The 72,089-nt window shown below is 44.6% G+C and overlaps 1 protein-coding gene across 2 annotated transcripts; it reads left to right on the forward strand.

The window, feature by feature from the left end:
* The first annotated feature begins 10,337 nt into the window (after positions 1-10,337).
* On the forward strand, positions 10,338-59,292 carry LOC147631608 (serine/threonine-protein kinase D6PKL2-like). Of its 2 annotated transcripts, none has more exons than XM_086808135.1 (2): positions 10,338-12,135; positions 58,217-59,292. In XM_086808135.1, exons 1-2 carry the CDS (start codon positions 11,357-11,359, stop codon positions 59,124-59,126), a joined length of 1,689 nt encoding a protein of 562 aa, XP_086664261.1. In that variant the 5' UTR covers positions 10,338-11,356; the 3' UTR covers positions 59,127-59,292. The 2 variants fall into 2 exon arrangements, with proteins under 2 accessions (XP_086664261.1, XP_086664260.1); XM_086808134.1 differs by having other exon boundaries at positions 10,345-12,144.
* The last annotated feature ends 12,797 nt before the right edge of the window (positions 59,293-72,089 follow it).

Consider the following 72,089-nt stretch of genomic DNA (forward strand, 5'->3'; position numbering starts at 1 on the left):
TGATCCCTGATTGGTTCAAGGACAACTACCATATGGAAACCTTGAGCCCATCTCGGAGATGGATTTTTGAGTCTCACCAACACCTATTTATGGAAAGGTCATAATGCACCACTAAATACCCCAAATTATTAGACTTTATGGACTCACAAACCAGTACAACTATAACCTCTCAATTAAATGGAGATCCTGAATTATTTGAAGTGATGAGATCTCCCTTAATGGAGAACTCAATGTCAAATTACTACCATTTACTGACATGTACCAATATACAATGGAGACACCTCGAGTTTTACGCAACTCAATAGTCCTAGTGGAAGAAGAAAATACCAAATCTATGGTTGAAAATCCACTTAACAAACTGGGACAGTACTTTGAAGGTGATGAGTCTAACACACTACTACCAGTCTCACTGCCAAAGGCATCACAATAATGGGAGTCCTAGATGGCATTGCGAGAGTGAGCATAATCACCAAGAAATGCAAGGATAAGATGGCGAAGCCACTTCTCTAAAAGTCTCAAACATCATTGTCAAGATGGCTAATGAAACTTTCGCCAAACCTATTGGGATGCTATGAGATTTAAAGATCAAGGTTCTCAAACATTGGGTTAAACATACCTTCATTGTTATGGAATTTTCTAAACAACTCGAATCATATGAAATGATCTTAGGATGCCCATTCATGAGAGAGGAAAAGATGGTACATAACTGGTCTAAGAACCATGTCTACCTCCAATTTGATGATTCCATCATTCATGTACATCCTATGGATAGTGGACTTTTTGAAAACCGTTCAAACACCATCACTTCAAACAAGGTATTGAGCTGCTTGAAGGTGATCTAAACTGGATACATATGATGGGGTGGCCACAATCGATAACTGGGGAACCAAAGGATCTATATGGGTTAAACTTGTTGGTGAGGATCTCCCCTAAGGTTGTGCCACTATGAATGATTTGTGCTCTATCTTCTAATGTTGAGGGGATTGGTTGTAGTGAACTTGAGTCCACATGGGATGGCTCAAACACAAGCACCAATAGTGGTGATGAGGAATCTGAAATAGAGAATGAAATTGACACCAAGTCCTTGGTTCCTCAAGCAAAACAGAGTTGATAACATCAAAAGAAAATGCAAGGAGTAGCTTTGAATCTATAAGTATTCCCAATCTGAAGAGAAGGATGAAGTTCTTCAAAGCACCAAGGAGCATCTTCTTCAAAGATGGCAAAGAAGTAAACGCTATGTAGCCAATCATCATAGAAGGCTACAATAGAGGACAACTACCGCTCAATGGGGCTGCAATATGTTGGTGCATTCGATGCACATCGCCGCAAGTTTACTGACAACAACTGGGGAGAGGAATTACAAAAAATTATGTATTGCAAACCTCCTTCCACTGAGTTGATAGCCAAAATCGATGCCGCAGATGAACTAAACTTAATCGTTTCGCGAGGCAGAAGAAGAACAAAGAGTTGGCCTAGAGAGAGAGGGAAGCGAAGGCTACAACTAAGGCAGCTGAAGAAAATCAAGAGCCAACGCCTAACTTGCGTCCTACCCCCAAGCATTATAAATATTTAACAATTGGGGACCACAAGTTAGCATTTGATAATGCCACATGCAAACCCACAAGTGAGACAAAAGGAGTTTATTATGGTCTTGCTAAAGTAAAAGAAGTAGACTTGGTTGAACCTAGGGAAGACCCTAAGCGAGTCTTTATAGCAACTCCAAATTAAGAAGCTGAACCTATTGATCTCCTCAAGGAATATAATGATTTCTTTGCATGGACCTACCACCATGATATGAAGGGAGTACTGATGAGGTTTTGCAGAGCACACAATCCCCATGAATCCATCAATGACCTTATCCAATGAATCCAAAGTATGCTAACATTGTTAAAGAAGAGATAGAAAAGCTCATCAAATGTGGATTCATCTACGAAATAAAACATTTGGATTGGATGTCACCCATTATGGTTGTGCCTAAAAAGGATGGGAAATTACAAGTATGCGTCGATCTCAAAAAGGTCGACAAAAAAGGTCGACGCAGGAACAAGACGAGATCATTACCCCTTGTCATATTCAGAACACATAGTCAAACGAGTAGCTGGCAAAGAAGTATACAATTTCTTGAATGGGTATTGAGGATATAACCAAATTTCCATTGCTCCAGAGGATCAAGCGAAAAGTACTTTTGTAACATAACATGGAGTTTATGCTTATAAAGTTATGTCATTTGGCTTAACAAATGCAGCCACATTCCAATGGCTTATGAATATTGCCTTTAAGAACGTTTCTTGAAGCTTTCTTTGATTATTTATGCATTCATTCGTCATGGAAGGAGAATTTATCCTCTTTACAAACTGTATTTGAACGATGCAGACTTTATCGGCTATCTCTAAACCCATTCAAATGCCAATTTTAGAACATATAGTGTCCAAAAATGAGATTTCCACAGATGAGAGTAAAATCAAAATTATCTTAGAATTACCCCCACCAACAAGCTATAAGGGAGTGTAAAGGTTTATGGGACATGTAGGCTTCTATAGGCGATTCGTCCTTTTCTATGATGCTGAGATTGCGCATCCCTTGTATAAGCTTCTCATTATATTTGAGTGGAAAGAAGAATGCCAACAAGCCTATGATACATTAAAGCAAGTTTTGACTAGTTCTCCCATACTATGAGTGCCAAACTGGGATGTTATCTTCCATGTACATATTGATGCTTCTTAACTTTGCAATTGGATGCATCCTAGCCCAGCCGGGGTGAACACAAATTGGATACCCTATAAGTTTTGCAAGTCGATAGTTATGTGAGGTGAGATGAATTATACCATCATAGAGTGTGAGGGTTTAGAAATGATATATGCTGTGAAAAAATTCTGACATTACCATCTAGCTAATAAATTTATTTTCTATGTGGATCATCAAGCCTTTCCTATACCTTGTCAACAAACCGTGCTCCACACGAAAAATCACTAGGTGGCTGTTGATTCTTCTAGAATTCAATTTCATAGTGGTGGTACGGCCTGGCAAGAAACTTGTCATGGTTGATCATCTATCTTGTGTACCTAATGGTGAAGCACCAAACTGGAATAGATGATAATCTAATTAAGATGTTGTCCCAGGGAGGATGAATACTTATAAGCACACCAAGGGGTAGCTGGTGGACACTTTGCAATAAATGTTACGCCAAGAAAAATACTCCAATCAAGGTATTGGTGGCCCACACTCTTCAAAGATTGTGCACTATTTGTCAAAGGATGTGATGAGTGCCAATGTTGTGTAAAGCCATAGAAGAAGGACACTATTTGTCAAAGGATGTGATGAGTGCCAATGTTGTGTAAAGCCATAGAAGAAGGACATGATGCCACTGCATCCTATCAAAGTTAACTGACCTTTTGAAAAATGGGGCTTAGATTTCATTGGCCCTATTAGTCCTGCTACACATGGCACACTAGCATGTTTTATCATTGTTGCCACACAGATTATGTAACCAAATGAGTTGAAGCAAGAGCTACATGAAAAGCAGATGCCATGGCCACTGCTAAGTTTCTCTATGAGAACATCATCAGTACCCACTTCGGTTGTCCTTTTGAGCTAGCGAGAGATCAAGGGAAACACTTTATTAATGAAGTAATCCATCAACTCACCACAAACATTCATGATCTCATGCCACAAGTCCACACCTTACTACATGCAAGCAAATGGTCATGCTGAGAACACCAACAAAGTCCTCATTTCTATATTAACAAAAACGAAGCTCAATGCAATGATTGGGAATTCAAGCTCACAACAGCTTTATGGGCTTATCGAACCTCTTAAAAAGTTACAATTAGTTACACACCATTTAAGATGGTAAACGGGATTGAGGCAATAATACCCTAGGAACTCATGATACCGAGCTTAAAGGTGATAGTGACTGAGAGATTGGAGGGTAAGATGCTAGCCGATGTGCTGTTCATGCTTGAATAACTAGAGGAAGAAAGACAAGTTATTGTGCAAAACATGTTAATAGAAAAGGATTGCCAAAAAAGTGGTTTAATAATAATCTAAAAAAAAAAATCAAGGAGAGAGACCTTGTACTTATGTATGGAGTCCGCAACGAAAAGAAGAAACTAAAATATACCAGTAACTGACCATTTTGAGTCTATCAAATAATACCTCAAGGTACTATGCATGTGGCTTCCTTAATGGTAGTTAATTTAAAAAGTATTATGATCCTTAATGGTAGTTAATTTAAAAAGTATTATGATCCTTTTGTTGAAATCATGAGTACCATGTGCATGATTATGGTGATTAGTCATAATCTTAAATTAATATGGTGATTAAGCTGATCTAAGGTGGATGATGCCTAGACTTGAACATGATGATTAACTACTAAACTAATTAAGCTTAGACTCAAGCATAATTAGGTTACAAGATTGAGACTTATATTCATAAAGAGGCTTGAGAGCTTGCTTCATTTTTCATTTCTTGAAACGGTCTCCTTTTATATGAGGAGATACACTCTTGGGCTTGTACATCAATGTGGGATAAGTCTCCACTCTTCTCTCTAAGAGTGAGGTCCTCCCCTTGATAGAGACTTGACCTATCTTTGAGGTACAGAGGTCTCTTCTAAGAGTAGGGTTACAAATTTTGGCTATTTCTTCTACATTGGCTACATCATCGGTGCCAGAGGGTAGAACATACAAAGTTTTAGAAAAGATGTTGGGAGCTAGAGGCATCATTTTTTGCCATGAAGTGACCATCTTCCACATAGTTGTTTTCTTGATTTTCTTTAGAGTAGCAAAGTTCTTCCAAGTGCCCAATCCCTCCATAAGCACTATAAATTCTTTTTGGTTTATTTTCGAAACGAAAATTTGCAAAGATGTGACCAAGCTTGCCATAGTGATTACATCTTGGAAGTTGAGATGTTGATTGATTTGTTCTTTGAAATCTCCCACCCTTTGTATACAATGCTTACCCACTTGAATGTGATTCGAATGGTTCTTTATCCTTGAATTTTGATTCTTGTTCAAGTAGAGATGATTCTACATCTTGAATTTTAGTGTTGCGCACATTTTAAAGTGTAGCAACAAGTGATTCATAAGGTTCTTTGTCAACACTTTTTAACAATACGACAATAGATTCATAAGGTTCTTTGTCAACACTTTTTAACAATACGACAATAGATTCATCTTCCAATGACTTTCTTTAATGCACTAAGTTGCTTCTTAATACCTTTGAATTTACTGATGTGTTGTGCCATGGTCTTGGTCTCCTTCTTGTCGAGCTTGTAAAACTACATGAGAAGGTTGATCTTTAAGCTCTTTGAGTCGGTGCCAAAAATCTTGTTAAGTTCCTGCCATGCCAACTTGGCATCCTTATGCCAACAATGTGACTAATCACATGGCACAACAAGACTGTGTACTTGCTTACACGTAAGGGGATTTGGCACCTCATTGAGGATGAACAAGTGGAGATTGAGCCACTTCAAAACAACATGCTCCATACTAAGAAGGTCTTACTAACAAGCTTTTATTTTGCTTTGTTAGTAGTGTCTAATCTCATACAAATTTGTAGTGAGAAGATTGGGAAGGTCTTTGCACGTGATAATGATTCACGACTAGTGTCTAGTCTTGGTACAAGATAGGCGATTAAAAACTTACTTCAATTGAGTAATGTAAGTGGATAAGATGAACTTGGATATCTGCAAAGAGCAATTTTCAAACTGTAGATTGATACTCTAATTATCCAATTTTGAAGCTTAATTGGCCTAATTTTGCTAATGATACACTAATAATAGTGATTAGTGCTAAATTAATGTGATTAAGGGTAACAGGTTTTGGTGGACAAAATTGGACTTGTACAATGCAACATTGAGACGGTTTTTTGTATAGCAATCTTGCATTAGATGAGGAGAAGTGGGTTGTGCAAAGAACTAGCTAAAAAACTTATGAAAAAATGCCCAGAATCAAGTGGCCACGTTTCTAATTGTTGTTGTTATGTCCGTGGATGAAATGGGCCAAGAATTCATTTGTAGACACCTTGCACCATTGCTAAGCTAGCCCTAAAGGGGCTTGGACCAATTTTGAGCAGGCATAGAGCATTCATCAGAAAACCAGTCGGGCCTGTAGTGTCGTTTTTGGACTATTGGACTATGTAGAAAATGCGGCAAGCTCTTGCAATTTTGGACCACAAGTAGGAGAAGAGGATAATCTTGAACTTAGTGACTTAATCAAGATGATTAGCACTAATTAAACTAAGAAATGCCTGTTAGATACTGAAGGGGAATGAGAGAAGCTTACTGAGAGAGAACTAGGCTCTGATACCATTTTAAAATCATGAGTACCATGTGTATGATTATGGTGACTAATCCTAATCCTAAATTAATATGATGATTAAGCTAATCTAAGGTGGATGATGCCTAGGCTTAAACATGATTAAGCTAATCTAAGGTGGATGATGCCTAGGCTTAAACATGATGATTAAGTAGTAAACTAATTAAGCTTAGACTCAAACACAATTAGGTTACAAGATTGAGACTTGTACTCATAAAGAGGCTTGAGAGCTTGCTTCATTTTTCATTGCTTGAAATGCTCCCCTTTTATATGATGAGGTACACTCTTAGGCTTGTACATCAATTTAGGATAATTCTCCACTCTTCTCTCTAGCTCACATGTCACCTCAAATCTCAACACTCTTATCGAGGAAGCCTTGCAGCAGGTAGCACATGATAAGAAGGCAACCAAGGAGAAAGTAGAACTAAAGAAAGCTCAAGCTCAACAAGAGGCTAAAGAAAGGCAAATCCAACAAGCAGCAAAATAACAAGAAACTATTTTGGGATCCACACAAGCATTCATGGGAGAAGTTGAAGGAAACATAGAGGAACACATAGCACCTCTACGAACATCCATTCAATTGCCTAGACCTTATGGTAAAGTCCTTTATAATGCAATGAGGGCTAGCCACGATCTAATTTCCTTTAATGCATAGAACCAATCGAAGAGTTAGAGAGTGAATCTAAGTTGTGAATAAGCTCTATTTCACAAAAAACCATACAAACAATTAAAACAAGAAAAACAATGGAAATAAAAAAGGAGCTATACTTGGTTGACAACAAGGGAAAGAGAGAACATGTAGGCCTAGTTCCCTACCCACCTTATGCCTTATCTAGCTCCACTAAAATAGTGTGGCTACTTATGGGTCCACCTTTAATGATAGCGTTAAAGGGACACATGCCCATATGTCTACACACCCACTCATTGCTCACACATATATGCACACATGCAAATACTCATGCTCACATACACACACATGCACACAATTGTAAACTATGCCATATACATATATGCAGATGCATGCAATATGCACACATATATATAAATGTATGATGCTCATACTCACATACATACATATGCACACAATTGTAAACCTTAAATGAACACAATAAAAAACTATGCCATATACACATATATACGTGTGTACAATCGTAAATCGTACATGGACACATGTAAATTTTCATGCTCACATACACAAAATCATAAACCATGCCATATACATATACATATACATATGTGCATATATATGTATATGTACACACACACACACACATGTGTGTGTGTGTGTGCAAATATGTATATGTACATGGCACGGTTTACATGTATACATACACACACACACACACACACACACACTCATTACATATATATATATATATATATATATATATATACATGTATATATATACATGTATATGTATATATATATACATGTATATACATATATATATACATGTATATACATATATATATGTATATACATATATATATGCATATATACATATATATATACATGTATATACATATGTATATGTATATATATGTATATACATATATATACATATACATATGTATATATACATATATATATATATATATATATACATGTATATATATATATATATGTATGTATATGACATGGTTTAAGATTGTGTGTATGTGTATATATGTGAGCATATATATACATATACACACACACACACACACACACACACACACACACACACACACACACACACACACATATGAGCATATATGTATACATATATGCTTACGCTCACATACACACACATGAACACAATTGTAAAATATGCCATATACATATATACACTACATATACATATACTTAACATGCACACGCACACGGGCATGTGCGTGTGTGCATAATGATACCTTATAAGGCCAAACCTTCCTAATGTTTTTTCTCAACAAAAACAACTATTATATAATAAAATATTTTTAGTGGGCATAACTCGTATGTGGCACCAATAGCCGTGATTCCCTTTTCCTGACTCTTGATTTACCAACCTTATCCCTACATAAATGACCTAGGTTCATAGGGAAGCTTGCTATGGATAGTCATACACAACCCAAAGCATAAACGCCATTCTAAGGTTGTTGCGGCTTTTGAGAGCTGCAATAAATATTCATGATTGTGTGAGCATTACTCCTCTAAAAGTTTTGCTCTTGCACCCGCGCCTTCATCATCATGATCAACTTCATGACTATTAAGGTATATAATTGTTGGCTTCGACATGATTCATAATTACGAGTACAATACAATCACTTTCATGACTATTATTTATGCATTACTAAGGCATTTTCTTCTTCATAACCATAAACCCACGAAGGCCAAAAGCCAAGCTTTGTTTTATATAACCCCCCTGGTCCTTTTTTTCTTTACCCCTCCTTTCTCCTCCCCATTTTTAAACCACCCCTACTCAATATACATATACATAAGGGATGCATGTGCATACACATATGTATATATATGTGTGTGTATATTCATATACACATATACACATACGTATATATGTGTGTGTATATACATATACACATATTTGTGGCCTATGTATGTATGTGTGCGCATATAGGGGTAGAGAGAGAGAGAGAGAGAGAGAGAGAGAGAGAGAGAGAGAGAGAGAGAGAGAGAGAGAGAGAGAGAGAGAGAGAGAGAGAGAGAGAGAGGAACTTCTTCAAAGTAGAACTAATACACGATTGCTTAAAATGTCACATGACATTTATTCTTTGGTTTTTAAGCTTGTGAAATTTTTTTTAAAAGTCAAACAATTAGCCTTATAGGTTTGCAAGAATGCTTTAAAAAAATGCAAAATTGTTATAAGGATTGGCTCTATGGTGATTGCTTGCATATGAGGTTCAAATGCTTTAGCGGATGTTCCATCTATACTTTAAACTTTAAAGGATCTATGTTGTAATGCAAAGATATGGCATGGACATGGAATATGGGTGCCCAATTCTTTTTTCGATTAATTAGTTTGATTGGAAAATATTAAAGCCGAACGACCTTAGGTGTGGAGGTCGGTTGGTAGGTTGATATTTTTATGTGGGCGGTGAAGCGTGGTTGGTGTTGCCAGGGTGGTATTTCTATCTGGGCGCCGACCTCCTCACATCTCTGTCAGGTCCTTGTAGGTTCCAATCGAGGTCGCTTGTGCGCTCCCTCTCCCTGGGTCTGCTGTGGTCTCTCTCTCGGATCCTTGTGGGTTCTAGCTGACCCTGGTGAGTTGTGGAGGGGTACTAGGTGAGTTGTGGAGACAGGAGGGAAGCATAGGTGAAGGGGGTGGAGGCATCTCTTTTAGCTATGTCTGAAGACTCGGGTAGCGCAAAGAGACAACAGACGTAGAGGCCGAGGCTAGATGAGCGACGGAGAAAGAGAGGGGAGGCTAAACGCTAAGGTTTCAACCTTAGGCTGTTCAATAATTAGTGGCCCCTTGGCGGGCACTAATTATTGAATATGTCACTAGATATGGCATGAATGAAAAGGTGCAAAATCTAGAGGGAATCTACTTTTTGGGGTGGTGGTGTTTTTGGCTCTAGGTAAATGCCCCACTTGATTCTGTAGGCATCATATTTGGTTACATATTCTAGTAGAGCCAACTCTTATAGGGACTTTCCAAGGTGGTGCTAGTACGATCATATCAACAAATACTCAATTTTATACATGGAGGATTTGTAACTATGTTTGAGTCAAAACATGCTTTTAAAGTCGTTTGAATTGCTAGATTGATGAATGATGTAGTCAAACAAATGAAAATTTCTACTAATGATATATATTGAATGGAGAGCAAGCACACAACTACTACATAAATGTTGTACTAAAAAAAAAACTAATAAAATCAATGCATTCGGTAGTGCTTTTCAAATCCTTGTCTAGAACAACAGAAATCGTACACGCTCCAAACAATTGTTTAGGAATTTGTGTTAGAGCAGGTTAACCATGGTTAGGGTCCAACTCGAGGCAGGGTGTTTTTTGGTTTTTTGTATTTTTGTATTTTTGTTTTTTTAGGGTGCGCCCCTCATGCAAAGCATAAACTTGTCTTCGGACTGGTTTAGCTGAAGAGCCGTCAGCTCTCTCTTTCTGTTAAGCTGTTCTTGATCATGGGTCCTGTTGAACCTGTTTGACCTAGAAAAGCACTGTCTCCTGCCTGCCTTTAAGGCTCCGCTTTTCTGCCATAGCCAATAACCTCCATCGCTTTCCCGCCCCTTCTTCCCGCTCGCCTAGCTATCATTTTCTGCATTTAGGAGGAGCTTCCTGCCCACTGAATTGGCTTGCAGGAGTTCCCTTTTTCTGCCCTCCTATTGGGTTCTGCGTGAGCAGATCTTGGCAAGGAAGGGCTCTTTTTTAACCCGCATGCTGACCTCGCGCGTCTGCAATGGAGCGGTCTGCATGCCCACCAGAGCACGGAGTTTTGGTCCAGGTTGCGAATTGGCAAAGCGAGGAGCTGCAGCAGTTGGTAACATTGGCCTTTTGCGGGTCAGAGACGTCTCCCGAAAGCTAGCTGGACCAGTAAGAACCACAGTGTAAGAGGCCATATCTCGAAAGGAAACCCTAATTTTACTTTACGGGAAGGAGGAAGCCTAATTCGTAACACGTCCGCCAGAAAACCCTGATCTCACCCTGCAGTGGGCAGCAAACCCTTTCGTACACAGAACAAGCCCCAATTGACCAAGAAACCCTAATTTGCATCACATTGGGTGTCCTGAAAACTGTAGCTTGCTTCACGTTGGCCAGGATTCCCCAATTTGTATCATTTTTTCTTGAAAACCCTAACTTGCTTTACATTGGTACCCTAGTTTGCATCATTGTAGTTTCTAATCACATTGGCCTGGAAACCCAAAGTGGCTACACATCGGCATTGTTCTGGAAACCCTAATTTGTATCACATTTTTCCAGGAATCCTCACCATCATATACCCTAGTTCACGTCACATTGTTGAGGAAGCCCTATTTTCACATCTCATTGTCCAGAAAGCTTAGGTTTCATCGCTTTAGCCAAAAACTCTTTTCCAATTTGGGCTATACAGATGGAAAGATCTGCAGTAGTTGCTATGGGGGAAACCGATAGGAGCTTCATTCAGAGAGAGCTAATTGTTGACAAAGTCTCAGAGAACTTTACACCCAAGAGTGCAAGCTTGAGTGGAAATAACAGCATTGACATGAGTGTCAAGAGCAGTGTAAGCGGCACTATCACAGTGACAAACAGTGGGAAGAGTAGTGCCAGCGGTAAGATCAGTGATGGGTTTGGGGACAATACAAAGATGATGGATAGAAAGATCAATGAACACTGGATAAGCATTGAAAATGTAGAGTATGGGGAGAGTAGTAAAACAAGCATCAGCCAGGCCAGCACGTGCAGTGCTGTAAGTGATGGCACCCAGAGTAGCGGCACCAACATCAGCAATGCTGTTAACAAGCCGCACAAGGGCAACGACGTGCGGTGGGAAGCAATCCAAGCGGTCTGTGCACGTGAAGGTGCCCTTGGATTTAATCACTTTAGGTTGCTCAAGCGATTAGGGTGTGGTGACATTGGTAGCGTGTACTTGGCTGAACTGAAGGGTAGCAATTGCTTTTTTGCCATGAAAGTCATGGACAAGGCTGCATTGGCCAGCCGGAAGAAGCTTTTACGAGCAGAGACAGAGAGGGAGATTCTGCAGTTGTTAGATCACCCCTTTCTACCAACTCTCTACACGCATTTTGAGTCTGATAAATTTACCTGCCTTGTCATGGAGTTCTGTTCTGGGGGTGACCTTCATACTCTCAGACAGCGTCAACCAGGCAAACACTTCTCAGAACAGGCTGCAAGGTTTTCTCAGTTACTTCCTTTCCTTCCTGAAATTAGGACTTTTAAAATTACCTGTGTAATATGATTGCATGTGCTGTCTTATGTGTGGTTGTCTCTCACTGTTCTAGCATTAGTAATCTAGGTCAGTGACTCATGCACTGAAGTGCTGATGGCCCATGGTGCAGCATGCCAATGATACACATGACATTCATTGTACACAAATGCCATGTTATCATCATAATATGCTGTCACAATCATGCGTTGACATGCCATTGCTGTCAGAAAGCAACATCATGTTGTCTAATGATGAGCCTTTTTCTAGTGCCTGCTTTGAAATATTCAGAAGATCAGCTAGACTACTTCGCTAGTCAAAAAAGGACACTGCTGTCTGTGGATCTTTGCACACAGATGATTAAGATTCAAGGGTTTACTGTAAAGTTGCTAGCTTGTAAAGTACTCATCTAGTCATGCGTTGACATGCCATTGCCATCAGACAGCAACATCATGTTGTCTAATGATGAGGCTTTTTCTAGTGCCTGCTTTGAAATATTCAGAAGATCAGCTAGACTACTTCGCTAGTCAGAAAAGGACACTGCTGTCTGTAGATCTTTGCACACAGATGATTAAGATTCAAGGGTTTACTGTAAAGTTGCTAGCTTGTAAAGTACTCATCTAGTCAACCTATTGGAGAACTTCAAGTCTCTTCATGTGTAGCTGAAGTCGACTCAAAATGATGTCTGGTGGTTGGCTGCAGAGGCCTTCTTGGATATTTTATCCAGAAGGTTGTCTGCTTGGCCTGTTTGCATGGCCAGAGTGAACAAGCCCCTAGATTGACCACTCCCATCCATATGAGGAGCAGCCTTGAAGCTTTGTGTGTAACCGATCATGGAGTCAAGATCACGCTTTTGGCTATTGTTAAGTTTGGAAAATAATCTGAACTTTCCATTTGTTCATCATGGCTGAGTGGAGTCAAGATCACGCTTTTGGCTATTGTTAAGTTTGGAAAATAATCTGAACTTTCCATTTGTTCATCATGGCTGAGTTTGCTCCCTTCACCTTTAGAGATGAAAGAAACTCAATTTCATGGTTTATCTAGGAAGATTTATCCAGGAAGATTTGTCTACTAAGGAAGATTTATGAACCTACATCGTGCCGATGATGCGAGGGGACTGTTGGAGATCATTGTCCACCCTTACTCTACATTTGTATGGATATAGCTAGCTCATGTAAGAGGAGAAGCCATGTTTGAGCAGCAATGCACATCAACCTAGTTTAGACACTAGATGATGACCTTTGTGGCTGGATGGTTTTGGTAGGCTTGGCACACGGCCAGGCAGGCTAATGATGGGAGCTAGCCATTGAGGAGTTAATGGCATGGAGCCAAGTAGCTGTGCATTGAAGCTAGGCCCTTGCCTAGACTTGATGGGGCCTAACTAGGAGCCTTGGATGAGTTGGAGTGAGAAGCTCCGTGGGAACCTTCTCTAACTAGTGGGCTAGCATAAGCAAGCGTGAAGCTTGTGTGGGAACCTTCTCCAACTAGGGGGCTAGCATGAAGAAGCTTCTAGAAGCTTCTTCACCTTTTGAGGTGGCCCCTAGGAAGCTTCTTGTGAGATCCCACTGCCCCCTCCGCACACCGGATTCCCGGTAGTTGGCAGCGGAAGCAGCTCCCTCATGTGCGAGCCAGGGTTTCCCACTTGGGGCCTCGCCCTCGAATGTCTGGGCACGAGACTAAGCTGGTGGTCATTCCGAAAACCGAAACCAGGAAAATTTTCCATGCCCGGAAAACGGGGACGATTCCACCATTTTTATTTTCTTAACGAATTTTTCTAACGAAGTCAAGATACTGAACTAACCTTCATCTGAATAAACCAGATAGAAGGGAAACTATTACAGACTTAACTTGAAGGGATCAACACTTTTTTCTTAATTGAATCAGGCATAGCCGTTGATCTATTCATTAGAGAAGTCTTCAGGCTTTTATTTAACTACTCGAGTTCTAAACGTATTCCTATTAATCAATTTTATTATTAAAACTCTACTGATTCCAGCCTAACTGTCACGACCCTGTGTTTTTCTCTGGACAAGATGCAGGTGTGCACGGGGACATGGTGGACAGTGTGAATGGCATCAGGTGGGAGTGAAGATGGAAGCCCATGTGTGGACAACCCCAAGTGTGATGGGGGGACCAAGTGATTAAAGTCTCTCATAACCCATGGGGACAAAGGGTTTTGGTGGGGACAAAGGTTTAAAAACCTTTAAATTTTTTTATAAGGCCCTTCATTAAAGAAAAACGTGGCCCTTCTGCTAATTTGGGGCCACGTGTACTTTTTGGGAAAAAGGGGGGCTGGCAGGCAGGCAAAAGAGGCACCTATCTCATGAGGAAGCGTGTGCTTTTCTGGGGAGAGGTGGACTGCATGTTGGCTGCGCATGGAAGGGCCTGTGCAGAACTGTACGACTGCTGCAGGTACAGTGTACGGCTGCTGTGCAGGTACAGTCCACGTGGCAGTGTACGGCTGCTGTGCAGGTACAGTCCACGTGGCAGGTCAGGCTGCTGTCTGCAGGTACAGTCCACGTTGCAGATCTGGTTGTGCAGGTACAGGCGTGTACAGGTTGCTTGTACAGGCAGCGCAGGCAAGTACGACAGCAGGTACAATACTGTATGACTGCTGGTACAGTAGACTGCTCGTGGGCTGGACTGCAGGTACAGGTCGGCTGCGTGGAGGAGAAGACAGTCGGGTAGGGGCTGAACAGAGCATAGATCTCTTCCCTTTCCTGGTGAAAAGCTGGCGCAAAGAGACTGTCTGCATGGACTCCTCGTGGATGGGTTGCAGAGGTGCCGGGTTGTACAGGGCATGAGAGACTTTCCTGAAAAGAGGGGACTGCAGGAGAAACAGGGGCGTACATGTGGGGACAGCCAGTATTGCTTTCTCTCTCTTTCTCTCTCTCTCTCTCTCTCTCTCTCCCCCTCTGCTGAAGAGTAGACAAGGGTTGGTTTCTCTTGATACAAAGGTGGACAGAGGTTGGTTTTCCATGAACATAGACATCATGTCGATGGCGTTCAACTGATGGAACTTTCAGCTTCTCTTTGCTTTGGGTTTGGGACTGTTTTGGGACAGTTTATGGGCTGTTTTTGTTTGGCTGCAAATTCAGCTATGTGCTTGGGCTTTTGGCTGCAAGGACAAGGTCATTTGGTTATGTTTCTTGGCATGGGAGTGAAGCAAGCTCTCATGGCTGCGTGCTCATGGAGCAGATTGTTTTCTTCCTGCTAGAAAGGAACAGTGGGACCTACAGTTATGGGCATCTCTATGTTGCCAGATGTTTCATGTGGGAACAGGTAACTAGATGTATGGGAAACAGGACATAAGTTTCAAAGGGAAACAGGACATAAGTTTCAAAGGGAAACAGGCCTAAGGGTTTCATGTGGAAACAGGTCGTAGGTTTCTCGACGAGGAAACATGTTTTTGGGTTTCTCCAGGAGATAGGTCACATGCAGGCAGAGGGTACAGGAATGGACACATGCTTGGTACAACCTTGCTACTGATAGGACAGGGGACAGGGAATCCATGACAGAGATGGATAGTACCCTTGGAAGGTAGAGAAGGTTGGTACAGGTGTGTCGACTGTATGGTATGCTGTGCTGTGATACGAGTTCTCTTTTGAGAGACAGTTTGGGAGTCTGTGTTGTGATGCAGGAGCACTGGATGTGTCAGGGTGTGATGCTGTTCATAGTGTGAGAGGCTATGGATGGTTGTGGCAACCTTGATCATGGGAGAAAGCTTCTGTATGCAGACTCAATGTGAAGAGTCTTTTGATGTGAACAATGGCTGGATTTATTTGTGGATACCGTGTGGACAAGAAGCCAGATGCAGGTTCTTTGCAGGCTTCAGGAGTTCTACTGGGACGGCTGAATTACCAGCTTTATATTGTAATCAAAGCTCTTATAATCAATTAAAGAAATACCGCAAGGGGCGCCACTGCGATTTGGGGCCAATCGGTGTCCGTGTACTATTTGCAGGAGCACTCTAGCTCCCCCTGTTTGTTTTCCTTTTCTAGGTCCTCAATGGTGTTGAAGTGTTTTATGTGGAGTGTTTGTTTTACCGCCCTTTGCTCTCTGAAGGCCGGTTTACAAGGTTCCGTTGCCGGGACACATCGTCGACTTTCTCAAGGAGGCGAGCCCGTGGTTGTCACATCAAAAGCTTCAACATAAGGAAAGTGAAAAGGAAGTGCAGGACACAGTGCAGGATTTTGTATCTTTGCCTATATGAGGTGAAGAGCAAGAGCTGAAGATGAAGCTCAGGAGAAAAGACACCAAGGACAAGAAGTAGTCGGCCAGGAACAAGAAGCAGTTGAAGTGTTACGGTGCAGGAGATGCGTTGAAGGCTATGGCTTTCGACAGTTTGTCACTGGTGGTATCTTCATAGAGGCTTCATGGGTTCGGAAGACAGTTTCTTTTTGGTGATCTACTATGCTTCATCGAGGACTTGTGCTTACCACTTGGGTGGAGTGCAAGCAGGTTTTGGGTGCCTGAGGATGTATCAGATGGGGCTCAGATGGAAGTGGAGGAACTTGACGAGGTTCTTATTCCTGAGCGTATACTGGCACATAAGGAAAGAAAGGTACAGGGTAAGGTTTCCCGTCGCTATCCTGTGAAGTTCAAGAGTTGTTCACTGATGGATATGAAGTGGATGGAGGAGGTTCACTGATGGATGCGAAGTGGATGGAGGAGGGTGACTTAGCAGATTCACCTCAGGAGTTGCAGCTTTATCTTGATGCCTATGAGTTGGAGTCGACTCTTGTTACGCCTCATTCAGGTTCGGCAGAGCATGGGTCTGGAGCATTGCCTGATGCTCAAGAGGGGGGTAGCACCTCCGCTCCCTTGTTATAGACAGGCTCAGTTGTTATCTAGGAGTCGCTTGGTGACATCTTTGTATTCACCCGAAGGTACTGAGGCTGACAGTACATCTGCTTATGGGACTTCTATGATATTGTGTACTAGTCACAGGAGATGGTGGTTGAGTAAGGTTCACAGTTGCGCGCACCTGGAACTCTAACTTCAACTATGGATAACTCTATGGAGGACATAAGTCTTGCGAGCAATCCTAGAGTTGGTTTGGTTCATGGAAATATGGATCGAACTCTATTTGTGTATGTATGCATACACTTTTTGACGTAGAGGTAATTTTGTATTCTGGTGCCATTGGATCCTGGTACCATTGAGAATACATTGGGAAATACTCTGCATTGTGTTGAGTGCTGCATGTATGTTGGTATGATACATCAAGTGCTTTATTATGTTCATGGGTGTGACTCCTGCGGGATGGCCATGAGACATATGTGGGAAAGTACTTAGTGGATGTAGTGTTTGGATGCATTGAGTGCTTGCATATGCTCATGTTGTACCATCAGTCGTGGGTCCTGCGGGATGCCCATGGGCGTAAGGCTTGCGAGCAGCCCTTAGACTGTTACTTTAGAGTAGGTAGAGCATTTTAAGGAGCATATTGTTTGCGAATGCATATGTGTGTCATATGTAGAATGATGCATGGTTTTGTTTTTGCCATATGGGGTGTTTTTACTCATAAGATGCTTTACTGTGCCATTGAGTGCAATCGAGGACGCTTGCCATTTTTCAAGAGGGGGGTATGTCACGACCCTGTGTTTTTCTCTGGACAAGATGCAGGTGTGCACGGGGACATGGTGGACAGTGTGAATGGCATCAGGTGGGAGTGAAGATGGAAGCCCATGTGTGGACAACCCCAAGTGTGATATGGGGACCAAGTGATTAAAGTCTCTCATAACCCATGGGGACAAAGGGTTTTGGTGGGGACAAAGGTTTAAAAACCTTTAAATTTTTTTATAAGGCCCTTCATTAAAGAAAAACGTGGCCCTTATGCTAATTTGGGGCCACGTGTGCTTTTTGGGAAAAAGGGGGGCTGGCAGGCAAAAGAGGCGCCTATCTCATGAGGAAGCGTGTGCTTTTCTGGGGAGAGGTGGACTGCATGTTGGCTGCGCATGGAAGGGCCTGTGCAGAACTGTACGACTGCTGCAGGTACAGTGTACGGCTGCTGTGCAGGTACAGTCCACGTGGCAGTGTACGGCTGCTGTGCAGGTACAGTCCACGTGGCAGGTCAGGCTGCTGTCTGCAGGTACAGTCCACGTTGCAGATCTGGTTGTGCAGGTACAGGCGTGTACAGGTTGCTTGTACAGGCAGCGCAGGCAAGTACGACAGCAGGTACAATACTGTATGACTGCTGGTACAGTAGACTGCTCGTGGGCTGGACTGCAGGTACAGGTCGGCTGCGTGGAGGAGAAGACAGTCGGGTAGGGGCTGAACAGAGCATAGATCTCTTCCCTTTCCTGGTGAAAAGCTGGCGCAAAGAGACTGTCTGCATGGACTCCTCGTGGATGGGTTGCAGAGGTGCCGGGTTGTACAGGGCATGAGAGACTTTCCTGAAAAGAGGGGACTGCAGGAGAAACAGGGGCGTACATGTGGGGACAGCCAGTATTGCTTTCTCTCTCTCTCTCTCTCTCTCTCTCTCTCTCTCTCTCTCTCTCCCCCTCTGCTGAAGAGTAGACAAGGGTTGGTTTCTCTTGATACAAAGGTGGACAGAGGTTGGTTTTCCATGAACATAGACATCATGTCGATGGCGTTCAACTGATGGAACTTTCAGCTTCTCTTTGCTTTGGGTTTGGGACTGTTTTGGGACAGTTTATGGGCTGTTTTTGTTTGGCTGCAAATTCAGCTATGTGCTTGGGCTTTTGGCTGCAAGGACAAGGTCATTTGGTTATGTTTCTTGGCATGGGAGTAAAGCAAGCTCTCATGGCTGCGTGCTCATGGAGCAGATTGTTTTCTTCCTGCTAGAAAGGAACAGTGGGACCTACAGTTATGGGCATCTCTATGTTGCCAGATGTTTCATGTGGGAACAGGTAACTAGATGTATGGGAAACAGGACATAAGTTTCAAAGGGAAACAGGCCCAAGGGTTTCATGTGGAAACAGGTCGTAGGTTTCTCGACGAGGAAACATGTTTTTGGGTTTCTCCAGGAGATAGGTCACATGCAGGCAGAGGGTACAGGAATGGACACATGCTTGGTACAACCTTGCTACTGATAGGACAGGGGACAGGGAATCCATGACAGAGATGGATAGTACCCTTGGAAGGTAGAGAAGGTTGGTACAGGTGTGTCGACTGTATGGTATGCTGTGCTGTGATACGAGTTCTCTTTTGAGAGATAGTTTGGGAGTCTGTGTTGTGATGCAGGAGCACTGGATGTGTCAGGGTGTGATGCTGCTCATAGTGTGAGAGGCTATGGATGGTTGTGGCAGCCTTGATCATGGGAGAAAGCTTCTGTATGCAGACTCAATGTGAAGAGTCTTTTGATGTGAACAATGGTTGGATTTATTTGTGGATGCTGTGTGGACAAGAAGCCAGATGCAGGTTCTTTGTAGGCTTCAGGAGTTCTACTGGGACGGCTGAATTACCAGCTTTATATTGTAATCAAAGCTCTTATAATCAATTAAAGAAGTACCGCAAGGGGCGCCACTGCGATTTGGGGCCAATCGGTGTCCGTGTACTATTTGCAGGAGCACTCTAGCTCCCCCTGTTTGTTTTCCTTTTCTAGGTCCTCAATGGTGTTGAAGTGTTTTATGTGCGAGTGTTTGTTTTACCGCCCTTTGCTCTCTGAAGGCCGGTTTACACTAACCCCATCCGGCCCATGGGTTAGCCACCGCCCAACCACTGGAATTGGTAGAACCAGACAAGTACTCACCCATCCATAATTGAATGCCTTTCTTAACTTTTGATTCAGAATACAGATACGCACACACTTCTCTTTAAACTTTAACTTATAAAACAATCCATTGACAAACAATTATTGGTTACAGATGTCATAACTTAAAATTTTCATCTAGTTTCTTGTTTCTCAAAAACAGGTATCACTCTGGACTCTCTGTCGAGACCAGCTGGTTAGCAACGAGATCCAGTATAACAGATTACAATAATTTTTCGTCATCATATATATATATATATTGTCAAAGTTGACAACGCGGAAGTAGTATTGCGTTAGTGAGAAAACGCTTAGGGAGAGAGGATGAGAGAAAACGCTGGCAGAGAAAGAGAGAGAGAGGGTGCACAAACGCCAGAGAGAGGTAGAAAGAGAGAGAGAGAGAGTATTCGAACCAACACAACAGCAATGAATTAGATATGTTTTTTACAATGGAGCTAGGGTGCTTATATATCCACAGCCGATCTCACTTGAGATGCATGCAAAATTTTTTTTTTTTAACACCCTCTCTGTAGCTCATAGTGGTCATAAGTAGGAATACCAAGTCGATGAAGAAGCTACCATGGACACCCCAGCAGTGGCCAACCACTAGGTACACCTCGGATTCGCAACCACCAGCTTGTCACCACCAAAAATGCCATCCTGAGCACCAACTGCCTCAAAGAACATTGAACTGTAGACCACACTACATCCAAGAATCCCCATTCATGAACTGTGAACACATCACGTCCAAAAAACTCCACAAGATAATGAACTTTGGTACACACCTTGTCCATAATCCTGAAAACAACAATGAATGACTGCAGCACATCCATAGTGTTTTATACGCCATGTTGGTTCCTTGCCAGATGCCTAGTGCTTTGAAGTCCGACACACGGATCCAAACACCCAGAAATTGAACTCCGACACACGGGTCAAGTCGTCAAAACGGGAGCACAGACTGCCCCTCTCTGCCACTCACATGCCTCTCTCTGGCTGAAGCACGTGGTAGCATCCATCCACCAAGCTAGAATGCTGGAGCATGTGCCAGTGTAGTCCTCGCCACACCGGCAGAAGCCGTATCATCCCTGGTAGTATCACTGTCACTGTCATCCTCGTCAGCTTTGCCTTTGCCTTCGTCATTCGTCGAGCCTTGAGCTTTAGCTTTGGATTTGCAATCCCGAGCTAAATGCCCTCGCTTTCCGCACTTATAACAACAGCTCCTAGACTTCTTATTGAATTCCGATGCAGCATGTGCCGATTCTACATCCTTCGGAACTTGAATCTTGCCTTGGGAAATGAGCACTGCTTCCTCCTCAATGAGAAAAGAGCTGAGATCATCAAATTCCAGCTTTTCCTTAGTGACTTGTAAGCGTAATGCCCTTGAGACCATCTCATACTCCTCAGGCAACTTCGTAAGAACCAAGGCAGCTAACTGGGTACTAGTTAACGCACTATTCATAGCCGATAACTGATCATGGATAACCTTTGCCTTCATTAGAAATGACTGCATAGAGGTCCCGGCTTCAAACTTGATGGAAAACAACTGGCCGAGAAGGGTTATTGCTCGCATTGTTGAGTCTCGATCAAACATTCCTGCAAGCTTTGACCACATTTCCTCGGCAGTCTTCAAAGTCTGTATGGCAGGGGAAATTTCCTTGGTGAGAGATTCTGCAATCGCCGACATTGCCTTCGCATTGTGAGCATCCCAATCCACAAGAGATTTGAGAAACTCCTCCTCCTGAAGACGTGTGAACCGATTGCTATCCCTTCGGGGACGTTCCTCCGAGCCATCAACAATGTCCCATAAGCCTTTTTTGCTAAACCATAGCCTCATGATCAAGATGCGCATAATTGTCGCCATTTACTTTGTCGTCCTTGCTTGAACACGGGAGACCCATCTCCTTCGTCAATCCGATCCTCGTCTCCAAAAAACGCAGCCCAAATCTCGTCCAACTTCACGTTGAAAATCAGTAGCACTCCTCCGTCGATTACAGGCTGAAAAACGCAGATTTGAAGGGGTTCTCCGCGATGAAAACGCTGCTAGATCCAATCAGCCCCCTCTTATAGCAAAAACGCTGGTCCAAGGGTGCTTCTCGCGATGAAAACGTAGCAAATCAATCGCACTCGTGCCGGCTGAAAAACACAGCCTAGATCTGCCTTCTCCTCGTGCTCCGGTCCCCTAGGCGTTGACGTGCCTCAGCTCTGATACCATGTCAAAGTTGACAACACGGAAGTAGTATTGCGTTAGTGAGAAAACGCTAAGGGAGAGAGGATGAGAGAAAACGTTGGCAGAGAAAGAGAGAGAGAGGGTGCACAAACGCTAGAGAGAGGTAGAAAGAGAGAGAGAGTATTCGAACCAACACAACAGCAATGAATTAGATATGTTTTTTACAATGGAGCTAGGGTGCTTATATATCCACAAATAGACTTGGCCGACCTCACTTGAGATGCATGCAAAATTTTTTTTTTAACGTATATATCTTCCACGACATACGCATGGGTGTCCTAAGTACCGCGAGCCCGTGCATCGCCTGGTCAGAACCCTCCAGGATCCTCCTTAGGTGTCTTGGTACTTCACTCAGGGACCGCTTCGTCGGCCCTCGTCCATCGTACCGAAAGCACACCATTTTTCACCATACCAAGGCTGGTCAAGACTTGGGTAGGTTTTTGCCGCGTGAGCTGTCCTTTGAACACTCTCCGCCAGCTATTACAACCGAACTTCCCTTAGAAAAACACATATACCAAATGCTCCCTCCAGCATTCTGGCGTAAGACAGTCCTTTAAAAAAATAGGGTTTCTATGCAAGTTTTTAATTTTGATTTTCTTTTGAATATAATGAGTGCATCTTAAATCCGTATCCAAATACTTCTAGATCGCAGGTTTGAATTCCAACAGAATTTCATGAATTGTGTAACCTTGATTCTCAGATCCGAATCAAAGGGTCTTAACTTGATTTCAGATTCGGTGGGTAATTTGAGCGAATTTTTCTGAATTGGTCACATCGTCTTTTCTTGAAACTGACGAAGGAGTTGATTATGTTGTTAATCTCTCATATTGTGTATTAATTACTACTTAAGTACTTAACTTAGAGAACAAGAGACATCAGGAGAACACTTGAGAGAAGATTGAATTGACTTGAATTAAACTGAGTACAATAGGTCTCTTATATAGGAGATGAAGAGACACATTTGAAGAGGCATGTCCTTTGACGGAAGGACATGACCATAGACGAAAGGACATGACCATAGACGAAAGGATACAACTTTAGGCTAAGGGATGTGTCTATTCGATGTAGAGGCACAACCATTCATCAAGGGATACAACCATTCGTCGAAGGGATGTGGCTATTCGATGAAGAGGTACATCCTTTGGCGAAGAGTCGCAGCCAGTCGAGGGTAGGGGTTCCCTTGGTTAGTTACTCTTTGCATCTGCAACAGGAATCAGCAATGAAGAGAGAATCTGATACATACATACGTCACAATCGTGACATTCCCTCCCATTCAAAATAAAACCCATGTGTCAAATGATAGACTTCTGTTTGTCAAAGAATTCCTGAAGAAACTGCTGCATGTCTTCATCTGTTTGCCAAGTGGAATCAGACTCATCCAAATCCATCCACTTCACAAGAAATTCTGTAGTCAACTTTCTTCTTGTTTCCTTCTGTCGCACGTCAAGAATTACTTCTGGAACAAGGATAATATGGTCATCTTCAATTTATGGGACATATGAAGATAAGTCTGGAACAGGCAAATCTCCTTGAACATACTGTTTGAGCCAAGAAATGTGAAAAGTCGGATGAACCTTCCCCCATGAAGGTGGAAGTTCCAACTTGTAACTGACAACTGAATTTTTCGTAAGAATAATGAAAGGCCCATAGAAGCGAGGTCGCAACTTTGGAAAAACTGACTTCACTGTTTTGTAGCGGTGAGGTGCCACATATAACAAGACCAAATCTCCTTCTTGAAAATCTGCATGTCGACGATGCTTGTTGGCCTTTTTTTGATATTTTTATTGCACATGGACCAATTTATCTCGAACTTGCACAAGCACATCTTGCATCTCCTGAACCAACTGATCTGCCAACGCCAGTCATGTGGAAATTAGCCAAGAATTCAACCCATCGGCCTTGTCGAGAGTTCATAATAGGCTGAGTGAAAATGTACGTCAGAGATTGATGATATGTACGTACAACTGAATCTGCTCCAAGAAGATAATGTCTCCAAGTCCGATAAGCATGCACGATTGCCAAAAACTCCTTATCATACACAGGATACCTGCTTTGAATGGCTGAAAACTTCCTGCTGTCAAAAGCAATGACACGATCATTCTGCATCAAAACTCCACCAGAAGCACGATCTGAGGCATCTGTCATTACATCAAAGGGCTGGGTGGGATCTGCAATGGCCAAGATTGGGGTTGTCGTCAAGGCATGCTTGAGATCATTGAAGGATTGCTCAGCTTCAGAAGACCACTGAAGTTTGTCTAGCTTTGTCAATTCTGTCAAAGGGGCAGCAATCTCGGAAAACCTATGCACCTTGTTGTGATAAAAGTTACCAAGTCCCAAGAAAGATCGAACATCTGAAATGGTGAGAGGCAAAGGCCAATCCACAATCGCCTGAATCTTCTTAGGATCTACTGCAATTCCATTAGCAGAAATGATGTGACTAAGATATTCCACATGGTTCTTGAAAAATTCGCTCTTCTTCTTGTTGATGTACAGCACATTGGTGCGTAGTACTTCAAAGACAATCTGTAAATGCTCTTTGTGATCGACCATAGATCGGCTAAAAACATCCAGCAACTCCTGTAATTGCCTTTGTATCTCCTGAGATTCAGAGTAAGAAACACGGTATGGAGCTCGGGTTGGAGGAGGTTGACTTGGGATAAGATCGATCGGGTGATCCACAGGACGAGGAGGAGGCAATGTCGTCGGAAGATCATTCGGAAATAGATCCTGAAAAGGCCTGAAGAAGGGTTGCTCCAAGTAAGCAGTTGTCGATGACGAGGCTTGAGATTGCTCACTAGTTTTTGCTTCAATCTCCTGTAACATGACCAAGGATGTTATACAGTCACGTTTGCGGACGAGGCGCTTGACTTGCAGGGCAGAAACAACAGTGATGGGTTTGGCAGTGAAAAGGCCACGAAGTTCCAGCTCTCGACCATCATGGTATAACTGGATTGAATGAGAATGAAAGCTGATCACTGGATCATATCGATACAGCCAAGATTGTCTCAGTATCATGTCATAATGTGACAACGGCATCACTGAAAAATTAAGGTGATCTTGGTAATCTTGAATTTGGAACTGAAGCTGTTGCATCTTTTTGTTACAATTAAGGAAGGAACCATCAGCAAGCTCTACTTGAAAAGCATCCACAAAATGTCGGGTCTGTAGGCGAAGCTTGTGAACCAAAGAAGTGCCTACAAAATTAGTGGAACAGCCACTGTCCACCAGCACATTGATGGAATGGTCGCCAATGAAACCCAGAAGACTAAGGACGTGCTTGGAAAGATTCACCGGAACAGGGTTGGTACTTTGGCCATTAAGCATCAGGGTACTGACAACTTCAGAGACGCGAACAGAGCAAGCTATTTGTTTGTTTTTGTCTTTCACAGGAGGCGGGTCATGATCAACATGGTGGCAATTGTCCACCTGAGAATTGCGCCGAGTGTTGGAGGGTTTAGGACATTCATACCACCGGTGATCGCCAGAACAAATTGTAAGGAGGCTTGGACGACTAGGTTGGGATGAAGTGGCAGTCGATGAAGAGGTTTGCTGTCCTGAAGAGGTTTCTCGCTTGAAGTTGCGCTGATCATTGCTGCGACGGTCCGGTCGGGACCGATCTCGGTTTCTGCTGCCAGAGGATTCGGTCTGAGAGGATCCTGCGTTTGATGCGGGAGCTTGCCCGGAGAAGCGTGACCGGAAGGATTGTTGTCCAGAATATGGTCGTCGAGAGTTTGGTTGTCCACCAGGATTGGGACGCTGGGGTTGGCTAGTCCCATTGGGTCGATTCCGCTGGTAAGAACGGGCGTCGGAGGAAAAGTTCCTGGAAGGACGCTTGTAATCACTAATGCGCTCGACATACGAGATTGCTTCATGCAGGGTGGCAGGATTGTACTTATGGACTTCGTCTTGGATCGTGGGTTCAAGCCCGTCAATGAAGCTGTGAAGCTGGTCAGAGGGGCTGAGTGTGCCTATCTCGAGGGCCAGTTTTTGAAACTCTGAGATGTACGCGGCCACAGAGCCAATTTGACTCAGGCGGCGGAGAGAAGACCTGGCATGAAAGTTTGCATTGGCAGGCTTAAAAGCCTTGCGAAGAGCACGTCGGAATTTATCCCGCGTCGGAGTAGACTTGCCATCTGAAATCTTGCGTCGCCACCAAAGGAAGGCGGTATCTTTCAAGAGGGTACTGGCCAATGCCACCTTTTTATTTTCGGGCAATTCGGTATTTGAGAAATAAACCTCCATCTTGTAGAGCCAGTGATCGATTAACGGCTTATCGCGGCGGCCATTGTAGGGCTCAGGTAACTTGATATCCATCTTTCTTGTCTGTGCTCTGGTCATTAATTTATACGAAAGTTTGAGTTCAACATTGTCTACCTCGGCGGTCGGATCGGGAGGAGTTGAGGGATCGTCCTGGTGGCCCACCGAGGATGATGATGATGATGTTGGAGAACGCGATCGATGCGCTCGCTGTGACTTCCTGGATCCCTCGCGCTGGTGTTGGTGCCGTTGTTGCATGTCTTCCATTTGTGATCGCATTGATGCCATACCGTCGAAAAGGGCCCGTTGCAAGCCCTCCATCTGTTGTTGAAGAGTGGTCATCTGCAAGGCCTCCATCTGAGGATCGGCGGGTGGCACATTGTCGTGCGAAGTCGAGATCTGGAGATCTCAGAGGGAGTAATGAGGTGAAGCAGGAAAGGTCCATCCGAAATGTAGGATGGAAGGAACAACTGCTGGAGAGGCAGTAACGGGATCCTCGTACTCGAAGTCGGGGTCCTCCACTTCCTTGGGATCGTCCTCGGAGGTTACGTTGTTTGCTTCCACTTCTTCGTTTGGTTCCGCCAAAGAGCTGGGCACCGGAGATAATGGAGTATAATCGGGGACGAAGATCTCGCAGTAGAATGTCACAGGAGGGCGCGTGGAGGAGATATTGCGGAGGCCATCCACATTGCACTCTGGAAGAAAGTGTGCCAACTGAGGGTACCGTGATAGAAAGTACTCGAAATGAGCAAGGTGTAGTGGCTCGTAGGTGAGGAAAATAGTCTAGATCGCCCAAGTGTCGGGTTCGGTGACATGCGGGCTGCTGACATGTATGCGGTACACCTGTGAGGCCGGGGCTACTGGGATAGGAGAGTCCGGGAGACTTGGAATCCACCCAGCATCGGCGGAAAGTGGCACCGGTTCCGGAGTGGGGGCACGAGGAGGGCTGTGTTCGGGAAGGAGAGCCTCGGGGATCTCGTCGATGTAACTCAGGTAGGAGATGTGCATGTAGGGCTCCTCCGGAAAATTGTCCATGAAGCATGCACATGGATGGCGAGAGCTCGCACACAGTGTGGTGTGGGCAGAGCCGGGAGAGAGAATGAAGGCGAATGTGCAGTTGGTGGCATCCTGACAGCCGGGGGGAGGATGGTCGCCGAATCGCCAACGGAAGGGGGGCGCTTCACATTCGCGTTAATCGCCAACGGAAGGAGGGAGAGGGGGGGGGGGTCTTCACAGTCGCGCACCTTTTTTTTAAAAAATTGATTAGAGGCCCAAATGCCACGTGGCGTACCCAATTTTTTTGTTTTTAATGGCGTAAAGGTGGCGATGGCCTGGATCACGTATCCGACCGGAAGGGGGGTGCGCCGCTTCGAAAAGGTGCTGCCAGCTACTATGCGAAGAGGGGGAGGGTGGTTGATATTCGGCGGCGAGGGGGCTCAGGGCCAGCAGCTGCACGAAGCGAGCTAGGACTCACGGCCTGTAGCGATCGAAGCGAGGAGGGGGGGGGTGTTGGCGTCTGCATGAAAGAGCTCAACAGTCCCACAGAGAAGCTCAAGTCCAATCTGGTGTTTAGCAACCAGATCAATGAACCAACCAACTTCCGATACTGCGAGGCATCAACCAGCTCACAAGGATCATTAACGGTTAACTTTGTGTTTGGGTCCATCGGCGAAGTAATAGGCTTGCAGTTCTCCATCCCAAAGGCCTCAAGCAACTCATGAACATACCGCTGCTGAGAGACAAAAAACCCCCTCTAGGTCTGCCAGATCTCCAATCCCGAAAAGAAGTGGAGTAAGCCCAAGTCGGTCATCTCAAACTCCTTTGACAAGGCAGCCTTTGTCACGCCAATGTGCTCCACATGACCGCCGGCGAGAATGAGATCATCCACATAAAGGATGATAATCGTAACCATGCCGCGTTCCCGAAAGAGATACAGGTTAGGATCTGCAACCGATCTTTGAAATCCAGTCCGAACAAAGAAGGAATCAATCTTCTGATTCCAAGCCTTGGGAGCCTGCTTAAGACCATACAAGGCCTTACGTAACCTGTAAACCATCCCTTCTGATCTTGGAACAACAAAGCTTGGAGGCTGCTCAACATACACATCCTCCTGCAGGTCACCATTAAGGAACGCAGATTTTACATCCATTTGATACACGGGCCACCTTTGAGAAGAAGCAAGGGCAAGAACGGTCCGAATCGTGTGCATCCATGCTGTCGGTGAAAAGGTATCCTCGTAGTCGATGCCTGGCCGTTGAGCATAACCTTTAGCCACAAGTCGGGCTTTGTGTTTGTCCACCGACCCATCTGACGCATATTTGGTCTTAAAGACCCATTTGACACCAATGACTGACCGTTTTGACGGCCGCGGTACCAACTCCCATGTGTTCTTCTCGATGGCATCAAGTTCCACCTGCATGGCTTTCCTCCAAGTATCGTGTGAGAGGGCTTCCTTTATGGAAGTGGGCTCCTTGTCCCGCATAATACGAGACATCAGAGCATAGTTTACCTGAAGAAGCTTCGTTGTATTGCTTTTGTCTCGGACTCTGTGTGATCTTCGAGGGCCGTTCTTTGTGGTCCACTTGGAGGGTAACTCCGTGACACCTGACTCCCGCAGGGTGTCCAAGCTCTACTCCAGCTGTGGGCTCAATCTCCTGTACTGACTGAGGTGGATCAACCAGAACAATAGTCTGGGAATCATCATCAGACTCTTCTGGATCTCCAAGAAGTGGCGGCTCCTTGAGAGTGGATACTGGAACATGCTCATCAAAGACCACATCCCGGGTGATAACAATCTCGTTCCTGTCTGGATCATACAATCTGTATCCCTTTGAAAGAGAATTATACCCCACAAATATAAGCTTGCAGGACTTGGAGTCAAGCTTCCCCCTCTGCTTCTTCGGAATATGTACATACGCATCACTTCCAAAAACACGGAAATGCAAGACATCAGGTTTCTTGCCAAAGTATGCCTCAAACGGAGTCATATTAGGTACTTAAGTCGTTGGAGACCGGTTGAGGGTATGGACAGCCGTTGCCATAGCCTCTCCCCAAAGTGGACGAGGAAGATCACGATGCTCGAGCATGGTCCTCGCCATCTCCACCACAGTCCTGTTTTTGCGTTCTACAACTCCATTCTCCGAAGGCGATCTTGTATTGGCCAGTTCCCTCTTGATGCCATGATCTGCACAAAATTTGAGAAATACAGTCGAGGAGAATTCACCCCCTTTGTTAGCCCTGAGAGTCTTTACGTGCAATCCAGACTCTTTTTCCACCATCACGTGCCAATCCTTGAACCGTGCAAAAGCTTGGTCCTTCTGTGAAAGAAAGTAGACGCGCGTGAATTTGGTATAGTCATTAACAAGCAGCATAAAATAGAGAGATCCTCCCAATGATGGTGTCTCTTGAGGTCCACACAAGTCAGTGTGAATCAACTCCAACGGTTTCGAAGCCCGCCTGGAAGCCTGCTTCGGAAAGGATTCCCTGTGCTGCTTACCACGTATGCAAGAACTGCAACGTCCTTGCCTACTGCCAACATCTGGCAAGCCAACCACCATCTGGATTCTGGTCTCGGAAAGCTCGCCGCAGTGCATCCACATTTAAGTGGCCAAAGCGAAAGTGCCACAGATCTCTGACTTGAGAACCTGTCAACGAGGAGAGTGCAGAGAGCTTGTAGATACCATTCTCCACATCGCCTTCCCAAACAACCTAGCCAGTCTCACGGCCCCGTAGAGCAACTGAGTGCTCCTCAAATTCCACCCGAAAGCCAGTCTTGCATACTTCATGCACTGACAGAAGATGAAAACCCAGAGCAGGGACGTAAAGAACACGAGAAGCATGCTTGCCCCCCTTGCCGTCGGGAATAATCTCCATCCGGCCCTCACTGTGTATCGGAATAGTGGAGTTGTCGCCAATGAAAATGGGACCTGACTGCCGTTTCAGATCCAAAAAGAAGTCACGGGACGGAATTGTGTGCCTGGAAGCACCACTGTCAAGAATCCATTCCCGGGTATCCTTCACGGTGAAGCCAACTGCCTCCTCGCTCGAAGACGATGAAGCATCGGAGTCCATCATCTCTAAGTGCACACATGCAGGAGTCTTTGCAGCTGAGGCTGAAGAATCAGCACTCTTCTTAGTCCGCCTAGGACACTTCCTTCAATAGTGGCCTTTCTCGCCACAATCATTGCAGGACCGCTCGGCCTTCAGCTTCTCTCGTTCTGTGTCGGGCTTCTTCTCATAAGACTTCTCCGGTGAAGCCTTCCCTTTGCCCTTGTTGTCATTCCGGCCTTTCGACTGTTGGCCAGTTAAGGCCTCCGAACCTCCGCTATGAGGAGGGTTTGTGAAACGTTTCTCTTGGTCCAAGACCATGGGCACAAGCTCCTCCCAGGTAATGGTGCTGAGCCTGCCACTTGTAATCAAAGAGGAGTAGAAAGCGGAATACTGAGAAAGCAAGTGGGACAACAAAGTAATGGCCATGTCTTCAGATGATATCTCCTTCCCAGCCTGGAGGACTTCCTGCTGAAGGGCCTGCAGTTGGTTTGTACCAGACTGTACCACATGCAGCTTGTACTCAACTGTACTTGCAACCTGCACCGAACTGCACCTACAACTTGTACCCGATTGTACCTGCAAGTGATGTACCGGATCGTACATGCTACAGTACACGTGTGCAATCCTTTGTACCCGCCTGCTGCCCAGCATCTGCTGCAGCCCTTGTACCTGCCCACAGTATTAGAGTGCATTAGAAAGGAGATGATCTTCTCTCCTAAGAATTGAATTTGAATCTTTGTCAGGTATTTATTTCTGTATTTTCAGATTCAATTATTATTAAAATTAAATGTTGTTTTTACAAGTCTTGTCAGGCAAAATATCACACCGTTACCTTCATCACGTAAGGCCACCGGGATGGTGACTTTTCCCATGATTACCCTGACCGCGCTCTCACATTTTGAGGAGCCAGTGAAGGTCATTTGGGTATGAGGAAAACTGGGAGCAAAGCTGACTTGGGAGCACCAAGTATTACTCCCTCCGCGGTGCTTCACCTTGCCAGGTGTTAGTACTGGGGTGCCTGTTGGTGCATGATCCCGGAAGACTAGTGAGGACATGTGAAGGTGGGAGACTGTGCCTCTGACTTGGTCTACTCCGACAACTGATTCTTCATCGACAAAATCTTATTGTTTTCTAGTTGTACTTACTTCTTGTTATGGAGAAATCTGGCCTTGGGCTCGTGAACACTTGTACATATAAATACTCCAAGAAATACAACTGTGGTGAGGAGGGGACTTGCCCTTTCCGGCCCCAGTGAGCTGTCAAGTGTTCTTTGTCATTTTCAGTTTTGATGTTGTAAGTATTGTCCATTGTTTGTATTAGTTAAGTGATCTAAAATATGTGTATTTTATCTTCCGATTTGTAGGCCTCCTGTAGTAGGGAGCAGTTACATTGGTATCAGAGCCCTGTCGCCTCTCTTTCCCAAGAGAAGACACGGTATTTTGAGATCGGAAGCAAACACAAACACTTAACTCAATGGACAACCAAGGTAACCCTTTGGAAGTGCGAAATTCAAGAGGTTAGTCTACTGCTTCTCGCGATTCCGATGCATTGCATGGAAGGCACAAGCCTCTTGAGAGAGTTTATGACAGTGCATTGATGGGACAGCCATCCCGTGGGAAAGAGCTTGTGCATGAGAATGAGCCCAACACATTGAGGCTGAATTGGAGCACATGAAGAAGCTTTTGCAGGCGAAGGAGCAAGAGCTGAAATTTTTGCATGAAGATCCCCATGTACAAAGTGTCATTGAAGCAAGGAAAGCTGATGTTATGGTGGATATGACCTTTGAGTCTATGGCTCGTGAAGTGGGCAAGAAGCCAAGGGAGTTGGCACTCTCCTATCTCATCCGAAAGAGTGATCTCAAAGAAGGAGAGGATGGGGAGTTAGTATTCAACAATCCGCCTCGTTTGAAGCATGGAGGCCCAACATCTTAACAGTTGAGGTCTTTTATACACAAGGAAGAGGTATCAGTCACTTCTCGCCATGCATCTACTCCTCATGGGACAGGAGAAAACAAGTATGTGCATGTTGGAGCTAGTGGGCGACATGATGGCCTCGTGGATTCAAAGGATGTTTATCATGGAGAGAGTGGTCGGCATGCAAGCCGAAAGACTTTGCCCATTGAGTTGTCTCATGGTGAGACATTACATCATTTGGGGAGGTCACATGCATCTGGGCCACAGATTGCATGCCACCATGCCTCGTGAAACATCTTTGGTTGCCCATGAAGCCCATGCAGAGAGCCCCGTTGGATAAGGGAAAGAGAAAGAGAGAAGTGTTAGAAGTCATCTCCTGTCTTTATTAGACACCAGGGCCTCTGTTGTGGGTGTGCTCGCCTTGTATAGGTGTTTTCTCATTTTTCCTCACTCCCCGTATTTTTTTCCCCATTTTTCCATGGTGTGGGTGGCTGCCACAGGCTGCAGGAGCTTCTGATGCTGGTTGACTGCACTCTTGTACACGTGGAGCTGGCCGACCTGATCAGAAGGTGTCGTGGAGTTTTTTGCTGCTGGCCGACCGGATGCGCCCAGTTTGTGAGGGCTGGCGGCGCATGTTAGCGCTGGCCGACTGCATGATGGGGCCATATAAATAGGCTCCATTGTCCCACATTGTATTCATTCAGTTTTTTTTCCTCGGGATCTTGTGTATAGAGAAGAGTTACACGCCTATCTCTCTACTTCTCTTGTGCTGTCTATTTTCTGCACTCTACTTGCTCTTGTGGTCTTAGATTTGGTTATCATTTCCGCTGCGTATTTTGACATGGTATCAGAGCCCTAGGCTCTTGAAAGATCTTGGGAGTTTTCTGAGCAAGAGGGGGATTGTTACGTTGTTGATTGGAGGACTGTTTGGACTGTTCGGGAAGAGAAGTAGCAAGAGGAAGGCGGGCTAAGTGGCTGGACAGCCACTTGCAGGTTTAGGGTTTTTTTTTCCCACCCACCCACCCTTTCAGTTACATCCCTACGATGGCAGATTTGTTAGAGATGGCTGAGAAGCATGTGAAGATCCCGACTCTCCTCACGTTCCCAGTGGACCGTCAGTTAGACGGGAACAATTACGGCATCTGGAAGGTTATGATGGAGTCTGTGCTGGAGTCATATGACCTTGCTGATTTAATCGTTATCGGGGTTCCATGGCCGAAAGCAGAGGAAGGGGAGTTACTGTCAATGAAGAAGGACCGCGAGGCACAGGCACAGATGTGGGATCGTGGCAACACCATGGTCCGTTCATTTATTTTCCTCAATTGCACACCACAAGTAATCAATCACGTAAAGCATATGACGCTGGCCAGAGGCATATGGCAGCACTTGGCTTCTCTTTATAACAGGGTATCACCCATGAAGAGGATCTCCTTGGAAGTGCAGATGCGGGTTATGAACCCTGCAAAGTCATCAACGATGCGGGAGCACATTAACAAGCTTGTAGGTAGTATAGGGGAACGGCTAGTACATTCAGGTACAACAGCAACAGGACAGTCGGGTACATGGCAACAAAACAAAGGCGGGGTACAATGGACTGCACACGGGCCAGTTCCAGGCGGGTACAACAGGTGCCTATTTTCCATCAACCCACCTCCCCACTAACCATCCACGTGTGGAGAAGGAATATTTCTCCATGCAATACATGTTGTAAATATTATTATTAAACCTTAATAATGGATTTTACATTTGAAAAGGCCAAAAAGGGCAATACTTACCACCTGTTCACATGCCACACCAACTCGTCAACAGACAACACACCCATGGTACACTGGAGGCGTCCCCGTCCAGTGTACTAGCACGACATAGCAGGCAAACACACGAAAACAAGTCATGGGAAAACAAGTTTATGCATGCAAACATAAATGCATGTGCACATGGAATGGGCGAAATCTCCCTTTCATGAAACTTGTACAAGGATTTCTTGTCGGGCACAAAACTGGCGCGACAAAAATGTAAAGTCCCGGTTTTCGTATGGAGTGATAGTCCCATAGGCAAAACACAAGTCCTGGCACGAGCCTTTCTATGGAGTGACAATCCCATAGACAAGGTCGGCACAAATATCAGTCCTACCATGGAGTGACAGTCCCATGGATAAGACGCAATCCTGGTTTTACACGGGTGGCAACAAACAGGCTCCCGTCCATATGACACAATGCTGGTCACACACGGGTGGCGTTCCTGTCCATGTGACACTAGATGACTGACCCTTTCACATGGGGCACGGGACTGGCCACATGTGAACATGGTACAAATCTGGCCGATCTATGGAGTGAAAATCCCATAGAAGTAGCTCCAGAAATGGATATGGACCAAATGGTGACAGAGAGACTACAGGTTATGATGTATTCACATATGTTTAGGAGCAAACCATCAGTGCCTCATGCCATTGTTCTAGCAGAGTTTGTTCTTCCTGCTAGATGTGGATGCCTTTTCCAAATAGTCACATATATATAGAGGGTCTACAATTTGAGCAAAGATAGGGCTCCCTAGGCTGACACTTGAGTAATCCGGCTGTTTAGTAGAGGCAAGACACACACAGACTTGGTACGCTAGGACATACAATGGTTTTAGGCACATGGGGGGTTCCATATAGACTGGTTACCTCCTTTCCACTACGGCCTTGATGCTCCTCTCCTACAGCTCACCCACCAAGACATTAATCACCTTCCTTACAGATCTATCTAGACTAGAGACACACATCACACAGCACCACAAGAGCTTGGCACTAAGATGCAGTTCTATCATGAGAACAGTCCATAGTTCAGGCCAGGTGGTTTCATTCGGGAGCCCCATTACATGCTCAGGCACATGTCACATGCCTTGAGGATTGCTATTGGCTAGATCAGAGTTTCATCTCAGCAGCACAGGGTGGAGACATGGAGAGCAGCAAATATCCCCAGAGAGGATAGGATCTGCCTACTATGCACATTGGAGGTGGAGCCGGAGGAGCACTACATATGCAGATGTCCAGTGTATTAGAAGAAGTGTGTGTATGCTTTTTTGTGTGTGTGTGTTTTATTTTTTAAAGTTTCTTTCATTCATGTAATTGTTTTGTTTTTTTTTCGTGTTTCTTGTTTTTGTTTTGTTTTGGTTTGTTTGTTTGTTTTTGTTTTTGTTTTTTTTTTGTGTCTTAATTAAAAGTCTTCGTTTGATAGTATCTTTTGATTTCCTCTCCTTAGTAGCTAGGTTTATTAGTTTATTTATTTTTGATCTTTCAAATGCTTTGTTTTTGTCTTTGTTCTTCTTCACTATTATTTCTTTCTCAAATCTCTCAATTTGTAAGTTCAGATTTTTCTGACCTTATGAAGGTATATGTGTCAGAATGCACAACGGAAATGAAGACAACTCCTGGAGAGAGCAAAACGCAAATGAGAGAGAGAGAGAAGGTGTGTAACTTTGCTATATACACACAAGAAAATCCCGGAATCTACAATGGAGAGTGTGGGGGCATAGTTACCGTGGAACGGCGTTCCGTCTTCTTGGAACGCCGGAACGCCGGTCCGGAGCTCAACGCATGCCCGGAACGCAGAAAACGGGAGCCGGAACATGGGACTTGCCGGGGAACGTGGCGGAACGGCGATCAGAACGCCGGAACGTAGGGCGGAACGTTCTGGGCGTTCCAACATGTGCGCATGTTCGCGATGGCGGCGGCGGCGGTTCTTATCCAGCGTTTGGGTTTATCCAGCGTTTGGGTTTATTTCGCTCTGCTGCGCCTGTTTTGTTGGCTGAGCCTGCTGCTTGAGTGCTCTCCCTACCACTCCACCCTTCCCCTTGGCTGCCCCACACTCTCCATTCCACCTACTACCCCACCCTTCCTCTTGGCCCACCCTCTCCCTACCTCCTCTTGGCCCCTCCTCTTGGGCCTTGGCAAGTTGGCCCCTTCTTTTGCTCGGGTGGCACTCGAGTCTTGAGCAGGTAAGATTTAAAATTTGACGCAATGAACATTGGATTTTGGAGATTCTAGTTTGCTGCGTTTTTTCCACTTTGTGGACACTTTACTTATGTCTCATGCAAGGGCATTTTGCATGTTTTTTTAATTTTCAGCCATTTATCAATTTCAATGGCACCTCCTCGTGGCATAGATGCAGAAAACAGATCCCCTTGGTGGAATGAGGTGGATCTTGTGTCCAGATATGATAGTGCAAGAGGAGGAGGGTCACGCAAGTGGAAGTGCCACTTTTGTGGATCCATTAAGATTGGAGGCACGGATCGTGTGCGAGCCCATTTGTTGGGGGTTAGAGGCAAAGGCATTTCTGTTTGCCCTACAGTGTCAGGAGCAGATATTATACGATTGCAGGCACTTGCAGATAGACTTGATGCAGCAGGGAGTCGGCCCTCTGTTCTTGATCCTCGAGGTACATCATCATCAGCTACACCTGTAGGCGCGGCATCTTCAGCGAGTGCATCTATCCCATTATTTGGGGCTGCTCCACAGCCATCCGTACATGGAACAAATGCTTCCCAGACCCAGGCTTCACGAGGTCCAGTGCAGGCTAGTCTTGTGGCATCATGGCACCCTGGGAGGAGGGCACAAGTAGATGCATCAGTGGCACGGTTTTTTTATGCTGTAGATGTTCCTTTGGTAAAGGCCCGCAACCCATACTTTGCAGATATGGTGAAGGAGATTGCTTCTTTCGACCTGGCTATGCTCCACACCTCATCCGAGGCATTGCGCACTACACTTCTAGCCACAGAGAGGACGGCCATAGAGGATGCCTTGGGACCCATTCAGGATGTATGGCGTAGATGTGGCGTCACTATCATGGGTGATGGTTGGAGTGACACTAGGAGCCGCTCCATTCAGGGTATCCTTGCGTACTCCAGAGGATGTAGCTTTTTTATTAAAGCTATTGACAATTCAGAGGCGGGCAAAACTGCAGAGAGATTGGCAAATATTTGGAGTGAAGCCATTGATTACGTGGGTCCCAATAATGTCATCCAGTTTGTTTCTGATGGAGAGAACTCAAACAGGGCAGCAGGGAGGATCATTGAGGATAGGTACCCACATATTTGCTTCACTCCTTGCATGTCACATGGGCTCAACAATCTCCTCAAAGATATTGGTAAGATGCAGTGGGTGGAGCCTTTTATTGAAATGGGCAATCACATTGTTTCATTTATCACTCGCCACCACTACATTTTGGCTGTATTTCGACAGAGATCCCCAAAGGATCTCTTAAAGTAATTCAGATACACGCTTTGCATATAATTTCCTTATGCTAAAGCGTCTTTTTGAAGTGAAGAATCATTTGAGGCAGCTTGTAGTTTGTGAGGAGTGGGATGCATGGCGAGAGCGTACCTCAGTGGCAGGTATTCGATGCAGGTCCATAGTTCTTGATGACACTTTTTGGGACACTGTTGAGGTATTGTTGCAGGTTGTGCGGCCAATCATTCTTATGTTGAGGCTTCTTGATGGAGATGAGCCTTGCATTGGCAAGGTGTACGAGGGGATGGACAGGATGATTGAGAGAATCCTATCTCTACAGACTTTGGATGGGGGTAGGAGACGGGAGCTATCTCGTCTTGGGACAGGCAGGTGGACAGAGTATCACTCTGCATTAGAGGCTGCTACATTTGTGGTGGATCCAGAATTTCAAGGCAAAGGACAAGAGACAGATGCAGAGGTTGTGCAGGGTTGGGAGGATATCTTGAGGAAGCTTGTACCCAGTGCAGATGATAGGAGGAGGGTTCGTGGAGACTTTCCTTCTATCGACAAAAGAGAGGCCTCTTAGCTTTGCAGGATGCACAAAATGATAGGTTCAAGATATCCAGTGCACGGTGGTGGGAGGATTATGGGGCAGATACACCATTGCTGCAAAGATTGGCCATTCGAGTGCTTAGCCAGGGTGCTAGCTCCTCGCCATGTGAGCGCTTATGGAGCAGTTTTGGGAACATTGCAAGCAAGAAGAGGAACAGGCTTGGTGTCCAGAAGGCAAATGACCTTGTATTTGTTAATGCGAACTTGCGTTTGCTTAACAAGTTCAGGGCTGAGTGTAATCCAGAGCCATTTATTGGATTTTGCCTTGATCTTGATGACAATGATGGTGAGGATCAGCCAGAGGGAGAGGATGATGTGGAGCAGCATGAGGATGAGCAGATTGAGGGACAGCCTGGACAGGAGGATGAGATCCCACTTGCTGATGACTAGTCTTCGACTCACCAGTTACCTTGGCCCTTGAGGCTAGTTTTGTACTTGTCATGCGATGTACTTTCTTTTTCAGTTTCTATATATCCTCATGCGATGTACTTTCTTTGGGTGTGGACTCTTTAAATTTTTAATGTTTAAGACTTTAAAGTTTAATCTTGGATATTTTAAATGTTTTGTCATTTTATGTCATATGGTGACATGTCATATGACGTGACGTTCCCCGACGTTCCCGATCCGCTCCTGTTCCCGTTCCCGTTCCCGCTCTTGTTCCAGCATTCGACGTTCCCGGAATGTTCCCGTTCCGTGGTAACTATGTGTGGGGGGCAAGGGGCCATTTTATATGGCCATAAGTTGCTGGTCAGCCAGTCCAAAACATGAAGGCAATGAAGGTGTTAGGGTTAGGGTTTGGAGATGCTGCAAACAAGCGTGGAGACCAACAGAGAGGGAGAACACGACTTCAGTATTATGCTTGATGAAAAGTGAAGTACAATAGCCACATAATAGTGACCCTAAAGATATGTGTTCACATGTCCGGCCATAAAATGTGCCGGGTGGACCAAAACACCTATAAACTGAATATAAGTGAAACTAGGCTAAACTGGGGGAAAAAACCTCCACTAACTGAAGTAAAAAGTGCCCCAGTAATCTATTGATGATCACTAGCACTACTCTGGGTGCATACACAGCGTAAAACCCAACAAACCCCCCTGGAGTGATATGTGATCACTGTACATCATCCACCAAAAGGAAACAAATTCAAAGCACTGCGGAATGCTTCAAATTTCGGACGTGGTAATGCCTTGGTGAAGATGTCTGCCACATTCTGATCTGTAGGACAGTAGATCAGACTGATATCTCCTGCCTGGAGTCTCTCCCGAACAAAATGATAGTGAATCTCAATGTGTTTCGTGCGAGCATGAAACACAGGATTCCTGGCCGCAGCAATGGCACTCTGACTATCAGTATAGATAGGTGTAGGCTCCTCCACTGAAATATCCATATCAGTCATGAGACGACGCAGCCAAACACACTCAACAGTAGTAGTGTAGGCTGCTCTGTACTCTGCCTCACAAGACGAAGTGGCCACTGTGGTCTGTTTCTTGCTTAGCCAAGAAATGCATGAAGAGCCAAGAAAGAAACAATTTCCACTAGTGGAATGTCTGGTATCAAAATCACCAGCCCAATCTGAATCACTGTAAGCGTATAACTGCATGTCACCCCCCTGAGGATAAAGCAATCCAAGAGACAAGGTACCCTGCAAATAATTGAAGACACGCTTCACAGCTTGCCAATGTGACAACCGCGGGCTGTGCATGAATCTGCTCAACTGAGAGACTGCATACTGAATATCTGGCCTTGTATTACACAAGTAAATGAGGCACCCAACAGCCTGAGCATATGTAGTGGCATCAAAGGAAACACTGTCATCTTGTAGTGACAGTTTCATCCCAGGCTCCATAGGAGTACTAATAGGCTTGCAATCCTGAAATTTAAACTTCTCCAGAAGTTTAGCAACATAACGTGATTGCAACAACCCAATGCCTCTGTTATCCTGCACAAACTGTATGTCCAAATAGTAATGTACAAGCCCCAAGTCAGACATGTCAAATGTCTGTTGCAGTATCTCTTTAAAAGCTGCAATTTTGTCATCATTTGATCCCATGAGCAAGAGATCATCCACATAAAGACTGATGACCAGCAGATCTGTCTCTTCTTTCTTTACATATAGAGTGGCTTCTGATGGACTGTTCACAAATCCCTGAGTGAGTAGAAAAGCATCTATTTTTGCACACCAAGCTCGTGGAGCTTGTTTCAAACCATACAAGGCCTTTTTCAGCCTGCATACCTTCCCCTCATGACCATGTTCTGCAAAACCCATGGGCTGAAATACATAAACTTCCTCCTCGAGGTCCCCATGTAGGAATGCAGTCTTTATGTCCAACTGGTGAACAACCCAACCACGATGTGCAGCCAATGCAATGACACACCTAAGTGTTGACATACGGGATGTAGGAGCAAATGTCTCCTCATAATCAATGCCCTTCTTCTGTGCATAGCCCTTTGCAACTAGACGGGCTTTGTACCTGTCAATGGATCCATCTGCATGTCTTTTCAACTTATAGACCCATTTAGTACCAATTGCTTTCTTGCCTTTGGGCAGATCAACCAAATCCCATGTTTGATTCCTTTTAATAGAATCAAGCTCATCCTGCATGGCTTTGTTCCAATGCACATTATCTCGTGCATCCACAAATGAATCAGGCTCATCATCATCCTGTAAACTGGCTGCCATAACCAGATTCAAATCCATGATGTGTGCATGCTCATTGGTCCTTGTCTCCCTACGAGTACGACCAGCAAGAGGACCCTCTAAATGGCTGTCCTGTAATGTCCTCAAATACCATCTAGGTATATGTCTGACCTGTGGTGCCTGCTGCCCCATATTTGGTTCAGCTTCTGGCTCATTTTGCTGCTGAATTTCTGCACCACCTACATCATTTGCTGGCTGTCCTGTACCCTCATTAGTTGGATCACCAACTGTGGAATGAAATTCCATAGGTAGTAGACCTTCAAACACATCATTTTCAGCCTGATTTGCCTCATAACCAGCCATGGATATTTCTGATTTTTCATCAAAAATCACATCCCGACTAGTGAATATCTTCTTGGATAGTGGGTCATATAACCTGTAGCCCTTGCTCTCACGGCTATACCCAACAAAAATGCATTTTGTGGCTTTATCATCCAGCTTCCTCCTCAACTCTTTGGGTATGTGTGCATATGCAAGACACCCAAAGATACGAAAATGCGATACAGAAGGCTTGCGGCCATGCCAAGCCTCAAAAGGAGTAATAGAAACCAATGCCTTTGTGGGACATCGATTCAAAATATGACAAGCACACATGACTGCTTCCACCCAAAAGATATGTGGTAGCCTTTTTGCCTTTAGCATACATCTGGCCATCTCCATGAGTGACCGATTCTTCCTTTCTGCAACCCCATTCTGCTGTGGAGTGTAAGGAGTAGTATACTGATGTTTTATACCTCTACTCCCAAAATTCAGCATATGTGACATATATTCCCCCCCTCGGTCAGAACGGAGAGTCTTGACCTTGCATCTTGACTCTGTCTCAGCAAGTGCTACAAAGGCCAAAAATGCATCATATACCTGTGATTTCTGTGTCAAAGGATAGACCCAGCATATACGAGAGAAGTCATCAATAAATGTTGCAAAATAGAAGCAACCACCTAATGACTTCGTCTGCATGGGACCACAAAGATCACTGTGTATAAGCTGCAACTTTGCAGTTGCTCTTAGAGCCTGATCACGTGGGAAGGAAAACCTGTGCATTTTTCCCAAAATACATCCTTCACAAATGTGATCTGGAGGCTTCTCCATGAGAGGTAGATCTGTAAACATGTTATGTCGCTGCATAAGCATAAGACTACCAAAATTTACATGCCCCATGCGAGCATGCCATAACTCCGCATCAACCATAGCTGGAGTAAGAGTGAATGCATTATAAGCAGACTGATCCACTGGCTGAAATGCATCCAATTGATAAAGTCCATGACATAATGTACCAGTAAGCATCAAGGTCAAGGCATTAGCTTTGTCTCTGACCATGCATTTATCATCATCAAAGTGGACTTGCATACCACAATGTGCTAAAGAAGAAATGGACAACAAATTCTTCTTTATCCCTGGTACATATAAGGCATCTGTAAGGCGGAGAATGGAGCCATCAATGGCTGTAAGCTGAATTTCCCCAATGCCACGAACTGGATATGAAGCATTGTTGGCACACTGAACAGTTTTGCCAACAGGGACAGGGCCTACATGACTAAACAAATCCCTGCGAGATGTGATATGCTTTGAGGCACCACTATCAAAATACCAAGTACATGCATGCTCTGTCAAACTGAGTGCCTGTGAAGACCAAGAGGCATCATAGCTGCATGTATAAAAACAGTAATCCCTGTCCTCAACAAAAGAAGCAGTCTCTGGAGGAGCTTTAGAAGCATCATTAACAGACATCCCAGCTTCCTTTGCTTTCTCTTTGGCAATCCTCTTCCTACATTCCGTGATGTAGTGACCTTGCTTCTTACAGTAATGACATTTGCCCTTCTTCTTGGGCTGTCCATCACCTTTCTTGGTATCCTGTGAAGAACCACCATCACCTGAATTTTGATTTGAACTCTTTGGCTGAGTTTTTCCTTTCCCCTTTTGACCTGTAGTAAATGCTTGTTCAGCATTTGTGTTCATATTCATATTCTTCCTCATTTGCTCCTCTTGTAACAAGAGAGCAACAAGTTCCTGATACTTGAGGGGTTCAGCAGCATTCCTCATGCTGAGGTTCAAAGAGGTATGAAAAGCCAAGTAAGATCTTGGCAAAGAGTGCAAGATGGTGGACACAAGCTGCGTCTCAGGAATAATCTCATCCACATTGATGAGTTGCTCTCTCAAATCCTGCAGCTTGTTTAAGTGGCTAGACATATCATCTCCTTCATTCATTTTTTGATTTTCCAGCTCTCTTTTCAAAAATGAGATCCTAGCCTCATTACGAGCAGCATACATCTGCTCCAAAGTCACCAATGCATTCTGTGAAGAGCTAGCTGAACGAATATGAGGTATAATGGACCTCTGTACTGACAATGCAATGAGTGACAAAGCTTGTGCATCCATGGCATCCCATGTCTTTTGAGCATTTGTTCTTTGAACAGGCAATGGTTGTCCTGGAGCCTGTACCTGTTGTCCTCGTCCACGAGCACCCCCTTGGGGAGGAGTCTCTGGAGCCAATGGACTTGGACGTGGTTCATCACCACTAACAAAATCCCAAAGACCTTTTGCCACAAGCACATTTTTCAGCATAAAACTCCACAAGGAGTAGTTCGTGCCATCCAATTTGTCTTCCTTAGACAAATACGTGAATACATCACTTTGCTGTTGATTTGCCATTATGCTTACGCACAATGTTGTACCTGTTTATCAAAAAACCCAATAGCAGAAACCCTGAAAATAACTGTACTCCACTGAATATAGTTCACCCAAATATGCCTGCACTCTCAATCCTCTGAATGTGCAGCTCAATGCACCAATGACTGAGTAGAGCAGCAAATGGCGTACACAATGCCAAAATGCCCCAAAAATGCCCAAATTTACTGCACCCAAACTGTGCAAAAAGCCTGTATAGTTCTTTGCTAGAAAGTCTGCCTGTATTTGCCTGTAGATTTTCACAGAGAAAATAAAAATGCCCAATATTCAAAACTTGTAATGCTTACCACAATGTGATGTTAGCAGGTACAAGTTGACTTCAATGCGAATGACTGTTGTACTGTGCAGGTACAGTTTACTGTACGGAGCAGACTGCAGGTACAGTTGAAGTACAGTGGATGTACTCTGACGGAGCACTGTACTGAACAGTGCGAACAGGTACTCTGCAGGTCTGGAAGTCGTATTGGGCACAGCAGGTACAGTCGAAGCAGGTACAGTACTGAAGCTTCAATCGAATGTACAGAAGGTACAGTCGACTGGTACAGAAGCAGGTACGCAGCATTGAATGCTGCACAGCAGTCTGCGCAGGTTTGTACGGAGGACTGTGCAGAGCAAGGCGACCAGATGCTGAAGGCGGCGCTGTCTGTATACGGGCAGGTACAGTACCTGAAGGCGGCGCTTACTGTACGGAAGCAAGGCCACGCCTGTTGCACAGTGTAGAGCAAGGCGACGCCTGTTGCAGCAGACGACTGAGTACACCACAGACGACCAGCGTTGACAAGTACAGTCGACGCTGACTGGACGGAGCAGGTACGGGTGCTGACAGCGATGAACAGGCACGGCAGCTGCTGTGCAGGCGAGCAGCTGTACGAATAACTGCAGGCGGCGCTCAGGTGTACGGGCAGCAAGAATGATGTACGGAGTTGTACGGGCAGCAGCAATAAAAACCTGGCAGTGTACGGGCAGGGCAAGGCAAGCCTTCAAAGCTCTGATACCAAATGAAGGCAATGAAGGTGTTAGGGTTAGGGTTTGGAGATGCTGCAAACAAGCGTGGAGACCAACAGAGAGGGAGAACACGACTTCAGTATTATGCTTGATGAAAAGTGAAGTACAATAGCCACATAATAGTGACCCTAAAGATATGTGTCACATGTCCGGCCATAAAATGTGCCGGGTGGACCAAAACACCTATAAACTGAATATAAGTGAAACTAGGCTAAACTGGGGGAAAAAACCTCCACTAACTGAAGTAAAAAGTGCCCCAGTAATCTACTGATGATCACTAGCACTCCTCTGGGTGCATACACAGCGTAAAACCCAACAAAACAGGCTGACAACAGCCATATGCTCACAACCAGCAGTAGTTGTGCTCATGACCAGCAAAGCTCAGGTCGGCCAGGTCTTTTCCGAAGCAGGCTTCCAGGCGGGCTTCAAAACCGTTGGAGTTGGTACACACTGACTTGTGTGGACCTATGTAGACCCCATCCTCGGGAGATTCTTTTTATTTTATGCTGCTTGTTGATGATTGTAGCAAATTCATGTGGGTTTATTTCCTTTCCCAGAAGGACCAAGCTTTTGCTCGGTTCAAGGAGTGGCATGTGATGGTGGAGAAAGAATCTGGCTTGCAGATAAAGACTCTTAGGGCTGACAAAGGAGGAGAGTTTTCTTCCAATGCATTTGTGCGGTTTTGTAATATGCGGAAGCTTCGGAGAAGGATCGGTACTTCAAAACTCAGAAATCAGCACTCTTTTCACGACGGAAATTAACGCACAAATTGAAAGGAGATGTGCAGAAAATAGAGAGAGAAGGGGGAGATGGAGAGGACACAGTATTGGGTCCCAATTACCCTCTGTAGGGCCCCCACCACGGATGGTGTATTTGCTTTATTAGAATGATGTAAATCTGAAAACAAATACAGAAACTTGACCTTTTCTTGGCTGGAAAATCCTGCCCTTGACCTTCAGGAGTCCACCCCTTTGCTTGGCAATCTCCTTGGCTTGACTGGCCCTTGATTGGCTTGAGCACTTGGTGAAAATTGAGATGAATGATGGGATTATGGCCTCCCCTATTTATACTCCTCCTTAGGAGCAGTCGGCCAGCTGAAAAACAGTCCATGTCCCACGACTGAGTAAATTCAGCATTAAATGCTCAAATAAATCCTAATAAATTCTGCATAAATTTCCTAGCAAGCTGGGGAGGTAGGCGCTTGCTTCTAGAAGGCTGGGCATAGCCTTTGCCCACAATCTATGGGTTGGGCAGCCTGTATGGGCTGCCCCATACTTGCCCTACAGCCCTATGAAGGCTGTAACCTCCTGAAAATAGCCTTATTCTTGCCTTAGGTCTGTACTACAGCCCTTCCATGGCTGGTGGGTCCAGCCTGAGCCTTACTGGCCCACGTGGGGATGGTTTCACACCATTCCCATGCCCACACTCAGATCCGGGGTAGCCCTATGGGCTGGCCCCTTGTCCTAAACCTAATCTACTCAGTGATCTGGCATCCGGTACCAAACCAGATACACAGAACCACTGACATCATTCTAGAGGGAGACTCACAGCGCGGACTGGCACTGTTTCATGTGCAGGACAGTGCACACCTAACCTTGGACTCATGTGCAGGACAATGCACACCTGACCTCGGACGACTGAGATGGATCCCTGGCTGACTCGTCCCGGACTGGGCTCACATGGGACCAGTTCACCATCCCAGGTCCTGCACCTTCTTGTACAGAAATGTCTACGTGGCATCCAAGTGCGGGATGCACGTGACATCCCCTTCTGCTTAACTTGACGGAAGTTGCATAGCCTCCAAATAATCCGTCAATAATGCCGGATAGTCTTCGAAAAATTCTTTGTCGAGCCATACCGCTTCATGAGTTCCTCGGTCGTGAAACTTCGTGAGGAACTGTCGTAGTCTTCGGCCTGAGCCATGCTTGAAACGGTGCAGAAGGATCTGTTCTGGAACCATTACTTCTGCTTCATCAATAATGTCTGGTTCCGCTTCGTCTTTGACCTCTGAAGGGGGTGGACTTGCATATGGCTTTAACCAACTGACATGAAATACATCGTGCATAGTCCAACTCGGAGGTAGCTTTAACTGCATAGACACCTCATTAATCTTTTTCCGGATGGGAAATGGTCCGAAGCTCCTGAAAGACAACTTTGGGCATCGCTTGCCCACTTGCTTCAATCTTTGCTTCATAATCCGAAGATACACCCAATCCCCTTCCGAAAACGTCATGTCCCTTCAGTCTTTATTGGCCTGTCGAGTGTAGGCCTCTTGCGCTTTAGCCAATCTGTCTTTAACGGACTCTAGGATCTCCTGGTAAGACTCCGTCACTCTGTTCGCCTCCGGTATTGAAGACGAAGTCCTGGTTAACGACGACTGGAAAGGCCTTCCAAACGCTGCCTCATATGGAGTCCTGCCAATAGCTGAAGAAAAAGAGTCATTCAAAACAGCTTGAACTAAAGGCAAAAACGATTCCCACTTACCTTGCTGATCGTGGACATAACACTTCAGCACATCAAAGGCCAACTGGTTGTATATCTCTGTCTGGCCATGTGTCTGTGGGTGGAATGCACTGGAAAAATTCAACTTAGTACCAAAATTATCAAACAATGCCCTCCAAAAATGACTGGTAAACTTGGCATCTCGGTCTGGCACTATGGTCCTAGGAATCCCGCCAATCGGGTACCAATGCCGAATGAATAGCTGGGCAACATCCTCGGCGGTCACATTGGCCCTGCAAGGAATAAGCATAACAAATTTGCTGAACCTATCAACAATAGTTAAACACTGCGTATTACGCTTACTCGGACTGGGAGGCAGATTTGTGACAAAGTTCATTGAGATGTCCTGGAAAGGACCCTCAGGAATTGGCAAAGGCTGTAACAACCCTATCTTCTTTCCACGAGGAGCTTTCACCTTTTGACAAATGTCACAGCGTTGTACATATGTAAACACATCACGCCTCATCTTTGGCCAATAGTATTGCCGTTCTAATTCCTCCAGAGTCGAATTCATGTCCCTATGACCACCTGTAATGGCGTCATGGGCATCATGGAGAAGAGTTGCCCGGAATGATTTCATGACACATAGTCGGCCTTTGTAGAAAAGCCAACCATCGCGTATCAGAAAATGGCATGGTCCTGTGGCATCCAATGCCTGTTCCCACTGTGTACTGAATTCCTCGGAATCCGCGTACGTGTGCTTCATGTCTTCTAGTCCTGTACCAACAAGGTCAAGTCTAGTGGTCTGAATCGCAGATACTTGTCCCTTCTTGCTCAAAGCATCGGCCACTGGATTGGCCTTTCCTGGAAGGTACTCAATCATACCACCAAACTGCTGGAATATCTGACTCCAGCGGTGTTGTCGATCACTCCACTGTGCACTTGGCATCATCTGAATCCAGCGCAATGCCTGATGTTCAGTGTGAACCTTGAAGTCACGGCCATACAGGAAATGTTTCCAATGTTTCAAGGCCTGTATAACTGCTAGGAGTTCACGATCATAGACTGAGTAGTTCTTCTCGGCGGGTAGTAACTTACGAGACATGTAAGCTACTGGATGACCATTCTGTTGCAATACACCTCCAATTGCGATGTTTCTCGCATCGGTGATCACTTGAAATGGTTCGTCCCACGAGGCAAGGGCTAAACAAGGCGCTTCTGATAAAGCCACCTTGAGGTTCTGGAATGCCTCCAACGCTCGTGGAGTCATTCGAATCTTTTGCCTTCTTGTTTTCACTCCCTTTAGCAGATCGGTGAGGTTTGCCGAGAGATCAGAAAACTTGTCAATGTGGGTGGAATATGCCTGGCATATACCCACAAATGATCTAATGTCATAAGCGGTCTGAGGTACTTCCTAGTTAACAATCTCGGCCACTTTAACTTAGCACCTAGAGCTTCATACTTGACGCTCGTTGTCATACCTGTGCTAAAACCCTCAACCTGTTTGTCCACCGGAGTCAGCTTGAAACGGGCACGCCTAGCGGCCTGTTCCGTGACCACATCCTCCGTGCTGCCGCTGTCAAACAAGACAACGACTCTCTGGCCACCTATGTAGCCAAAGGACTTGAGCAATTCGTTGCGCTCATACTCCTGGTCATGGGCGCCCTTTTGCTTATCTTCGAGCTCCCGGCTAATAATTGCTCCAACTGAAGCACCGGGGGTTGAAGAACTAGGGGTAGCCGCTGGGGTCTGTGTGGGAGCTGTGCTCACCACGGAAGCTGTGGAGGCAGCGGCGGCCTTTGGAGGCTTCTTCGGATAATCCCGAGAAGTATGTCCTTTTGTGTGACAAAAGAAACATCTACCACCCTTCTTGTACTGAGAAAGCTCCTCAGCACTCAACTTGCCACCTGTCTTGCCTGCCTCTGCTTTCTGGTCTGGAGTAAGCTTAGACGCATTGTTCGAGTTCTTGGAGCCAGAGGCTCTTGGGCTCTATCCTGGGGAAGACCCCGTCTGGTTCTGGCTTTTGCCCCCCGAGGCGTTAGCCTTAGGGGAAGCCGGCTGGGAAGTCTTGGGCTTGCCACCATTGTGTTTCATTTCTGCACTCTGCGCAAGCGAGAGTGCGTCCTCAAAGGTGGCTGGCCTAAACATACGCACCTCCCATTGGATTTGCGTGTCCAGGCCATACAAAAACTGCTCTTTCTTGTCCGTATCAGATAAGCCTAATTGCAGACACAAGGTCGAAATTTTATTGGCAAACTGAAGGACTGGTTGCGCATTCTGACGCGCTGCCCTGAACTCGTCTTCGAGTCGCTCAAGGTAGTGGGGCGGTAGAAACCGCTACTTAAGGTCGCGGACGAACTCGTCCCACACATAAGCTGCCATACTTGCTCTGGTGCCCACTGAGTCCACCAAGGAATGGCCTCACCTTCCAAGTACCAACTAGCTAAGATCACCTTGTCAGTATCTGTTTTCCTAACTGCGGCAAAGTAAGCTTCAAATTGATGTAACCATGAATAAAGAGTAGTGGGATCGAGTTTACCATTATACTTACTGAAATTCATTTTCTCGAGAAAATGATTCGAGGGCGCCGCCGGTGTCAATCTGGCGTCCAAAGCTCTGAGGTAACGCTCGTGTTCCACTTGTCGCATGGCGTCGTCTTCTCGTTGTCGAATCTCCAATGCACGCATCTGCATCTCAAGCAAGGAGCTTGGCTGCGGCTGTGACCCCGCGAGAGGGTCCCTGTGACGAGGATCTGGTATCTGGGATACGGAAGGAGAGGGAGGAGGAGATGGAAAACGCGACGCTGGAGAGCGAGAACGCTCCTCCAGAGCCAAAATCCGCGCCTTCTGCTCATCCAACTTGGTTGTCTGGTCTGCGATTGCTCGCATCATCTGCTGAAACATGTCTGTGACACTCAAGCCGGGTGCCCTAGCTGGGCTGCCTGGTGCACTTTGGTCCCGTGGTTCTGGTTCTCTCTCGTCGCCGAAACTCGCCATAGCGGGAAAATGCAATTCCTTTCCGGAACGCAATCTGACCATCCACTATCTGTGTGGGAGACTTCCGGAGGCTTCCGGAGGCTAAAAACCAACCGTCCTTCGAGGGACAGGAGTCACTCCGAAAGGGGCAGTCAACCGGCGTCTAAAAACCAACCACACGAGCGAAAAAATTTTCCGGTTTTCTTTGCTGAATCTTTGTCCTTGAAGTAGGCTCTGATACCACTGTAATATGCGGAAGCTTCGGAGAAGGATCGGTACTTCAAAACTCAGAAATCAGCACTCTTTTCACGACGGAAATTAACGCACAAACTGAAAGGAGATGTGCAGAAAATAGAGAGAAAAGGGGGAGATGGAGAGGACACAGTATTGGGTCCCAATTACCCTCTGTAGGGCCCCCACCACGGATGGTGTATTTGCTTTATTAGAATGATGTAAATCTGAAAACAAATACAGAAACTTGACCTTTTCTTGGCTGGAAAATCCTGCCCTTGACCTTCAGGAGTCCACCCCTTTGCTTGGCAATCTCCTTGGCTTGACTGGCCCTTGATTGGCTTGAGCACTTGGTGAAAACTGAGATGATTATGGCCTCCCCTATTTATACTCCTCCTTAGGAGCAGTCGGCCAGCTGAAAAACAGTCCATGTCCCACGACTGAGTAAATTCAGCATTAAATGCTCAAATAAATCCTAATAAATTCTGCATAAATTTCCTAGCAAGCTGGGGAGGTAGGCGCTTGCTTCTAGAAGGCTGGGCATAGCCTTTGCCCACAATCTATGGGCTGGGCAGCCTGTATGGGCTGCCCCATACTTGCCCTACAGCCCTATGAAGGCTGTAACCTCCTGAAAATAGCCTTATTCTTGCCTTAGGTCTGTACTACAGCCCTTCCATGGCTGGTGGGTCCAGCCTGAGCCTTACTGGCCCACATGGGGATGGTGTCACACCATTCCCATGCCCACACTCAGATCCGGGGTAGCCCTATGGGCTGGCCCCTTGTCCTAAACCTAATCTACTCAGTGATCTGGCATCCGGTACCAAACCAGATACACAGAACCACTGACATCATTCTAGAGGGAGACTCACAGCGCGGACTGGCACTGTTTCATGTGCAGGACAGTGCACACCTGACCTTGGACTCATGTGCAGGACAATGCACACCTGACCTCGGACGACTGAGATGGATCCCTGGCTGACTCGTCCCGGACTGGGCTCACATGGGACCAGTTCACCATCCCAGGTCCTGCACCTTCTTGTACAGAAATGTCTACGTGGCATCCAAGTGCGGGATGCACGTGACAGGTTTTGTGCGAAACATGGCATCAAGCGGGAGATGGCCAATACAGGTTCGCCTTCAGAGAATGGAGTAAGAACCGGACTGTGGTGGAGATGGAGAGGATGATGTTGGAGCATCGTGATCTTCCTCATCTTTGGGGAGAGATTGTGGCTACGGCTGTCCATATCCTCAACCGATCTCCGACGACTTCAGTACCAAACATGACTTCCTTTGAGGCTTATTTTGGCAAGAAACCAAATGTCTCCCATGTCCGTGTGTTTGGGAGTGATGCCTATGTTCACATTCCTAAGAAGCAAAGGGGGAAGCTTGACTCGAAGTCCCAGAAGCTTGTCTTTATGGTGGGATATAACTCTCTTTCGAAAGGATACAGGTTGTATGACCCGAAGCGGAACGAGGTTGTGAGGTTGTCGTCAGCAGAGATGTTTTTTTTGATGAGCATGTTCCAACTTCCATTGTTGATGAGCCACCACTTCTTGGAGACCTAGCACGTAAACTATGCTTTTATGTTTCATATCATGCGGGACAAAGAGCCCGCTTCTGTAAAGGAAGCCCTTTCACACGATACTTGAAGGAAAGCCATGCAGGTGGAACTGGATGCCATAGAGAAGAATAAACCTTGGGAGTTGGTTCCGAGGCTGTCAAAACGGTCAGTCATTGGTGTCAAGTGCCTCATTAAGACCAAGTATACGTCAGATGGGTCAGTGGACAAACACAAAGCCAGACTTGTGGCTAAGGGTTATGCTCAGCGGCCTGGCATCGACTATGAGGATACCTTTGCATCATCAGCGAGGTTGACCACGATTCGGACCGTTCTTGCCCTTGATTCTTCTCAGCAGTGGCACGTATATCAGATGGATGTGAAATCCGCGTTCCTTAATGGTGACTTACAGAAGGAGGTGCATGTTGAGCAGCCTCCAGGCTTTGAGGTTCCAAGATCAAAGGGGATGATTTACATGTTGCGGAAGGCCTTGTATGGTCTTAAGCAGGCTCCCAGGGCTTGGAATCAGAAGATTGATTCCTTCTTTCTACGGACTGGATTTCAGAGATCAGTTGCAGATCCTAACTTATATCTCTTTCGGGAACGCGGTTTGGTCACGTTGATCATCCTTTATGTGGATGACCTCCTTCTCACTGGCGGTCATGTGGAGCATATTGCAGTGACGAAGGCTGCCTTGTCAAAGGAGTTTGAGATGACCAACTTAGGCTTACTCCACTTCTTCTTGGGATTGGAAATCTAGCAGTCCCAGAGGGGGTTCTTTGTCTCTCAGCAACAGTATGTCCATGAGTTGCTTGAGGCCTTTGGGATGGAGAACTGCAAGCCTATGATGTCACCGATGGACCCGAACACAGAGCTTACAGTGAATGATCCTTGTGAGCCGGTTGATGCCTCTCTGTATCGAAAGCTAGTTGGTTCATTGATCTGGCTACTGGACACCAGATTGGAGTTGAGCTTTCCTGTGGGACTGTTGAGCTCGTTCATGCAGACGCCTTTGAGGTCTCATTGGGACGCAAGATTGCGGATCTTGCAATATCTGCAGGGTACGAAGGATCTTGGACTCTTTTACGACACTCCAGGGGAAACGAAGGACCGAGTCCGACTCCAAGGCTGGAGTGCCTCAGATTGGGAAGGAGATCCATACAAGGAGATCTACATCAGGCTACAATTTTACCCTCAGCCCAGGACAAGGAGATCTACTTCAGACACAAGGAGATCTACCTGGCCGACCTGAGCTTTGCTGGTCATGAGCACAACTAGTGCTGGTTGTGAGCATATGGCTGTTGTCGGCCTGTTTTGGACTGGCTGACCAGCAACTTATGGCCATATAAAATGGCCCCTTGCCCCCCACACATAGTTACCACGGAACGGGAACGTCGGATGCTGGAACAAGAGCGGGAACGGGAACGGGAATGGGAGCGGATCGGGAACGTCGGGGAACGCCACGTCATATGACATGTCAGCATATGACATAAAATGACAAAACATTTAAAATATCCAAGATTAAACTTTAAAGTCTTAAACATTAAAAATTTAAAGAGTCCACACCCAAAGAAAGTACATCGCATGAGGATATATAGAAACTGAAAAAGAAAGTACATCGCATGACAAGTACAAAACTAGCCTCAAGGGCCAAGGTAACTGGTGAGTCGAAGACTAGTCATCAGCAAGTGGGATCTCATCCTCCTGTCCAGGCTGTCCCTCAATCTACTCATCCTCATGCTGCTCCACATCATCCTCTCCCTCTGGCTGATCCTCACCATCATTGTCATCAAGATCAAGGCAAAATCCAATAAATGGCTCTAAAGTACACTCAGCCTTGAACTTGTTAAGCAAACGCAAGTTCGCATTAACAAATACAAGGTCATTTGCCTTCTGGACACCAAGCCTGTTCCTCTTCTTGCTTGCAATGTTCCCAAAACTGCTCCATAAGCGCTCACATGGCGAGGAGCTAGCACCCTGGCTAAGCACTCGAATGGCCAATCTTTGCAGCAATGGTGTATCTGCCCCATAATCCTCTCACCACCGTGCACTGGATATCTTGAACCTATCATTTTGTGCATCCTGCAAAGCGAAGAGGCCTCTCTTTTGTCGATAGAAGGAAAGTCTTCACGAACCCTCCTCCTATCATCTGCACTGGGTACAAGCTTCCTCAAGATATCCTCCCAACCCTGCACAACCTCTGCATCTGTCTCTTGTCCTTTGCCTTGAAATTCTGGATCCACCACAAATGTAGCAGCCTCTAATGTAGAGTGATACTCTGTCCACCTGCCTGTCCCAAGACGAGATAGCTCCCGTCTCCTACCCCCATCCAAAGTCTGTAGAGATAGGATTCTCTCAATCATCCTGTCCATCCCCTCGTACACCTTGCCAATGCAAGGCTCATCTTCATCAAGAAGCCTCAACATAAGAATGATTGGCCGCACAACCTGCAACAATACCTCAACAGTGTCCCAAAAAGTGTCATCAAGAACTATGGACCTGCATCGAATACCTGCCACTGAGGTACACTCTCGGCATGCATCCCACTCCTCACAAACTACAAGTTGCCTCAAATGATTCTTCACTTCAAAAAGACGCTTTAGCATAAGGAAATTATATGCAAAGCGTGTATCTGAATTTAAGAGATCCTTTGGGGATCTCTGTCGAAATACAGCCAAAATGTAGTGGTGGCGAGTGATAAATGAAACAATGTGATTGCCCATTTCAATAAAAGGCTCCACCCACTGCATCTTACCAATATCTTTGAGGAGATTGTTGAGCCCATGTGACATGCAAGGAGTGAAGCAAATATGTGGGTACCTATCCTCAATGATCCTCCCTGCTGCCCTGTTTGAGTTCTCTCCATCAGAAACAAACTGGATGACATTATTGGGACCCACGTAATCAATGGCTTCACTCCAAATATTTGCCAATCTCTCTGCAGTTTTGCCCGCCTCTGAATTGTCAATAGCTTTAATAAAAAAGCTACATCCTCTGGAGTACGCAAGGATACCCTGAATGGAGCGGCTCCTAGTGTCACTCCAACCATCACCCATGATAGTGACGCCACATCTATGCCATACATCCTGAATGGGTCCCAAGGCATCCTCTATGGCCGTCCTCTCTATGGCTAGAAGTGTAGTGGGCAATGCCTCGGATGAGGGTGGAGCATAGCCAGGTCGAAAGAAGCAATCTCCTTCACCATATTTGCAAAGTATGGGATGCGAGCCTTTACCAAAGGAACATCTGCAGCATAAAAAAACCGTGCCACTGATGCATCTACTTGTGCCCTCCTCCCAGGGTGCCATGATGCCACAAGACTAGCCTGCACTGGACCTCGTGAAGCCTGGGTCTGGGAAGCATTTGTTCCATGTGCGGATGACTGTGGAGCAGCCCCAAATAATGGGGTAGATGCACTCGTTGAAGATGCCGCGCCTGCAGGTGTAGCTGATGATGATGTACCTCGAGGATCAAGAACAGAGGGCCGACTCCCTGCTGCATCAAGTCTATCTGCAAGTGCCTGCAATCGTATGATATCTGCTCCTGACACTGTAGGGCAAACAGAAATGCCTTTGCCTCTAACCCCCAACAAATGGGCTCGCACACGATCCGTGCCTCCAGTCTTAATGGATCCACAAAAGTGGCACTTCCACTTGCGTGACCCTCCTCCTCTTGCACTATCATATCTGGACACAAGATCCACCTCATTCCACCAAGGGGATCTGTTTTCTGCATCTATGCCTCGAGGAGGTGCCATTGAAATTGATAAATGGCTGAAATTTAAAAAAACATTCAAAATGCCCTTGCATGAGACATAAGTAAAGTGTCCACAAAGTGGAAAAAGCCGCAGCAAACTAGAATCTCCAAAATCCAATGTTCATTGCGTCAAATTTTAAATCTTACTTGCTCAAGACTCGAGTGCCACCCGAGCAAAAGAAGGGGCCAACTTGCCAAGGCCCAAGAGGAGGGGCCAAGAGGAGGTAGGGAGAGGGTGGGGCAGCCAAGAGGAAGGGTGGGGTAGTAGGTGGAATGGAGAGTGTGGGGCAGCCAAGGGGAAGGGTGGAGTGGTAGGGAGAGCACTCAAGCAGCAGGCTCAGCCAACAAAACAGGCGCAGCAGTGAAATAAACCCAAACGCTGGATAAAAACCGCCACCGCCGCCATCGCGAACATGCGTACATGTCGGAACGCCCGGAACGGGCGTTCCGCCCTACGTTCCGGCGTTCCGATCGCCGTTCCGCCACGTTCCCCGGCAAGTCCCACGTTCCGGCTCCCGTTTCTGCGTTCCGGGCACGCGTTGAGCTCCGGAGCAGCGTTCCGGCGTTCGAGGAAGGCGGAACGCCGTTCCGCGGTAGCTATGTCCTGGGCTGAGGGTAAAATTGTAGCCTGATGTAGATCTCCTTGTGTCTGGATCTCCTTGTGTGTGGATCTCCTTCCCAATCTGAGGCACTCCAGCCTTGGAGTCGGACTCGGTCCTTCGTTTCCCCTCCAGTGTCGTAAAAGAGTCCAAGATCCTTCGTACCCTGCAGATATTGCAAGATCCGCAATCTTGCGTCCCAATGAGACCTCAAAGGCGTCTGCATGAACGAGCTCAACAGTCCCACAGGAAAGCTCAAGTCCAATCTGGTGTCCAGTAACCAGATCAATGAACCAACTAGCTTTCGATACAGAGAGGCATCAACCGGCTCACAAGGATCATTCACTGTAAGCTCTGTGTTCGGGTCCATCGGTGACATCATAGGCTTGCAGTTCTCCATCCCAAAGGCCTCAAGCAACTCATGGACATATTGTTGCTGAGAGACAAAGAACCCCCTCTGGGACTGCTAGATTTCCAATCCCAAGAAGAAGTGGAGTAAGCCTAAGTTGGTCATCTCAAACTCCTTTGACAAGGCAGCCTTCGTCACTGCAATGTGCTCCACATGACCGCCAGTGAGAAGGAGGCCATCCACATAAAGGATGATCAACGTGACCAAACCGCGTTCCCGAAAGAGATTTAGAATCTGCAACTGATCTTTGAAATCCAGTCCGTAGAAAGAAGGAATCAATCTTCTGATTCCAAGCCCTGGGAGCTTTGCATACTGAGCCTCTAGCAGTAGTGCTCGATCCATCATGCCCCCCACTAGCTCAGTACTTTCATACTTTATTTCATGTTCATTTTGTCCTTTTTTTTTCTGGACATCCAGAAGACATTGACAGTTGTACATTGATTTGTCTCATAGGTCGAGTTCGGCCTCTAGTAGATGTTAATACAGCTTTCTTTCTTTCTTGTTTCTCTCTCTCTCTCTCCACATTATAGAGTACTTTGTACTCTTTTTTTCTTTTGTATCCATTTGATGTCCATTGAGACATGATGATGATGTACACAGGTTTTTGTCAGAATGCGCAACGGAAGACTAACGCACGTAGCAGACGCATCACCATCGAGCACCACGAACACCCCCAACGGGCACTGTAGCATCCCTCCACCGGGCTCCCATCTCCCGGTGAGTTGTCTCCCAAAACACCGGCCGGAGGAGATGACTATGACAAAGGTGCCACTCTAGCCTATATATGGCTCTTCAACTTCCGATGCTTCCACTTATGGGATAATCCAAGGCACCTTCTAGCCATAGATCACACGCTTGAAACCGCCAACCTTCTAACACCCTCTTGATTCGAGCTCCGCAAGCCACCGAGACGCGAGGGGGTCGCCCAGAACCACACGCGCCTGAGCAGCCCAGGACCACACACGCCCGGGCTCTGATACCATGTCAGAATGCGCAACGGAAGACTAACGCACGTAGGAGACGCATCACCATCTTGCATCACGAACACCCCCAACGGGCACTGCAACATCTCTCCACCGGGCTCCCATCTCCCGGTGAGCTGCCTCCCAAAATACCGGCCACTATGACAAAGGTGCCACTCTAGCCTATATATGGCTCTTCAACTTCCCATGCTTCGACTTATGGGATAATCCAAGGCACCTTCTAGCCTTACATCACACGCTCGAAATCGCCAACCTTCCAACAGTTTTGTCTCATAGGCCGTTGTTGGGCCTTTAGAAGACGTTAATAATATCTTTTTTTCTTTCTCTCTATCCCTCTATTTGTGTTTTTGCATCACGATGTTCCTACAGGGTGCTTAAGTGCTGTGATTAAGGCATGAAGGCTTCTGCTATGTCACAGAATTGGGGATGGGGGTGAGAGAATGCTCATTTTGCTTGATTACACTTATTTTGCTTCGAAAATAATCATGGCTACCCCACCAGATCTCCACATATTCCTCCACAAATTCAAGTCTCATCCCTTTATGCCAGTTCCCAAGTGTAGCTGCATATGGTTTGGCAAGCTCTTTTGGTACTTTAGTGTGTCTCTGAATGAAAGATGATATCTCTACTAGAGAGAGAGAGAGATAGTGCGTGTGCGTGTGTAAGAGAGAGAGAGAGAGAGAGAGAGAGAGAGAGAGAGAGAGAATCTGATACTGGAAATTATCTGCAGATTTTATGCATCAGAGGTGCTTTTGGGCTTAGAATATTTGCATATGATGGGGATAGTCTACAGAGACCTGAAACCAGAAAATGTTCTTGTTAGAGAGGATGGTCATATCATGCTCTCAGATTTTGATCTGTCCCTGCGATGCATTGTCAGTCCAACGTTGGTGAAGTCATCCTCTTGTGACATGGATGCGACGAGTAAAATTATGGCTTATTGTGTGCAGCCCGCATGTGTAGAGCCTGCCTGTTTAGCTCCGACATGTGTGGCACCTACATCATGTTTTTCTCCAAAGATATTTCCGCGAAGGGCCAAAAAGAACAGGAAACCAAAGAATGAGATGGGGAAGCAAGTGATGCCTCTTCCGGAGTTGATCGCGGAGCCGACAGGGGCCCGCTCCATGTCGTTTGTGGGCACCCATGAGTACCTTGCACCCGAAATTATCAAAGGGGAAGGTCATGGAAGTGCAGTTGATTGGTGGACGTATGGGATTTTCTTGTACGAGCTTATGCATGGTAAGACACCGTTTAAGGGTGCCGGGAACCGAGCTACCCTTTTCAATGTTGTTGGGCAGCCTCTCAAGTTTCCAGAGGTACCCAGTGTCACCTTTGGTGCGAAGGATCTGATTCGGGGGTTACTGGTTAAGGATCCACAACACAGGCTTGCATACAAGCGGGGTGCGACGGAGGTAAAGCAGCACCCGTTTTTTGATGGCGTGAATTGGGCGTTGATTAGGAGCGTGTTGCCGCCCGAGATACCCAAACCGTTTGACTTGAACTTGTCCGGGATAAAGAGTGTGCCGCCTATGGCGGCGGCGGCAGCTGCGGTGTCTGCTGCTTCTTCATCAAGGGACACCAAGGCTGCAGGAACGAGTTCTAATTCATCTAACTCATATTTGGATTTTGATTTTTTTTAAGCTGTGTCTATTACTTCATCAAAGATGGATCACAGCAGAGACCTTAGGTAGGGTAGTCCATTTTTGTCTTCGTTTGTTGCCGTCATAATGAATGACTGTAACATATTGAGGACCAGATGTATCATAGCTTTCCATGGAAATTTAGGTGTGCATTTTGTTTTCTCAATTGCTGTCTGCTGCTTTTTAAAGTGGTCTATATTTTAGGAGATAGGGTTGAGGTTGTGCAACATGTTCCCAATTGCACAGATTGACTCTTTAATTTTTAGTGATAGAGCATTAATGTGGATTGAAGTATTTGCACCGGTTCTTTGCCAACGATGATTTTAGTACAGAGTCCCATCTATGCTTTTAAGTATTGTCTGCATTAAAATATTTTATTTTTATGAAACATTTTTTTTAAATTTTTCGGTCATCATTGGCACCTATTTAGAGTCTTTAGGAGAGTACATCTAGAAGGAGAAAAGATCAGCTTAGGGGAGGCGTATATGGGAAGCATTTAGCATGTAGAGCTTTTTATGGGAGGTATTCGGCGTGTTCATGTTTGTGTGGATATGCATGCCTACGATTAGGTGGATGTTTATGGATATGAGTTGCAAGTGCATGTAAGACCAACATAGCCACATGTTAGTCGCACATAATACATTACCTGATGAACGCGCACGTGTGCATGCACACATACATACATAAATCAATAAAGGCTAATAAAATGCTAGTATTTTATTAAAAATGTGTAATTTAGTATAGATAAGTGTTAATATCAATAGGCTAGGTAAATACTTAATGTATAAATTATAATTATTAATATATTACTAAATATGTAAATATTATTATACTTTTTATATAAATAGATATATTAATAAGGACAAATAAAAGTACTTTTTGAGAATTTATAGATTAATATTTAGTACGTGCGGGTGACACCAACTCTCACACGTATAATGTGGAGAGCATGAGTGGTGGCTTGGGTCACCACTAAACTAATGAACATACTGAAGTAGTCATGCGAGAAAAACTATTGCTTTCATTGTGATTAGAATCATCAAATCAAGAAGATTGTGGAAGAGATGCACCTCCGTATGTTAGATTCGTGTTGTGGTTTTTTGGGAGAATTAGGTCTTTGTGACGTTGGTTGTAAAAAGGCTATTGATATTATTAAGGAGCGACATAACAAGTTAGATGGTCATGTGGCCATGTTAGGCAGGAAAAAAACTTTGAATATGCTTGCAGCTTTAGTAACCACGATGAATCACACATTCAAAAAGTGTTGATGATTATTATCTTTCCAAAAACGTAGTCTTTTTTGGATTTAATTAACTTCTTTAAGTATTGAAGCATTAGTTAACTTTTTTAAGTACACATAAATAGATATGTGCATTTACATGCATACATATGTGCTTGTGTATGTGTGTGTTTGTAGAGATCTAGAGAGAGAGAGAGAGAGAGAGAGAGAGAGAGAGATTTTATGAGCTTATAGCCTTTGGAACTTAGTTGCATTTGTAATCAGAAGATGGTTGGATGAAGAATTGGGTAATGTTTCACATTTACCACGTCTTGATCCAAGAAGATTGTTGGATTTTAACACGCGAAGCACATTGTAATATAGCTAGATAAACAATTGGAAATATAGAAGCAAGGGTGGATTTTATTAGCATAGGACTCGATCATTGTAAAGGACACAAGAAATGATCAAGAATGCAATGTGTGGCGATATATTTATGGAGAAAGGAAAGTAATACACATTGATTGATGGAAGTAGAAGGGTTCAATTCGATGCAACCACGACTTCTCGCCGTTTAGTTGCAAGAGAATACATTTTTCACATTAGGGGTATGGTGACAATTAGAGGGGGGTGCCTCTCTATTCTTCGTCAATTTCCCTTAAAAGAGGATATATGGCACCCATTGGTGACAAGTAGAGGGGGTTTCTCACCGTTCAGTTGCAAGCAAAAACATTTTTCGCATCAATTTTCCTTAAAAGAGGATATATGGCACCCAACTATGTACCCATTGGTACTTAATGTAGGGGGTCACAACCGGCACAACAAGACGAACGTTCGTTGATTAGGATGGATCCAACAATGCTTGGATGCCCAATGTGCAAAGGATTGCTTGCTAATTGAATGACGAGGTTCAATGCACATATACACTTAGAGAAGTGTATTGATAGGGTTGTTGTCGGTTGTGGAAGCTATCTTTTGCATTTTTGTTGCTCATTCACCTTGGCTCCTTTCCTAACATGATTTTTAGAAGTGTTGGTCTTTTCTTCTAATATTGTTGGTATTGTGGGGGTAGGCACTTGAATTTGCTTTGCCTCCTTTGCTATTGTGGCCTTGACATGATTAGTGGCACCTTCTTCTTTTATGTCTTCTTCCGCATCACTGTCATAACCTAGTGGCTACATCATGTATTCTACTTCTTGTTGTAAATCACCATGTAAGAAGGCATTCTTTACATCCATTTGATGTTAAGGCCAAGCCTTTGCTACAACCATAGTAATGATAGCTCTCACAGTTGCCATTCTTGCGATCGGGCTGAATGTCTCCTCATAGTCAATGCCATAACTCTGCACATAGCCCTTGGCAACCAATCTTGCCTTATACCTATTCACTAAACCATCAACGTTATGCTTGATCTTATACACCCACTTAACATCCAACTGCCTTCTTTTCCTTAGACAAAACGACTAACTCCCATGTTGCATTTGCACATCTCCTCATTCAGGGCATCTTCCCATTTCTTATTTCCAAGTGGACTCCAACTCCTATGTTACTTTAACCATGTAAGCATAATGATGGGATGTATATCCATCATATCTCAACCTGTCTGAATAGGGTACCTAACCCTCATAGACCTGCGTACACCTAGATCACTACCAAGTGTCCTCAAAACAATCCTAGTTCTCCTTATATTAGGAGTAAGCACCATAGACGGAATGCCAAGCTCCTCGTCAAAACTCTGCTCAGAGCCACCGCTAGAGTCACCATCCACATATGAGTGACCTGCTAAGATCAGGCACAAAAGGTTGATCTAACTTTTCCTTCCCTTTGCGTGACACATGTGTACCTACATCTATCCTCAACCTGGCTGGACCATGGATTAACATTGGATCCACTGCTCTAGAGGACTCTCCAGGTCCACTAAGAACCAGTGAGATTGATGCTCTACATGTGGTGTAGCATCAACACTTCTTACATTTGCATCTTCTATTTCCTTCGCGCCGCTGTTGGTGCATATCAGCTATCTTTGCTTACTTGCATCTCACGTGTGGTAGGGTTATAACATGTATAACCTTTCTTCTCCATAGCATAAACGATTAAGATGCGTTTCTCTGCCTTTGGATCCAAATTTGTTCTTGCTTCATGAGAAACATGTACATATGTAATACACCCAAACACTTTTAATTGAAACACATTTGGTGTCTTATGCCTGTAAACTTTTGATCAGGCGTCATACCATGAACAATTGAAGTGGGCATCCTATTCATAATGTACATAGTAATTGCTACTGCTTCTGCCTAAAAATAATGTGGCATATTCTTTTCAGCCATCAAGGCACATGTCACTTCTACAATGTGCCTATTTTTTCTTTCTGCAACACCATTCTGTTGCGGAGTGTACATGCATGTAAACCGTCTCTTGATTCCCTGCTTTCTCAAGAAAGCGTTGAACTTATTGGAGAAATATTCTCCCTCACTATCTGATCTTATGCATTTTATTTGCATGCCTTTTTCCTTCTTGACCAAGGTTTTAAATCCCTAAAAGTGAGCAAACAGCTCACTTTTCTCCTTCGTGAAGTAAACCCACACATTGCTAGTGTGGTCATCAATGAATGTAGCCTTTTCTGATGTGTTCTTGCTTTGTGAAGAAGAGTCCTTACCTAGAGACTTTTCTTCTATGATTAGCATGAACACCAAATCCCGAAAGTCGAGAACATTCTCTTTGACTACAATGGAGGTCTTGAATGGCTTGTACTTTTTGCCAAGCCCATTCAAATAGAGACTCACCAAATCATCATCTTCTACCTATATATTGATAGAGCTAAGGTATTCAACAATGTCATTAATCTTTAAAGCATACTCATTGTGATAGACTTGCTTTTCTTTTCCATTATATGTAGCTCTTGTTTTAGCTGTAGTTTCCTTGTCTTTGAAACATCTGCAATCAGTTCTTGCAACTGACACTGATCGAAAGCTAGTACATGAGTTTTCTTGCATCCTGGTTCCAGTCCTTGAATGCCTTTATATCTACTGGAGTGGCATTCTCTTCGAACAACTCTGGAGGCTCCTCATTGTCTCCTTTGATATAGTCCCAAAATCCTTTATCCATCAGGAAATTAGTCATTCTGAACTTCCAGGCATGGAAGTTGTTCTTGTCCAACTTCTCACTGACAATCTGATTGAGTATGTCACACATGTTGGCCTGCAACAATTAGAAACCTATAAATAGACAATGTCTATATGCAACCTATAACACAGTAGTATCTTCTGTGAGACTATTACAACAACGGTACTTCAACACAACCTGTATGTCACCACATCTGACCAGAGTACATGTACATACACTTAATATTAACAATACATGTGCAAACACTGTCTGCACTTTCAAAATGCAATGCTGTACTGCACAATAACTAGATTTTGACTAAAGAGTTCTCAAACAGAACTTCTCGAAACTAGCAAAAATATCTTGCAGTGACAGAATGGAGACCAAAATGTGCTTGAAACGTAAATCTAGCCGAAAATGTTAGTACAAAGAACTACGTATCACACAGGCACCTCCAAGCCTGCAAAGACAGCTCCTCAATTGGAGATGTGTAGCTCTCGGAGCTCCCGAGGGGATATCGTACCTGAACCAAAAAAGGGAATAGATGATGATGCTCTTACCCGTGTACTGTTTCCTTCCTTGCTTGTTCTTGCCTCTTTCTTATCTCCTTAGCTCTCACATAAAGTGGAGCTCTCATACTATAAAGAGAATGCAGGAGAGAGAGAGTGCTTGAGTTTCTTACAAGCACACGCACACACAAGAGAGTGTAAGGCACAAGAGAGAGAGAGAGAGAGAGATGGATGGTGGAGCTTTCTTCTATCGTCTTTTCTTCTCTACAACCATATAACTAAAAGATAAGAGTACATACATAAAGGAAAATTCCTCTCCAACAACAACATATAATGGTCGATATATAGTGTGAACCTGACTATATGATCTAGCGCTATAACTATGCCATAACTCTAGTACTCCAAAGTGGTTATCACATAGCTTGCCACCCACTATAGGCATATCAACCATAATCTCACCAACCATTCCAATGGGATAAGTGCGGAAGCTATCACCTAAGCGGGTCATTGATGTCCACCGTAGCACTAGTTGAGCTCGATATTTCAACACTTCAATCTCCTCGCTAGAGTTAATATCCCCTTTGCATGCTCATTACGGAAGATAGACAACGCACACATTACATCAAGCAAACAACAGTTCAAAGATGACATGCAAGGTAAAACTCTATTTTAGGATCTTTCTTTGCATAATAGCTCATCTTGCTTGTGTGCTTGCTTTGTTGCTCCTAGAAAAGATTTCACCCCCTTTAGTAGTAGCAGGCTAACATGGTGGCAAGAAAACTCATAGAGTTTGAACCATCAAACCTACTACTAGACCATACACACCCAAATCATCAATCATGGTTGGAAAGGATGGGACTCATCCACTTAGCCTGATGTACTGGACAATGCTATAAGATAATTTGGAAGTAGAAGGATAACCTAGCCAAGAATGGCAAGGTGCAAACTGTTGGAAAGAAAGTGATAACCACTATGACAGAAGAAGCAGTTGGAAAGGCCCTTAATCTTCCATCTCAAGGCATCACAAATGTAGATGCATTTGAAGTAGATATAGCCTCAAAGCTAAAAAAGGTAGGCAAGGATTACTATGTCTCCACCACAGCCACAAGTCTAACTCGACAAAAGCAGATGATATTTTACTTGGATATGGTATGTCTACTAGTAGGTAAAAACTTAAACATGAGAAAATAAAATTATAACCTACTAAAAGCAGTAGAGATGGGGCAACAATAGTCTCAAGAAACATGGGGCAGCAGAGATGGGACAGAAAGTAAACTGGGCAACAATAGTCTCGAGAAACATGGTGACTCAAGCCCAAAAATAGCTACCATGGAAGGACGTGTGAATGCAATTGCACAGGTTAGAAGCTCAGAGGAGTCTGACGAAGAGGAAGGAGAAGAGCGAGAGAACACACAAGGTAACCAAGAGGAGTCCAAAAGACAAAAGCAGCAAATTAGTCTCCCAGAGTGCAGAAAATGCAACAGATCTCTCCAAAACCCCATTCGTCTCCACACTGGAAAATGATTTTTTTGATTTTACACAGAATGGGATCAAAGAGAACCAAGTTGCACGAAAAGAAAGAAACAAAAAGTACAGATGGCAGGCATTTGCAAGACATTCCTACATAAGGTCCTTAAGCCTTAAAAGCAACAAGATAAAGAAGAGCAAGTGGTGAATCCACTCTCTAATTGTGAGAAGTGCAGCATGCCATCAAATATATGTAAATGTCACATGAGAGTAGCTCAGGCACAACCACATCAGTAATAGATCCAATAAAAACCTTAGCACTCCGACAAAAGGTGAAGCAACTCCTCAGAAACCCCGTAGAGGCATCTCACGCTTCTGCCGTATGCTCTATAGATAGTCACAAAAACCATCATGAACACTTGGAGAGAGTGCATAAAAATTAGCTCAACAACTTGGAGGAGCAGGTATAGTTGTTGCTAAGACATAAAGCAAAAGCAAAGGTTGTAGAAGCAACAACTCGAAGGAAGGACTTACTACTTGTTATAGCTACAATAAAGGGTAACATAGTTAGAAAAAAGAGAGGCAGACCATGTACTAAGATGGAAGCTACAGTCCATGTATAGCTATATGACAAGCCGAAATGCAAATGGCAACTTATGCAAACAGAGCAACAAAAATAGTTGACCACACCACTAAGATGATCCGAAATGTGGAGCAAGTAGCCAAAGTTGACAAAAGAGAATTGTTCACCACCAAGGGCAAGGTGAAAATCCAGGAAAGAGAGGAGGAAAAGGAGGTATTGATGTGGTATATTTGATAACAATAAGCGTGTATGTGCATTGCCGTCTGTCACAGTGTATTGGCTCTTTACTATCGGCTTGTGTTCTTCGGCAATTCCTCACGTCCCACTAGTCTATGTCTTCTGTCAGACGCTCAACACCTGGCACACCCAATGGCTTTGTGCTAATAGGCTGTCAAAGAGGTTGATAGAAAGGTTTGATGGATGGGTGGGGGTGGTTGATGTTGGTTTGATTGGGATGACCGTTTATTTTTACATGAGTACCTGTTTTCTTCTTGTGGATCACATCCTAAGCCTCCCCTATTGTCTTGGGTTGAATCATATCAAAAACTCTACCTACATTAGCATGCACTGCTTGGTAGTTTAAATAATGAAAGAATAGTTTAGCAAGCGGGTTGGAGTGCAGTTGCTGTAGAGCTTCTCTGTCTTCATCATAGATATTTGGTTTTGCGTCATCTTGTTTCTTGTAGTAGCTGCACACCATCATTTGGGATGTGTTGATGAAGATCCTGGAGCTTGGGATGTGGTCTTGTCCTCTAGTTTGTATTTGCGGAGAAATTCATTGAGCTTGTAGGCAGGTCTTATTCTTCTTCTTCATACTGCTATTTGTGAATTTACAGAGCGAGTAGGCAATATACTACAAGTTCTGTGCTCTGGTCTTTAGTTGTTCTGTTGCATGTGCATGCTATCGCACTGATGTGCCTCCTAAAGATTCACCAGCTGGGGTTGATGGATAATGTTCACTTGATTGGTTGTGGCAACTAGCGGAGTTGATGATCTCAATTGCTGCTTGACTGTTAGCAGCTCTTCATGAAGCTTTCTTTGTTTGCTTTGATCTTGCATGAGCTGCGTTCGGACCTGCTGTTGCAGCTCCAGTTCCGCTTGGTTTGCTTTGGCCAACATTGTGTTCCTTATTTGAATTTTTTTGTGTAGATCTATCAGTTTTTTCTTTATTGCCTCTGTCAGCTGCTCTGGTTTTTCTTTATTGCCTCTGTCAGCTGCTCTAGTTTTTCCTATTGCTTGTGTTGGCTTCTTCCTTGATGGATTTCAACTCTTGTTACGTTTTTTGCAACTTGGAGTTTTCTTCTTTCAGATTGTGCAACTACTGTAACTTTTTGGCATTGATGGTTTCCTTCTGCTCTTCTGTTTGCTGCGTCTGTCTTATGTCAGGACCTTGTTTTAGGGGATTTTTTCTTCTCTGCAACTTGCTCTTCCAGAGCTGAATTAGCTTTTTCTTTTGCCGATCAAGCTTTTCATACATCTGCGTGATTGCCTTGTCTATTTTATTGAACTCTTCTTCTAGCTCTAGCAGGGCAGTCTGTCGGATGTGTTGTAAAAAATGACATATACAAATGACTAGTTTTCACACTAGGCTAATCAAACTTGAAAATGGTCCGGCCTCTATTATTGGTCTTAAGCAACAACTAGGTACACTAAGTCTATAGACTTTTCCTATTCGACATTAAGCACATGATAAGGATGCTTTATATGTTCCTGCATTGTCTTACAAAAGTGAAGTACCCATTCACGTAGGTAAGATGGCACATCACTTTACAGTAGGTCAAATGAGTGAAACCATGTTAACCTATTGAGTGGTTAGCATATCCCCTTACTAATGGTGACCTTACAGTAGGTCAAATGAGTGAAACCATGTTAACCTATTGAGTGGTTAGCATATCCCCTTACTAATGGTGACCTTACAGTAGGTCAAATGAGTGAAACCATGTTAACCTATTGAGTGGTTAGCATATCCCCTTACTAATGGTGACCTTACAGTAGGTCAAATGAGTGAAACCATATTAACCTATTGAGTGGTTAGCATACCCCCTTACTAATGGTGACTGTGTCCTCACATCACCCAAGTTGTTGGTGAAGTAGTTGCCATGGTGGAAGGTGTGGAGGTCTAGGATAAACCATGAAGTTGGTGGCCGAGATTAAGTAATAAAGTTTGGGACCGATTTGCAAATGCGATGTAGGAAAAAGTGGTTGGGAAGATTTGGGTTGCCTTAATGGGAGCATGCATCTTATCGAGGCTGCATGAAAAGTGATAGGCAATGTAGAGGCTCTTCATGCCAGGACTTTATTTTTTATGGAGGAAGGGTGAAGCAGTCCACATCCTGGGACTACCAGAATGAGGGCATCATCCCCTGGAATGATTGGCATGCATAGATTACGGTCTAGGACGCTTTCATACGACGAGGACATAGCATGATGCATGGAGAGTAGGCTTCTCTGTGGAGAATATGTCGACTAGGGCAAGGTTTGTTTTTGTGTTAAATTGGAGTTGAAAAGTAGAGGATACATTCATGAAAGGTCTTTGGAGGTACTTGTAAGGTCGAGGGTTCTCCAAGTGATAGGTTGTACCACCGACCAAGCTTATGCACCCTGTGCCCCCATCCAAAAATGTACCTCAAGGGTTGGCATTGACGAGGTTAGCAGGTGCATGTATATATGCATGCTGCGAGATGCCGAGAAGTGACGAGGTTAGTTACAGGTGCATGTGGGGAGATGCAAGAAGTGATGAGGCCAGTTGTAGGTGCATGTGGGGAGATGCAAGAAGTGATGAGGCCAGTTGTAGGTGCATGTGGGGAGATGCAAGAAGTGATGAGGCCAGTTGTAGGTGCATGTGTATATGTGTGCTATGAGCAAGTAGTGAAAAAAGTTGTGATGAAATATGTATGTAACGTGCATGGGCAATGAGCTAAAGGTGTGCCTATTGTGTGTGTCACTTTGACACGAAGACTTCAACTCTTTCCTCTTCTTTCTTTGATATTTACTTGACATTCCTTTTCTTGGGGAGTCAAGATTATTAGATTTTTGGAGGTATTGCTATTCCCTCTAGCTTCAATGGAGCTAAGCGGCCATGTGGCTAAAGAGATTTGACGTTGTTGAGCATGTGAGATATAGGTGGTGTGCGCAAGATTCTTGCTAATTGTAGGAAGTCCTAGGTGATGGGTTGTATCATGGGCCAAGCTTGTGTCTACTATGATCCCCCCACCAAGGATGTACTTGGATGACTATCGTCGATAATGAGGATTAATATAAATTCGTGAAAGAACAATGCATATGTGTCTTTAACATGAAGAGCCCTGTTGAAATAGCAAGTGATGTTGGGTAAAGGGTAGTGGTATATGACCCTCATTAATCAAATGATTTGCATAAGTCATAGACTATGGTTCAAAAGTTCAAAGGGAGCCCAAATATGAAGGAATATGTAGAATGTCCAATCCATGTGTGGAGGCTAAAAGTAGACACCTAGAAGAAGGTGGGAAGAGGCCAAGTGGGTGCTCACTTCAAGGGAGATGGTGCTCAAATCTAGGCTAACCTTAGTGGCTAATGGAGATGTAGTGACTCATTAGGGCTAAAAACGTTAAAAAAAGGACCGTGTAAGGATTGTATTAACTTTCTTAATCAAAGTGATTTAACTAAAATAGTAGAGACAAATAGCTATATTAAATGTGTCTCTTTTACCTATATTTAGAAGAGCGTGTCTTTAATATGCCATCCATCACGTATCTATAGTCTTTAATTCACCTATCCTTTTGGTGGCAGCCCTCTTAACTACTTTAGTACACGTTTTCTAAAATAAGCTAACTTCAAATATTTGAATACATAACATTCTCTCTTCTATAGAGCATGACGGGAGTTTTTTCCTCTCTTTTCTTTCTACTGTCTTTTTTCTCTCCCTGCCATCTCTTTTCTTTCTATTGTCTTTTTTCTCTCCCTGCCATCTCTTTCTTTCTCTTTGGATCATTTTTATTGCTATGGTGACTCCAAGAGTTGATCCACACTTAAAGAAAGACACCATATCAACTTACTCGACAAAGAATATTGCACCTGGAGAAGTATTCATCGTAAAGCTTTACATGATGAGGCTGAAGCTCAAAGGCTACATGTATAAGGAAAGAAGCATGCAGATTTGTGGGTTCAAGGAGGTCTATACCCGCTTGACCCATAAACTAGTAACTCTCCATCATTTAGCACCTTGCATGATCTTGTTCGATTCATTGTTGATGGTAAAGAAGGTTTATTTGGATATTGCTCAAGATTGAATAATGAAGATACTATTTTTAAGAAAACTATGCTTGGTGTGTACAAGTAATCTGCTAAAGGATTAGAAGATATCATGATCTCACAAACTCAACATGTAAATGAGTTGGAAAGGCTACTTCAGTCATCTCATGTGAAGAGGTAACAAAGCTTACACAAACTAACCAAAAATTGGAGGAACATGCACTCCAAAAAACCCGAGTAAAAAGCACTCCTTTTGGGTTAAGAGTGAGATCTAAACAGTTTAAAAGTGTTACATGCCTAGCCGCACATGGCGGTGCTAAGAAGAAACGGATGATGCTTGCTTGAAGCTACATGAAAAGTGTGGGAGGTTTCTAATTGGATAATCCTCTAGATATAATTTCTATGATCAAATCTTCTATAAAAAACAATGACATGATTGAAACGCTCAAGCTCTCGCAGTGTGTAGGGCTTTGATGGAAGATTGTCAAGGAAGTTTGCAATGACTTTCGTGACTTGGTCAAGCCTGATGAGGTGGTCGTGGCATGTGACAAGGTTTCAATAAGCAGAAAGGGATACAGAGCCATATCAAAGCTACTCATCCAAGGTATGAAGCCTCATAGTCTTCGTGCGTTCGGCTTACCCCGACCACATACCATAGCAATGGCACGACACCAACAAAATTTGGCTATTACAGGGTTCATAGGTTAATACAAACACATTGATGGTTTAATGACTGTAGAAATCAATATTCAACCATGACATATATAATAACATATTTATAGATGTTAGAAGGGTCCAATCAGCCATGGTGAAGTTCTATCAATACACAATAGAGGACTGTGAGGTTAATCTTATTTTTATTAGGCTTGATGAGGCACAAATTCTCAAACATCAAAAAATGGAAAGAATCAGTATAGGGCTAATGAACAAAGCTTTAAATTATGCCCAAGGTAAGGAAGACCAGCCATTACATAGCCCACAGTCAGAGATGAAACAATAGTATGTAGGGGTAGCTGCAGTACTAGATGAGAGTCATGATACTCTCAAATGGTATGTAGGGGTAGCTGCAGTACTAGATGAGAGTCATGATACTCTCAAATGGTTGTTTTGGCACACAAAACTTCCAAGCGTCATTGATTCTCATAATAAAGGAGAGATTCTTGTGGTTGATGGGGTAGGAAACTTTACAATTGAGTGTCACATGAGTGCCGACTTGAAAGCATTGAAGTGCATGTATGGGGTGTGTGGTGGTCCTAGATATGAAAACCCATGCCTCTATTGCATGGTAGGAATAAACAATCCAGATTGGTACAACCCTACAATGGATTGTACAAAGCCTCCATCCAGAGACAAGACAAAGCAAGTAAGTGGTGATAAACACTAGACTAAGGCTAAAGGAAAATCAAAGACCAGGAGCAAGGGAAAGTCAACAAAAATAGTCGAATTCAAGAATGAACCATGTATTGTGCCCGAGTATTCCAATTGGAATCCCATACTTCCTATACAGCTAGAGAGAGTTCACATTTGTAGTTTACATGCAGAAATTTGAATACTGGGTAAGCTATTAAAGCTTCATCTTGAATATGCTCATTCCATTTTGCCATCAGAGCTATCGGATGCATGCTTTAGAGCCATGTGAGCCTTTTACTCTCTAACATGGGCTTTCATGGTCGACATGTGCAACTTAAAAAGGATGACAAGAAATCAGGTACCACTAGTGATGTTCTGGCATCTTTGTCAATGGGAGGAGCCAAAGCAGGTTCTTCTCAAACTATGAAAACAAACAAGTTACAACTGTTTGAGATATTGGAAATCTCTATGGGAGCACAAAACTAACCAAGCCAGTGATCCAA

The sequence above is a fragment of the Cibotium barometz genome, chromosome 14 (genome assembly GCF_041138505.1).
Source record: "Cibotium barometz isolate CiBa-2024 chromosome 14, ASM4113850v1, whole genome shotgun sequence".
NCBI classification, from domain to species: domain Eukaryota; kingdom Viridiplantae; phylum Streptophyta; class Polypodiopsida; order Cyatheales; family Cibotiaceae; genus Cibotium; species Cibotium barometz.

What these genes read in the sequence shown, in the direction of transcription:
- LOC147631608 (XM_086808134.1), top strand. Translation starts at nt 11,357, where the DNA reads ATGGAAAGATCTGCAGTAGTTGCTATGGGGGAAACCGATAGGAGCTTC. An exon ending in CAGGCTGCAAGGTTTTCTCA is followed by an intron (nt 12,145 to 58,216) that starts GTTACTTCCTTT and finishes AATTATCTGCAG; the next exon opens with ATTTTATGCATCAGAGGTGC.